General features: G+C 32.2%; 10 protein-coding genes across 12 annotated transcripts in view; 2 read left to right on the plus strand and 8 right to left on the minus strand.

Moving 5' to 3' along the window:
• The window catches only part of LOC108324232 (leucine-rich repeat receptor-like tyrosine-protein kinase PXC3), a 3,616-nt gene extending 3,056 nt beyond the window's left edge, over window positions 1-560 (plus strand). Inside the window, exon 2 of the mRNA XM_017557108.2 lies at window positions 1-560. This exon is cut by the window's left edge and continues 89 nt beyond it. Within this exon, the coding sequence (XP_017412597.1) occupies window positions 1-255 (255 nt within the window). The 3' untranslated portion in view covers window positions 256-560.
• A 2,678-nt stretch (window positions 561-3,238) lies between these two features.
• LOC108324272 (zinc finger AN1 and C2H2 domain-containing stress-associated protein 16) lies at window positions 3,239-7,704 on the minus strand. Its single transcript, XM_017557178.2, has 3 exons — window positions 7,457-7,704; window positions 4,563-5,322; window positions 3,239-3,433 (listed from the first exon to the last, which is right to left on the minus strand). Exons 1-2 carry the CDS (start codon window positions 7,553-7,555, stop codon window positions 4,564-4,566), a joined length of 858 nt encoding a protein of 285 aa, XP_017412667.1. The 5' UTR covers window positions 7,556-7,704; the 3' UTR covers window positions 3,239-3,433; window position 4,563.
• Window positions 7,705-9,541: 1,837 nt separating this feature from the next.
• Window positions 9,542-13,508, minus strand: LOC108325597 (polygalacturonase). The gene is made up of 9 exons (XM_017558691.2): window positions 13,165-13,508; window positions 12,202-12,327; window positions 11,890-12,057; window positions 11,782-11,802; window positions 10,887-11,094; window positions 10,712-10,793; window positions 10,404-10,512; window positions 10,195-10,311; window positions 9,542-9,992 (listed from the first exon to the last, which is right to left on the minus strand). The coding sequence occupies exons 1-9, from the start codon at window positions 13,495-13,497 to the stop codon at window positions 9,774-9,776; spliced, it is 1,383 nt and encodes a 460-aa protein (XP_017414180.1). The 5' UTR covers window positions 13,498-13,508; the 3' UTR covers window positions 9,542-9,773.
• A 7,590-nt stretch (window positions 13,509-21,098) lies between these two features.
• On the minus strand, window positions 21,099-21,922 carry LOC128195878 (uncharacterized). The gene is made up of 3 exons (XM_052874581.1): window positions 21,813-21,922; window positions 21,460-21,717; window positions 21,099-21,369 (listed from the first exon to the last, which is right to left on the minus strand). Exons 1-3 carry the CDS (start codon window positions 21,920-21,922, stop codon window positions 21,099-21,101), a joined length of 639 nt encoding a protein of 212 aa, XP_052730541.1.
• A 281-nt stretch (window positions 21,923-22,203) lies between these two features.
• LOC108324433 (uncharacterized) lies at window positions 22,204-23,483 on the minus strand. Its single transcript, XM_017557380.1, has 2 exons — window positions 23,231-23,483; window positions 22,204-23,129 (listed from the first exon to the last, which is right to left on the minus strand). The coding sequence occupies exons 1-2, from the start codon at window positions 23,481-23,483 to the stop codon at window positions 22,204-22,206; spliced, it is 1,179 nt and encodes a 392-aa protein (XP_017412869.1).
• An 8,014-nt stretch (window positions 23,484-31,497) lies between these two features.
• LOC108325403 (probable galactinol--sucrose galactosyltransferase 2) lies at window positions 31,498-37,307 on the minus strand. Of its 2 annotated transcripts, none has more exons than XM_017558471.2 (14): window positions 37,148-37,307; window positions 35,409-35,614; window positions 34,792-35,033; window positions 34,423-34,513; window positions 34,191-34,239; window positions 34,031-34,122; window positions 33,798-33,908; window positions 33,581-33,703; window positions 32,919-33,471; window positions 32,762-32,829; window positions 32,547-32,681; window positions 32,243-32,460; window positions 32,056-32,144; window positions 31,498-31,963 (listed from the first exon to the last, which is right to left on the minus strand). In XM_017558471.2, exons 2-14 carry the CDS (start codon window positions 35,597-35,599, stop codon window positions 31,649-31,651), a joined length of 2,277 nt encoding a protein of 758 aa, XP_017413960.1. In that variant the 5' UTR covers window positions 35,600-35,614; window positions 37,148-37,307; the 3' UTR covers window positions 31,498-31,648. The 2 variants fall into 2 exon arrangements, with proteins under 2 accessions (XP_017413960.1, XP_052731411.1); XM_052875451.1 differs by having other exon boundaries at window positions 35,409-35,592; window positions 37,148-37,303.
• A 6,319-nt stretch (window positions 37,308-43,626) lies between these two features.
• On the minus strand, window positions 43,627-49,110 carry LOC108324872 (calcium-dependent protein kinase 32). The gene is made up of 8 exons (XM_017557808.2): window positions 48,434-49,110; window positions 46,682-46,805; window positions 46,431-46,574; window positions 45,894-46,046; window positions 45,627-45,742; window positions 45,345-45,512; window positions 44,730-44,960; window positions 43,627-44,010 (listed from the first exon to the last, which is right to left on the minus strand). The coding sequence occupies exons 1-8, from the start codon at window positions 48,899-48,901 to the stop codon at window positions 43,849-43,851; spliced, it is 1,566 nt and encodes a 521-aa protein (XP_017413297.1). The 5' UTR covers window positions 48,902-49,110; the 3' UTR covers window positions 43,627-43,848.
• An 8,143-nt stretch (window positions 49,111-57,253) lies between these two features.
• LOC108326466 (putative elongation factor TypA-like SVR3, chloroplastic) lies at window positions 57,254-63,672 on the minus strand. The gene is made up of 14 exons (XM_017559989.2): window positions 63,257-63,672; window positions 62,841-62,947; window positions 62,141-62,344; window positions 61,822-61,998; window positions 61,400-61,552; window positions 61,055-61,144; window positions 60,300-60,434; window positions 60,104-60,220; window positions 59,783-59,934; window positions 59,628-59,712; window positions 59,088-59,182; window positions 58,614-58,779; window positions 58,328-58,523; window positions 57,254-57,890 (listed from the first exon to the last, which is right to left on the minus strand). The coding sequence occupies exons 1-14, from the start codon at window positions 63,468-63,470 to the stop codon at window positions 57,757-57,759; spliced, it is 2,025 nt and encodes a 674-aa protein (XP_017415478.1). The 5' UTR covers window positions 63,471-63,672; the 3' UTR covers window positions 57,254-57,756.
• Window positions 63,673-64,383: 711 nt separating this feature from the next.
• On the plus strand, window positions 64,384-66,672 carry LOC108324435 (pentatricopeptide repeat-containing protein At5g27110-like). Its single transcript, XM_017557383.2, has one exon. The coding sequence runs from the start codon at window positions 64,384-64,386 to the stop codon at window positions 66,670-66,672; it is 2,289 nt and encodes a 762-aa protein (XP_017412872.2).
• A 1,931-nt stretch (window positions 66,673-68,603) lies between these two features.
• The window catches only part of LOC108324945 (remorin 4.1), a 2,438-nt gene continuing 160 nt past the window's right edge, over window positions 68,604-70,881 (minus strand). Inside the window, exons 1-2 of one of the 2 annotated variants that reach the window (XM_017557901.2) lie at window positions 70,219-70,881; window positions 68,604-69,025 (exon numbers count right to left, since the gene is read on the minus strand). The exon at window positions 70,219-70,881 is cut by the window's right edge and continues 150 nt beyond it. In XM_017557901.2, coding sequence (XP_017413390.1) covers window positions 68,834-69,025; window positions 70,219-70,881 — 855 coding nt within the window. In that variant the 3' untranslated portion in view covers window positions 68,604-68,833. Of the gene's footprint in view, window positions 69,142-70,218 lie in introns of both variants that reach the window. The other variant, XM_052875197.1, reaches the window with a different exon arrangement.

Consider the following 70,881-nt stretch of genomic DNA (forward strand, 5'->3'; position numbering starts at 1 on the left):
TTTGATGAGGGTAATGGAGAAGGTGTAGACTTGGTGAAGTGGGTTCGTGAAGCTGGAGCAAGAGGTGAAAGTCCAGAGCAGATAATGGATGCAACGCTTAGCTCAGTGTGCGATGAATGGAGGAAAGAAATGCTTGATACTCTGAAAGTGGCCTTCTTCTGCACTCACATCAGGCCAAAAAACCGACCAAATATCAACAACGTTGTGGGAATGCTTCGAGCAATAAGGAACCAAATTGATTTCTGTGTCGATTGATCTACCATGCAGTGAAGAGTAAGAATAAACCTTAATAAAGTGGTGTGCTTTTTTTTCAGTTGTTTCGAATAAAAATTAGAAAAATAGAGAACTTTGTTTTGCTTATTTTGAGTTTGAACTTGAAGGGAGAAAGTGGAAAATCCTATTCTGTGTAATCAGTTTCATATCTGAGATGACAGAATGGATTGTGTTTAGCTTTCTAGAATAAGAGGTTTGAGTCATTCAAGCACTGTTTTGGGTTCTGTATGAGATGCATTGCATCCATTTGACTTTATATTTACTTGAATGTCATGTTATTGCCTTTACGATGTTTTTTCTTCTTTATCCCATTAGTTTTAAAATGTCCATTTTGTTTTTAATTAATCTGATTTTTGAATTATCTGTTCTAGGAATCTTCTTCAACAATGTTTCTTGAAATTTTTAAAATATGCCTTTTGAAATAGAAATTTTAGAATAAAATTTTTGAAACATGTTTTTCTAAAACACATGAAGTGCATTTTGAAACGTGCATTTCAGAATAGTATGATTAGAATAACATTTTTTGGAATATATATGTATGATACCTTCTAGAATGAGATTTTTGAAACAAACTTCCTACAATAAACTTTTCGCAAAACATGAAATGCACAAGTTTTTCATAACAAAATTTTTTAAACGAGCTTTTCAGAACATATCTAATATTTTTAGGAACGATTTTTCCAAAACGAACTTATTTTGACAGAGGTAAAATGATGCAGCGAGGAGGATACTTTAGCCTTTTGGTCTTAATATAGGAGTCCAATTAGTAATCATTCGGTGCAATACAAAACTGGGAAATAACCATTCGACTTTTACTTCCTACACCCGTACAATTTCTTTACACAGTCTTCACTATGGAAATTATGATTCTGCCCTTCCGAATTACATATTTTGAAAACTTTCCAGAACGAACTTTTCTGGATTTTTTGAACGAAATTCCTGTTTTTGAAAACATAATTTTTAGAATACAATTTCGAGAACATATTTCATATGTTCTTGAATAAATTTTCGAAATGGAATTTTTGAAGAAAACTTTCCGAAACTCTTAAAATACTTTTCGGAATCGGAATACACACGCATACATGTGTTCTTATAAAGATCAATTTGAAGTAGGGAGTGGATGGATGAATAAAATTGATCTAACAGTAAAATTTATGATTTTTTTTTTAAAAGATTGGAGGTGAAAATGAGTGAATTTTAAAATAAAATTTGGGAGTGATTTTACATATGTGATAGATTAAAAAAGAGTTTAACATATAAAAATATAAGATTATCAAATTATTTTTAATATTAAAAGTAATATAGAATGCTTTTTATATTAGTCAGAGTTATTATTTTTTAAATATGTTAATAAATAATATTGGACAAAAAATTATTTATTATAATAAGTAAATAATTCAATTTATTTGGTATAAAAATAAAAAATAAATTTTTATATATTCAATATTATTATGGTAAATAATGTATTAACATGGTGTATTAATTTTTATTTTACTAATAAATTTAAAAGATATGCTATTTTTATTAAACAAATTTTGGATGATAGAATCGTGTGTCATCCTTGTCTTAGAGAACTATAAACGATAAACATTTTCTCTATTCACTAATCAATTGGAGATCGATGCATTCAAATCTAAATGCTTGCTGAAAATTCTATTGCTTCGTTCTTGACTACAAACTAAGTTCCTTCTCTATTCAACTTCGAATAGACCCAAAACAGTGGAATTGGTTCGACGAACAACATAATTGATTTCAATGCATGTTGAAATCGATTCCATTCACATTTGATAGTCACGTTCTTTTGAATAGAGTTTTCTATAATACTTTAAATACATTTCGGAAATAAACTTTCTCAAATGAATTTTATTTTATTTTTATACATTTCCTCTCTTCTTTTTCCTTTTCTCACCTTTTTTCTGCTTTTGCAGTACGGCAGTGCTGCAAAAATAAAGAATGTTTAAGTCTTTTTCCAATATTGTAGTGGTGCAGGAAGGCATTAACATAATTCTTTTATCCCAGCCCACCGTAAGCCTTTTCAGGCTTATCCACCAATACCATACATATTCTAGTATGCTTGCCAAAAAAAATTATTTATTTTATAAAATTAATTTAAATAGGCAAATTTAGTTGAATGGTAAAAGATAATAATAATCTATTCTAAATTTAGTTTAAATATTAATTTTTTATTAACATTAGAGAAATTAAATTTATAAAATAAACTAACCATAAGAACTACAAATATTTTATTTTTTTAATATTTAAAAGAATATACAGTGATAATTTTAAATAAAAGTTAAATATATATATATATATATTTTTTTTTTCTTAAATGGAAAGCATCTAAGATAGTTCATCTGGCTATATCATCTTTATGAGAGTTATTTTTCTATATATTTATTTCTTTTTGTACCAAAATGTGATAGTATAGTTCTTGATCTCTTTGAAAAAATTAAAAAGGAAATTGAGGAATTATTTGCATATTTAATGTAACTCAAAGTGATTTATGTACTAAATTATAAATTATTTATTTGTGGAAACCTTAAAAAAACCCTCTTTCACTTAAATCATATTTTATTTATTTAATATTATTTTGGTCAAACTTAGGATTTTAACTGGTCTTCTTCTAGGAAAAAAATATATCTTAACAAATAAATAACCCTTAGGAATAAGTGAAAGACAACTTTTAAAAACTACTACAATTATTTCTTTGATGAAAAAAACTACAGTTGTATTTCAAAAAGTTTTTTTTCCCCCTACTTGCCTTCTAAACCAAATATTATACTAATAAAAGTTTAACATATGGAGCTCTATAAAAATGTCAGTCCAAAAAGTGACATAAATTAAAGAATCTTTACATCGTAGCCAGAAAATAAGTTTGTTAATTTGAGTTAGTGAGTTGGCCCAAGGTGTACCTTGTATTTCTTATCTGTGTTGTTTGTCGTATAATGCATAGTTTGTGTTGCCCTTTTCAGAGTTAATCTCATTTGGTTGCGAGTGCCACTGGGTTAATCTTTGAATTTTCAGTCCAAGTTCCTTTGACAAAAATAAAACAAAGGTTCATGTAAATCGATATTTCAGGGGAAAGAAACTCTAAAATCTTTTGTGTGATCTCTCTTCTATATTTCATTCCTTCTTCTTTGAGCTCCATCAACAATACAACCTGACATAACAAAACCAGCAGAATCAATGAGAATCAGCTTATACAACTCTCCTAGTATCTTTGTTAAGTTACTCTAATAACTTGTATTATATTATTTGACTAACTTCTTTGAAACTGTTTTGGTACACGAATTTGTTTTAGTAAGTTCCAGATTTTTTCATGAATTACTTAATAGTTTATAATGAATTACCTTATAAAACACTAACTTTTTTTTTCCCATTTTTATCCTAATTAATTTATTTGAAATATCATTTTAACTCAGAACTATAAAATTAATATCTCAAAAAACTAAACATCTCATATTATATCTATCAGCTATTTCATTAATTACTGATAATATTTCAATTCATTTACATGTAAATATTTAACTATTTAGTTTCCAAGTTCTTGCTTGTAAGCTTCAACTAGCTTAACAATTAGCTTTTACCAAACACACACCCTAGATTATGGACACAGAAAATTTTGTTAATGGGAATTACTCTCTTCACATGATAAAAGGAAGTTAAAAAAAAGGGGGTATGTAGGTACAGAGTGAGGTCCGCCACTGCTTCCACAAAATGAGTTTGAACAGAAATTCGAGAATATGCTTTTTCATTCTAATTTCTAAACGAGAAATTCGATATTTCGAAAATTCTGGCCAGTCCCAAGAAAGGTTAGTCTGAAAAAAATGTACATCACTATCGATTGAATTAATCTTGCAAATTCCTGCCAAATTACTGGCCTTTCCCGAAGCTAACAGTATCCATTGAAGAGGTCAGTGTCAAAACATTAAAAATAATTGAGTAAGCAAATGAATCTGTCAGCCAATCCTGTGGCATAGATACAAATAAGTAAAGAAACATCTTCAAATTCATATTCACACTTTGATTATGAGGTTTAATTTTGATATATATGCTACGAGTGTAAGGATTTGTATCCTATCAGTCAAGACTTTTAAAGTAACTATGACAGGAGTCAACAATTTTCAATTATATGTGATCCATGATTGTATGACAATGTTTACACTCTAAAATGTATTCAAATTCAATTCATGTTTACAAAACTATTCATCCATTCTATTTATTGCATAAAAAAAGTGCATTTTCTTCTCGGTGTAATTCATTCAATAAAAAATATCAACTCTCCATACCTTATGATCTAGAATTGCCACCATGATCCCTCTCAACATGTTCCACAAGGGCAACAGGATCCTGAAATCCTCTGCTACACTTAGGGCAAGCATCAATTGCAACCTTTGGTCCAGATCGGTTGCCACTCCTTTCATGAACTTTTTGCACATGGTCCACCAAAGCAGTAACAGAGGAAAACTTGGCACCACACTGAGGGCATTGCTCCACTTGACCACTACTCTGGCTAGCTCCCACCCCACCTGATGCTTTCCACCAGCCTTGGTTAGCTTCACTCAACTTCGACACACCAGCCTCTGCTGATGATCGAATGTTAGAAACTGCATTAAGAAAGCCCGTAGACCATCTAGATGATGCAGATGAACTTGGCTGTGGTTTGGACTCCTGTTTTTTACTCACATTCAAAAGATTCCTGAATGAAAAACTTGTTTCCATTTTTCTGGGACCAGGACATTTATGATCAGGTCCAAACCGATGCTTTAAACAATGGTCTACCATGCAGTCCCTGCACTTAATTGTGTTTGAGAATCCTAATATCTCTCTGCATCCTGGGACAGGGCATTTTTTCTTCTTCGTGACTTTCTCATAGTTCGATGGGTCACAGTCAGTGTTGACATGATTCTCCCAAGTTATATTTGCATCTTGATCAGGAACTAAACGAACTCCTTTAGCGCAAAGTGGACATACAACTACAGTTACATCTTGCTTGTCTGCTTTTGGACACTGATGTTTAATATAACCTCTGTGCTCCAAACAATACACCTGCAAAGATTTTGCTGATAAGTTTGATCAAACAATAAGCTCTTAAAACTAGCACAGGTGGAATAATAATCAATAATTCCACACTCAGATAAATTCCCAGAACGTCACCAGACAAAATCAATAATCAGAACAGTGTTTTATGCATGAACCCCAAAGTTTATGTGCTACTCAGAACCAAAGAAAAATTAATACTTAACCAAACAAAACAGAAAATTGCAGTAGCAGAATTTACTCAAAACTGACTTTTGAGGTGCGCAAATGTTTTAAGCTTAGTTCAAATTTAGAAGTTTAAAATATGATTGTGAAATTCAAGAGTAGCCTAAACTCATGGAACTACTTCAGAATTGACTTTTGAGTCTACATAATGCAAGAAATAATATTCATACACAACCTATTGATAACATAAATGCATAACATAATACTTTCAACCAAACCAAGGTAATCTTATCAAATCATGAATCATGAAGCTAATTTTTGAACTGAGAATCATAACAGATCGTACCGATGATGTGCAGTGTCCATTAATTTAAAACAGACATAAATAAAACAGCTTGAGCAACCGTCTTATAGAGCAAAATTATTAGTTCTTAGTTATATCTGAGTTTATAAATCCTTTATTTTAGAAAAATAGAACAAATTAAATGACTAAATAACTTACATTGAATGAGTGGGAGAGAAACATAAGTAGTCGAACAATAAAATTAGATAAGTTTAGAAGTGTTCCATCAATTCATTTTCATTTAACAATTTAAGTTTATAGGACTTTCAATTTTTTTTCATGAGAATTGGTGGAAAAAGAACAAATCGAATGATTTATATCAATGATATGAGTTTGAACAGATTCATTCATGAATAGCAAGATTTTTTATAACTATGCTTTTAACACAACAATAATTCAGCATTTCAGCTCCACAATAAAACAAAGTATCCCACTACAATAATAAAGTTTAGTAGTACTATAGTATTAAACTAAACTATCTAAATGATTGAATCATACATACATTCATAAAAACACAAATTTCTATGGGGAAAACATTTTAAAAAAAGAGTTAATTTCTTAAAATAACTTGATCCCAATAAAATGTCAACATTAGCTTCAAAAACAATGTATGGTTCATATAAAGCATTGTCACAATGTGGTCAATAAGAGCTGATTGCTTTGATTTTAAACTTATTGACTCAGTTCTTGACTCAAGTGTTTATACAACCTTAACGAGTATTATACCTAAGTTTACCAAATAAAAAACTTTAATAGTGAGTTGAGTTAGCTCATTTTCTCTAGCTAATTGTAATCTTACAAGGATCTACGAGTTAACTCAAGAGTTCAATAAAAATTGTTAAAAAGTTTATAATACCCATTTTCACACAAACATATACATGATGGTATTTTTTTTAGTGGAATTTGAGGGTCACGGAAATAAAAATAAGAACAATACTAAGAAGCAATTCCTTATAGTGCTATTAGTGCTATTCTCCAGTTATAATTGAAGTTGACCCCACAATAACGGTTGGCATTGGTTAAAACTTCTATTTAAAACCCAAAAATCCCCCTGAAACTAAGTCTTATCCTACAACTAACCATAAGCTGCAATAATAAGGAGCCAACCATTCCCACCTCTTTGGTCTCCCGCTCTATAACATCTTTACCACTTTTCCCGTAGTTTATAACTACTTTTACTGCAACTCCTAATTCTGGAAGCAACTTCCTCTGCACATTTCTTGAATTGTTTCAAGTCTGCACACTTGTACAACTAGCCAACTTCCCATCCCTACTTCAACATAAAATTAAAAACAAGTCCATCCTTTCATAGCTTTTCATCACAAAAGCAACTCATCATCTCATCACCATAATTCTTTAAAAATTAAATTGGTCAATATAAGAAAATAGAGTTTCGCTCAATTAGGTACAGATTATGCCAGCAAAGAAAAATGGCATTATGGATCAGATCAAAAGTTAGTTTAGAGAATAACAGTATTAAAATAAATTGGAAGAAAGACATACCCAGATGAATAGTCCAAGTTTGTTCTCATAGTTCATGTAATACAAGTACTAAATAAAATTACAGCATTAGGAGTAAATCATTTGAAAAAAATCACTTTTTTGGGGAAAACAGAGATAGAGAAAGGGAAGAACCTGGTGGCAGCGATCACAGGTAAAGGGCAAAAAATCGATCTGCTTGCAATCAGAGACCGAACAGTGCTTTCCCAGATCTGGGAATTCGGGAGTTCCCATCCAACACACTTGCAAACACAACTCAAATGAAGATGAAAATGAAATTGTTGAAATTGAAATTGAAATTGAGCAGAGAATGAAGGTAGGTGGGAAGAGAAAGGGAAAAGAAAGAGTCTTCCTAGGCTGACCTTGACCCTTCCCAAAACCCATCTAATTCCATTCTGAACTATTTATATATTTATCTATTTTTTCTTTTATTATAATAAATTATATATATATATATATATATATATATATATATATTCTTCTTTTATTATTTACAAATTGGCTTAAATATTCACTTATAGTTTTTATAATTTCATTAAATTATAATCTTCCTCCTTTTAAAAATTCAATTTTGTATTCATCTTTTGAAATTAAATGGTTTTATTCAGTTATAAACATATTATTCGATCATAAATAATATCAATGTATCAACATAATAACATATAACTATTATTAAATGACAATCTAATGAAATGATTAATTTAAAAGTATTAGACTATGGAATGTGTAATTAAACTTTTATAAAAATCCAAATTATATATTAATGAAAGTACTGGAGCTTTCAAATTTATCTTATTTTATTATTAGATTTTAAATTTATTTTACTTTATAATTTGTTAACTGTATAAAAGTGTGCTCATGCATAGAAAGAATTAAAATAGTTCCAGGAAGTTAAAGAAACGTTTCTCTGAAAAATTTTAAACATAAAATTGTTATTTTTTTTAAGTGTTTAATGACGTGTTGATTAAATTATGAAATGATGGTGATGAATTTTTATATATTCCAAACACGTTAGCCTATTCATCGAGTGTATTTTCAACACGTTAACGTTTTATTATGTGTTTAATTTCTCACCATATGAGGAACTTTTACATTATTATCAAAAAATATATTAGGCAAAGTGGAACAACTGAAAATTAATTTTAAATAAGAATTTTCTGACCTTTTTCAATCAATAAAATCAAAATTGAATCATAGTTAATACCATGATTTTATGATTATAATTGTAAAATTGATCAAAAAATAATTATGCATAATAATTTATAATTAATTAATAAAACTTGAGGTGGATAATATGGGAGACATTCTAACTCTTATTGTTAACAAATATAAATTAGATAAAAAAAATTATCCAAAATAAGTTATAGGATTTGATATTGTACTATAAATTAATAGTATTAATTGACATTAGGTGACTTAATAATAAGAAGTTTTTAAAATTGTTCTTTAATATCAAATTAATGAAAGGTAGAAAGTGTTAGTTATCATCAATCATATTTTATTAGACAAGAAAATAAAATAAAAAAACATGAAACAAAAAATAACCAAAAACAAATTAGAACAAATGACTAAAATCAAATCAAAACAACATGTGGAGCACACAAAATGTTCTATATTAACTCTTTACCATTAATTATAGCTAGTTCATTGTTGTAAATAAAAGTAGTAAGTAAGATGGTAATGGATACCATTTTAGTTAATGTAATTCAATTATTTTATGTATTGATTGAATTAACTAATCTATTTATTATTTTAAATAACTAAGATAATTACGTACATTTACTTTTGTATCTTTTTAAATTTTAATTAGCGTGAGCAATAATTTTATATATATTAGCACTAAAAAAATTATTAAATAAAAACTAATTTAAAGATAAAAAATAATTAATCATTGATTAAATTATACATTATTTTATAAATTAAAAATTTTGATACTCAAAATAATCTCGATTATTAATAAAAAAATTATAATTGATATAAGAATAAAATTAATCTTTAACATTAACCATCAACTTACTTACATATTACTAAATTTTAAATTAGTCTCTAATTAATAATAAAGATAAATTATTATTAACTTATTTTCTTTGAATCATGATTGAATGTTGAATCAAATTTTGGCGCGAAAGGTTGCATATATCTCCCCGTACATAATACATAGAAACAGAGTGATAAACAAAATATTGATAACACTAAATCTTATTAATAAATAGCTAAAATTAAAACACATGTGTAGTTTGAAATATTTAAATCCTAACTTTGTGTGTGTGTATAATTTTGAAAGCTATAAAGTAAAATATGATATCATAAATTTTATTTATGGAACATAGAAGAAATGATGAGAATGAATAGTGGCTATGATAGAAATATGATTGTTGGCTGCTATACAAATGAATTAGCCTTATTATTGTGTGCAACAATGTTGCATTATTTGGAAGTGTGTTTGGTGTATCTATGGGCATTGAGGGTTAACATCTCCTCTGTAGGACAATTGAACACTGTTGCATGAAGCTTTGGCCCCTTCTCCATCTTCACGTTCAAGCTCTACGTTCTGCAACACTATCCCTTTGCATGGAAACTTCTCGCTGCACTCAAATTGCACACCCACATCAGAAGCACTTGTGCCTTTTATGTTTTCGTATAACACATTCCTAATCTGAACTGCAGATTTCTGCAACAACATAACCTAAGAATTAGGTCAAAGTTGTAGGTTTTTTTTCTCTTTAAATTAAAGACTGAAATCACAGAAAACAAAATTCAAAACTAAGACATAAAATGCTTGCTTAAGGTACAATGTCATTTAAAATAATGATTCAAATTCACTCATGATTACACGAATGGGTGAAAAATTTTAGAGAATCTGAATTATTTACTTGTTTTTTGCATGGTGTGGCTTGATCACAGTAATTTTGATCTATTATTATGGGATTCGTTACTTTGTCCATTTCAATGTTCTGAAACTTGATGTTGCTTGCACTTCCTGAACCTCCCTGCATGCATGCACGTACATAATAAATTAACCAAAATATATATACATATATATACTCACTACAGTAAAATGGTTCTTCAAATATCAAATTACCTGCCATGTTTTAATTCTTACTCCATTTGTAGTTCCATAAAATTTAGCTCCGTTTACCATTACTCCTGAAACAAAATCCTTGGATTTCGCAGACCCTAAGCTTCCGATGCTGATATCATTATTGCAAAAGAAGTCACATTTTAATTAATCATTTCAATAAAGAGTTCTAGAAAAAAAAATTACCCCATTCAAACTTTTTATACATTAATTTGCTTGATAAGTTTTATAAAAAAGGTTATCAAAACTTCTTTTTTAATTCGTCTCAGTTATGGAATACAGAAGATCGATGATTATGTTGTTGAACGTACCTGATACCATGGCCTGGTCCGCAGGTTATTTTTGTGGCTAGCACATTCATGGTTCCACTTTCTATTGATATACAATCATCACCTGCAAGAGTTGAAACCGAAAGAGATTTAGAAACTTAAAGAAATTCAATGCTTTATCAGTTTTATTATTTTGAAACATGTAGATTAAGAATACCAGTTCCTATAACTGTGTTCGAGATTTGTATGTTTTGAGTGTTTGTGATGTGAATTCCATCAGTGTTTGGGCTGTCCTCAGGTGCTGTCACAGTGAGACCAGAAGCAATAACATTCTTAGATTCTTCGAAGGACACATGCATCTGTTGGCCATTCTTTATTGTCAAATCCTCAACTGTTAAGTAGTTGCACTGGTAGAAAGTCAACGCCTGCAAAGATACAAAACAATTGTTATATTTGAAGGTTGCACCAGGGAATTAATGGATCTTCTTCTGTCACATTCCACCTTTGATATATTATTTTTTTTTCCTTCTAAACAATTCTGCAATTTTATATAATATTAAATTTTCTTTAATCATACAAATAATTTATTATTGGAAATAATAACTAATACTTTCCACAAAAATGTATATATAATACTAATAACAATAATGAGCTAGATATATATGGTACTAACTCTGATTTTATATATAAAATTCCTTTAATTGGCTACATTAAATTTATTATCTCCTAGTGAGTTTTTCCTATCCTCATGAAAGAGAGAGGGTTGTCAAAGAAATTAAATTATCATAATATTGTTTATTGACTAGAAAATGCAGAGTGTTTTTTTTTGTGTAAAAATATTGGTGATAAATAATTGTTTTAAAAAGGATTAATCAAATAATCTTTACGTAGACACCATTAATATTTCAATCAAAGAAGTTGTTGTATATATTTTAAAAAAGAAATTATATACACTTTCTTTATTTAAACTTCTTGAACCCTTTAAAATATGTTTAAAAATAAAATCATAACATAACTCTAAATAATATCTAAAATATTTTAACACTTAAAATTTTGAACATGGAAGATCCATTCTCATAAATTTCAATCCAAATTGAGAGAGCAATACATACCGTAGGGGCCTTCTTGCAAGGCTGCAAATGGAAAAACACAGAAGAATAGTTAGCTTTTGAATATGATATATGAATCAAAGATAACAATATTGTAATATAATATCTTACAAGCTTAGGGTTCTTTTTGCATGAGTTTTGCCACCATATGTTTCCATTTCCATCGATGGTTCCACCACCATTAACTGATAGTTTCTGAACACTGTCGAACATAAGCCAGTGTGTGCGGTCTTCACTGTAATCTGATGGATTATCTGATGCTACAAGGGTTCCAGAGATCTGATTAAAAAAAGAAAAGAAAAAGAGATCATCGTACCTTATAATTAATCTATGTTACTCTGTTGCAGATATTTTTTACATATAATAATTGTAATGCTTTTAAGAATGTTTGGAACTGCAAAGTTGAATCTGTGGCTTTCTAACCTGTACTGCGATGTTGGATTTGCAAGGGCCAGAAAATGTGATTGGCTTGAGTAGATAATTTTTCTGCGGCACCACAAAAACTGCTCCCGCATATGAACATGCTACTTCCCAAGCTTTCTTGAATGCCTGAAGCAACCAACCCATATAATCCAAAATTAATACTTCAAATATTCACTTAGATAACACGTCACTAAATTTACGACATTATGTCTATCGTATAGAAAACAAACATAAGAAAATGTACGATAACATCTTTTAAATAAATGATAATCTATAAGAGATAAACATAAAAGAGAATTTTACGTCCGAGTCTCACCAGTTTGAGATAAATTTACTTATATTGAAAAAACTTAATTTGTACTATCTAATTGTCCTAATTTCATTTCAAAAAATACATCTTTTCCTTAAACTTTATGTATAAAATTAAAAGAAAGTCGTTGAAAATAAAACTCCAATTAAATTATTTTGAAAGTAAGATATACTTAATTGATATTACTAAATATTTGACTCAGACACAGTAAATTAATATCGTTTACCATCAGAAGATATTAATTAAATCACTAAGCACGAATTTGTTAGATGATAATTAAACTACTATATGCTACAATATTGTAATTTATCTTCACCGTTATCATTAATAATAGAATATATATATATATATATATATATATATCTATATATATTATCCTGACTTGGTCTCCACAGTTTTACCTTTTTTTTTCAATCTTTTGAGTTGTTATGACATACTATATCACTATTTTATTTCTAACCTTCCATATTAGTTACATTGATTGAAAAAACTCATCAACATATACATGTGCAAAACATGCAAAAAGACATAGAATATGTTGTCATACTTACGAAGTTCGACAATAAATATATATTTTTTGGTGAAACTATATATTACGAAGTGTGAGTTTAGAACATGAATGTGACAAGAATTTGTGAGGTGAGAATATTTACCAGAGTGTCATCACTTTTACCATCTCCTCGAGCTCCATAATCATTGACGTTAACCATTTTAAGGGAAGAAGAAATGTGACCCAATTTGCCAAAACTCTTAAAGTTGAAAACATTTGTACTCTGCATGATGAAGTTCTTGTCTTTAGGAGAACCCTCATGAAATAACCTAAGTGGGTCCTCTGGCACTGTGCTATGAGCAAAAGAAACCAACATGGCAACAAGAAACAAAAGGAGGTGGTGTTGTCTTGGGAGGGCCATTGTTTCTTCAATTTCCCTTTGTGTGAAAGTGAGAATAGATGGTATCTTGAATAATGGTGTTGAAAGAAGTTTCATGAAAATGGCTATGGCTGATATCCAAGTTGGTGAGGAATTGATTAGAAGTTTGTGTATTTATAGAGAAATAAATGGAGATGATTAGGTTTTTTTTCTTACATATAAGGATATGTTACGGTATGGGAAGCTAGGGTATGAGTGATTGAGACGAAAGAATCACTAGGGTTCGATGACTTTAATTTGCTCCATACATGCTTGTTTCCACAAAGTTTACCAATGTGTCAGTTCATTTATGTGATATGTATGTCTAATATGACCTAAATATTAATGATAAGTAAATATCATTACTACGTAACTACGTATATGTATCAATTAGCTCTAGACACAATTTTAAGTTGGTTTAATTAACTTGAAATTAAGGATTGAAATACTTGACCTAGTTTTCGATAGGCTTCTCATTCATATATAGGCTTTCTATGAATTTCATCAAGTACATGTTTAGAAATCTTCTTTATCTAGTAAAAAAAATAGAAGAAATGATTTTTTTTTATAAATTAAAATTAATTTATGTGTACGATAATTGGAATAACAAGTCATAATTGTTTTAAGTTATTTTTTTTAGTTTACTTATGAATTAATATTGGAAAAAAGAAATATTGAGAGACTTCTTAAAGATACGTTTACCACTTATGTTAGGATTGAGCTTTAAGTTTTTCCTCACGTACAAATTGAACTATATTATTTGAACTAAGTTACCTTCCATTTATATATGTGTTTTAGGTGCAATCAATGGAAATAGGTTATAATGGGTGTGTTTGCATAGAAGTTGGGAGGGGGAAAGGTTTATAAGAGGTGTGTTTAATTTTAATACTCATTCTCATTTATGTGAAAGTTTTTATAAACTTATATTGCTAACTCCTTATCTTATTTTAATGTTTACAATTGCAATTTATACATATATTTTAGACAATTAATTTATATATTAAGTTATTAGTTATATTTTAATTCTCGATAAACATAATTTACACAAAGTGTGACATTCCAATTATATAGAAAAACATATATAATAAAGACGTTATCATGCATAATATAGAAAAGCAGTGAAGAGTAATTAGGATTACAGTCATTCTCAAAATAGCTATAGAATTTAAACTTTAACAAAAGAGGTCTAAACTGTAAACTTAAAGAGGAAAAATATTTCAGAATATCATCAAATCAAATGACTAAGAAACCCCTAGGAAGCCTAAACTGCAGCATTGTCGTCTTCCAAAGTTGTCTCCAAAGAAACTTCCTCGCCATCTGCTCTCATCCAAGTGGATGATCATCGCAAAAGGAATAATACACAAACAACACAAACAAGCAAGGGTGAGTTAGGTATAAGAAGCATGTTATACAGTCACACACAGTATGCATAGTTCACTCTAAACATGGTAAATGACATTACAAGACTTGTTGCATTATAAACCGACTCGTCCGGACTAAAATGATTGTCGAGCTATGGCGAGTTATGCACTCGTGTTGGCCTCTACTGCTTTGCAAAGTCATTGCAAATGGGTTCCACCCTACCATACTCACGAGGTTAGTCCGTTCCGCGCCCTGGAGCATACTAGAAGCCTCCAAGACTAGAACCTCCTGCTACTACTCACCACATGATTCAATCCTCTCTACTTGAGAATGATTGATCATTGTAGTTTCAGGAAAACCCACAAGACTGAGCTGTCATGCAATCATTCTACACACTACTAGGACACCACCATGTATCCTCTCCTTGAGAATCATGGAATTACGTCCATGAACCATACTTGTTACACTTACGCCAATCACAACTTTGTTTCATACATACTTTTAAACTATAATTCACACACAATACAACATACCCTCAATCATGTTGCAAAATCAAGCCACCCAAATCAGTTATATAGACATACATACATCCTGGTAGTCAAACAACATCAAACAGCTCAAACAGATGAGGAAAAATGCGAAACTCACTGAACCAGGTCGCACAGCGCACTAGGGTGCAAGGCAAGATAGCAAAAATTCGCACAGCGCACCACCCTTGGTGCGTTGAGCGAATTTTCCTGAAGAGGGAGCCTTTCAGCTAAAATTCGCATAGCGCACAGGGTGCGCTATACGACTATGCATAATCTGCAAAACGAAATTCTGCAAATTTCAAGCACTTAACACCCCAGAACTCGTTCTATACCTCTTCCTTAACTTCTAATGATCCTATGTCGTAGTATAAGCCTAATTAAACTTGTCTATTTGATTATAAACATTATTAACATGATTCTAAAGTGATCAATACCCAACTTTTAACTTAAAACTCCGATTTCATTAACCCAAGAACCCAATTTCAATTCTACCATTTTGAATATGACTTTACTCAGTCTTATGACCCTAACCAGTTCTAATTGACTCACCCAAGCTAGCCAAACTGCCCAATTGCACTCAAGACCACCTATGCTCAAATTTACTACCTCACTTCCCTCACAGTAACCTAAAACAGTACTTGTGCACCTACTTACTATCCATATAAACGATATTACAGAATTCTTACTCCAAACCTCTCCAATAAAATTAAGTATAGCCAACAAACTCATCAAAGTCAAATAATAATCTGCACACCATGGTTACACAAATTTCACATTTTCAACAAATACAACTCAACATGCTCACCACCAAAAATATAGTATAACAGTAAGACAATTCACAATTTATCAAACATGCACATCATACAGCTCCTAAAAAAAATATAACTAGCTCCCCTTACCTGGGTTTCTCCAAGCACAACTAATTGAAACTGTCCTAACAGTACCATTTACAGCACGAGAACTCAACCTGACCCTACAAACCACCAAAGTGGTGACAGCAACAGCTCTTAGAGCTTGATTTGACAGAAAATATGAAGACGAAACCCCACTAGCAACATGCAACCAGTAACGTTGCATGCCCTAGGCTCCAGAAACAGCGAAGGAAAGGGGAAAATCACTTACCGGTCCAAACGAAAATATGATCGGGTCAAAAGGAAACCTTCGGTGTGGTGAACGCCTGAGCACTTTCAAATCTAAGATTGAATGATTCAGTGAATGGAAATTTTTAGAGAGAAGACAGAGAGAATTTAGGGCAAAAGAGTTTTAGAGAGAGAGCTCTCAAGCAACTGAATCAGACTTCTGAGAAGTCTTTCCTAAGACTAAGTTGTTCTTGGTTTGATGGGTCTGGCTGCCTCACATAAGGCCCAATGACTCCTTTATTTTCTTAGAAGCCCTCACACAAAGTACTTTTGAATAATTGATCTGATTAATTACAAAATCAATATAAAATAACAATGAGTTAATGTTAAAATTATGATACAAACTATTATGAAATTAAGGTTTAATTGAAATAAATATTATAAAAAATAAGAATAAAAATGCTTAGTTGATATTAGTCTTATTTATTTTTTCGCATTTATATTTATTTAAATTAATATTGGTTAAGTTGACACTAATTTTATTTATTTTATTATTTATTTAATAAGCTAGTATTGACTAAAATAATTTTTTAATATTTATTTATGTTAGTGTTGATTAAATTGACGCTAATTAATCTATATGTTATCATTTGTATGTATTGATGTCAATAAAAATGAACAATATAAATTATTTTTAAATTAAAGGTTTTTATGACAAATTTTTTCATTCACACATTTTTTTTTCTTTTATTCTCTATAATTTTCTCTCTCACTTTCTATATAAAATCTTTTATACTCATTTTTTTATTCAGACACATCTCTTTTGTTTATATTTATCTTCTTCATTCAACTCATTTTCTTTATTCATACTCATTCCTTCGTTCATTATAATTTATTTTTCATTTTTATTTTATTTAGTTAAAGATAGAGACTTTGTACGACAAACTTTTTTTCTTAAATTATTGTCATTAATAAGCGTAAACTAAATTAATACTAAAAATAAATTTCACTTAGAAATGATTTGGAAGACAACAAATTAAATAATTTTTAAAATAAACAATAATTAATATTAGCTATGCTAATGTATTTTAATAAAAAAATAATTATTGAGGAATTAATGTTGACTTATTAGAGGCACTTTTAAAAAATCTATACTAATAAATTAACATATTGATAGAAGAAACCTTTTGTGTTGTACAAGCCTCATAAAATAAAATTAAGTTTCTCCCTTAACAATGTAATATAAAGGCTAGTCTAATATAGTATAAGGAACATTATCTTGCAAGTTCAGAAAGTAAACAGAAAAAACAAAATATAATAAACAACTAGTTAAATGTAATATGTTAAACTTAAACTAAAAGACATAAAATCACCCATTCTAACCATTCTAACCTCACCCAAATCAATGCAACTCTCAAGACCTTCTTCAACAGCTTCAGGTCTACCAAAAAGACCGTCAACAACATAAAATCACGATAGTTCAATAGGTCGACAGAGTATCCAATCTTGACATCTAACAACCTGGTAATAACTTAGTTGTAAATCCTAAAACTTCCAAAGAGTCACAAATCTAAACTAAAACTAAAAAATAAAGAAAACAAAAATGTTAAAAAGATTGTAATAAGCTTCAATATGAGAATATAAAAATTAAGTTATCACATATATGATTTTAGAGTTCTTTGTGAATGAAATGCAAATCCAACACTATTAGATAATTAGCATAAACTTGAGGTCAATGTTAAATATCTATTTTTTTAATATTAATTTATTTAAAAAATTTGGACCAAAACTTAAATTAAATTTATGATAATTAAAATTTAAAAGTTTTAAAATAAAAATTGTGTATGTTTTATAGGAAAAGGTTAAAAAAAATTACAAATAAAATAAAAAGGAAAATAAGTGTATAGAAAATATGAATATCATTTTATCATTAAAATATAAAAGAGATAAATTTCTACTTTAAAGGTACATATATCTTTTAAGAGGAGGTAAGCAGAAATTTTCTCTTTTAGTTGTCCTTTTCTTATCTTTTTTTTTTCTTAAAGTAATATGTTAGAAAAACGACAAGGAGAGGAATACGACATACAAAAGACATAGTTTATTAGGTTTCACTCATTAATAATGTTGGATTTGTTAATCTATATTACATGAATGGGCTATTACAATCTCAGTTACTTTTGAGTTAGATTTTGTCTTGCTTTGATTGTTGGAAACAATTTTTTGATTGAAAAGGTTCCGTAACACTCAAAAGTTATTTAAAAAATGTCTTACTTATTTCTCTAACCAACTCAACCTTAAAAGAATTATTTTATTTATTAAAATAATAACTATTATTATATAGATAATTTATATATTTAAAACATGTGATGGGGAATTTATATATTTAAAAGTTATTTGTTTTTTAATTTTGACAACTTTTTTTTATTTTCACATTTTATTGTCGATAGAATATTTATTTTCATTGGATAAAATATTTTAGTACCATTTTTTTTAATATTTGTTTTGCTTTGCCATTGTCATTTTAAAAGCTACATATAGTTAAATTTACCATCAAATGAATTTATTAACTTTTTTCATTACATTGACGTAACAATTAAATGTTATTTAATCTTTGTTAACAGGATAAAACTTACACGAGTCACAAGTTGAACATTGTGATACATCAACCAATATTTTTTTATATTTTTGTTGGAAAGATTATTCAAAATATATCATTGTTTAACTTTTTTTATAGAAAGGTCCTCTAAATAATTGTTGATTATTATTTACTAAAACCCATAGTATTAAGTGGTATAATTTATTTGATTGGGTAGAGTTTTATGACCCAAATAATATAATTTTTCAAAAAAATAAAATTAAATAGATATTATTTTCATTATAAATTTATGAAATTTTTTATTAACTTGTAAAATTGATAATTCATATATGTAAATTTTAGTTTTAAGAAAGATACTTATTTTTTCTATTTAATTATTATTTTCTATTATATATTCTGTTATTGTTTTAAAAAATACATATTTATATTATAAATAAAAGTTAATATTATATATCTTTTAAATAAACCCCAATTTTATATTTTTTCTTTGGTTTAAACCCTCCCTTGGTCCTCAAGTTTGTATAGAAATCTTAGTTCGGTCCTCGTTTTTTCATCTGTCTCAATTGGATCATATTTTTTGTAAAAATGAACACATTGTACCATAACCGTTAAGTGGTGTGAGACGGTGTTAAATTGATATGAGCTGGATTTTTTCATTTAGCAACGTGGCATTGTGCACTAAAATTGAATGTGTCTTGTGTTTTATCCAGGTAGCCTACGAAGCCCTAACATTTAAGGGCATCCCCTCTCATCCAAAGTATATTTTCGTGTTGGGGAAGGAGAGGAGGAACGTCTTTCGTGTTTTGTCTTGGCGAAGCACACCTGCTGTCTTACGTCTTGGGCAAGCATTGTGGTGTTGAGGTGGTGGTAAGGATGTCTCGTTCATCTTCCTCTTGCAAATGTTTGGGTTCGGCCATGCAACACAGTAGTGGCAGTGTTAGGAGATTGGATGCAAAACCAACATGCCTCTGTGGTCAGAATGTAGTGTTTCGTATTGCGAGAACCCCTAAAAAAGAGGGGAAAAAATTCTAGGGTTGCCCTAACTTCAAGGTGAGTTTGATATAACCATAAATCTATGTCTATTTATTTGGGTTTTGACGAAGGAGTGTGTGTTGTTGTTGAACAGGGTGGGAGTGGAGAATTGGTTGGTCGCAACCTCTTCAAGTGGTGCATTGACGAAGGAAATGGGTTGAATGTAGAAGAAAGGACTGGTAGTGTAAGAAATGAAGAAGTGGGTGTGTGGAGCATGGAAGACAGTGTGTTGCAAATGGAAGAAACATATGGTGAAAAGATCAGACTGAGTTTTATAGAGAAAAGTTTAGTTAAGTTGGATAAGTGGTTGAAATTGTTAATGGGCATGATCTTTGTCATATTTGTTTTGAATGTAATTGTATTAGCAATGTTGGTGAAAGTTGGTTGATGCTGTGTCATCTGTGATCAGACTTCAAACTTGGCTTATATGTAATGTGTGTTTTATTAATGAAGGTGAGTTATTACAGTGATAATGTGTCATTTAATTTCATTTAATTATATTGTTACTTTAAGTGGAATAATCATAAAGCAAAATCATGACTAAGTGGAATAATGAGAAACATCATAAAGCAATGACCAATAAAGTTGATGAGTGATAAGGAAATTAGGCAATAATCACTTTCTCATAACCACAAACATTGTCTTACATCATAACAGAAGCTGTTCAAAATGATAAAAACATTGTCTTACATATCCAAAATACATCATAACAATACATCATAACAGACTCTGTTCAAAATGATAGAGCAAACATTTGCTACAAAATATAAATAAGTTCAGTACATTAGATCATTGATCACATCATTCATCAGATAAAGGCATAGTTGTTTGGTGAGTAATAGGAAAATCTGTTGCTGGAGGTTGGGTCACTTGGACAGATTGGGCAGTAGGAACCTTTACTGTTGGAGGTCTTTGTGGACAACCTTTTCTGTTGTGTCCAAGTTCTTTGCAGATGGCACATCTTTTCCTCTGCCCACCCTTTCTTAATTCATTGTTATTCTTCTTCAACTCCCAATCCTCTAGTCTTCATTTCTTCTTGGGCCTTCCTGGCATTGTCCTCTTCTTTGGTGGTAATATATCTTAATAGGGTGTAACATCCCAGACATGTTGTCCATTGATAGGGTTAATTATTGTGTTGTAAGTCTCTTCATAAGTAGACTTCCTAAACCAGTTCCCAATGTATTCTTTTGCATTTATATTCAAAAATTTCATTGCAGTGATGGCATGAGTACACGGAATGTCAGTAATTGCCCATTTTCTACATGTGCAGTCCATGTTGTCAACATTCACAACAAATTGCTCACCAAATTGTGAAAGATGTTTCACTTCAAATAATTTTTCTCTTGACCACCTGGATGTAATACACAGTTCAAAACACAATTAGATGGATCACTATAAATGGAAACAAAGTTAACATGAATGGAAACATCATAAAAGTTACCTTGGTAACCAATATCTAGTTAACCAGGACTCCTTCTGAAATCTGTTAAAAACCTTGGGGCAGATTGAACCTTGATATGATGTGATCTTTGTCCTGTTGGCAGCCCATCTCTTCATTATGTAAACCCTTATGTCTTCTAACATGCTAATAATAGGCTTAGACCTACTATCAACTAGCACACTATTAAAGCCCTCACACATGTTGTTCACAAGAGTGTCACATTGTGATCTAGAGGTAAATCTAGATCTTGACCAAAACCTGGGATAAGTGAATATAACTAGTCAAGTATCCATCATGGCAAGCCAATATGTAAATAATTATAAGACTTAATAATTATAAGACATAATACATACCTAGGTGGGATGGCAAGCAAATATTTAAATACGTCTAAATTGATGTCTTTAATATTCCTCATTTCAGCCTTCCATTGTTGTGGGTGTGTGGCTGTTGCTGCCCGCCACATGAGACGTTTAAGGTTTTTTCCGGGAAATTTTTTTTTGAAGTTTGAATATAAATGCCTAACACAAAATCTTTGTTCTACACCAGGTAGAAGATCTTGGATAGCTGGCAAAAGACCCTAACATATTCAAAATATTTTAATTAACATTTGTTTAATGAAGATATTCAGTTATATGTACAACATATTGAACATTGACTGACCTTTTGTTGGTCTGAAATAAATGTGCATCCTGCACATACAGTTGCCCCACCAAGATCCTCAATAAGGTGCTCCAAGAACCAAGTCTAGGAGTCTTTGTTTTCTACCTCAACAATAGCATATGCTATGGGCAACATTTGGTCGTTTCCATCTCTTCCCACTGCTGTTAGTAACTCCCCTCCATACTTGCTTTTCAGAAAGCATCCATCCAAGCCAATAATAGGTCTACAACAAATGAAGTTATCCTTGCATGCCTTCAAGCATGCATAAAATCTTTGGAATATGACCTCATCATTACTGTTATCAACTTTAATTTGGACTGTTGTACCTGGATTTGTTTTCAGCAGCTCATGACCATAATCGTGAAGTCTTCTGTATTGATCTTTGAATGATCCTTCAACCTTATCTTTTGCCATTGCTCTTGCCCTAAAAGCCATATTTCTTGAAATTCCTACATTCCATTTCCTAGTAACTTTGTCCCTAATGTCCATGACCTTCATTGTAGGATTTTCTCTCACAGTTTTCTCCATCCTTTCACTCAACCACTTTGAAGTCATCAACTTTACATTGAAATCTCTACTACAGTTGTGAACATCAAACACTTTTCTCAGTTGCCATGCACTGAAATCAGTCTTAAAGGAACAATACGCATACCATTTACAATATCCTCTTCCACTCAAGCACTTCACAGAAATCCTTTTCTTGTCATTCTTAATAAATTTTAAACTTCTCCCATTACTTAGTGCATAAGTCCTTATGGCATCTGTGAATTCATTTTTCTCAACAAAATAGGTTCCTACTTCCCATTTATAACCCACCAAAGTTTTAGGCATACTAAAAGTGGGAAACCTTATCTTAGTCGACCCATCATTGTCCTCACTATCTGATCCACTAATCAACTCCTCTGATAGCCACTCATTGTCAGACAACCCACAAACATCATGAATAAATTCATTATCTGTTGACCGTTCAGACTCAAGTAATGCATTGGAAGCTTGTTCTCCCACATTTCCTTTAGAAGTCCCAATGTCACAATGCACGTTGACATCAATTAGACTTCCTTCACTCAATCTACATCTTCGTCCTCAGTCTCTGCCTCATGTACATCATTACCCTCACTGTCCTCTACATCATCATCCTCTCCTAAATCCTCTAGCTCAAAATCATCTACATCATGTACCTCAGCTTCCTCTACATGATGGACCTCACCATCCTTAACCTCATGGACGTCAACATCCTGACCATCACTCTTTTGGGCATCACCCTCACCCTCAACCATTTTTGTACCAACATCACTATGATCCTCACCATCACCCTCATACCCATCACCTTTACCCTCATGGGCATCACCCTGACCGTCAACCATTTTTGTTCCTACTGCAGTATGATCCTGACCATCACCATCATGGGCATCCCCCTCACCCTCCTCCATTTCTGTTCCAACTTCAGTATGGACCTCACCATCACCCTCATGGGCATCCCCTCACCCTCCACCATTTCTGTTCCAAGTTGACCATCACCAACAACCTCAACCTCCTCCACTTGTGTTGCAACATCACCTTCATCATCAACTTGACCACCAACCCAATCAATCATTTCTATTATTTCTGGTTCCATCATATTATGAACCACATACAGATGAACTTCATCATTTAACCTAGCAATGTTCAACATGTGCATGGCACCCCTATCATCAGTTAATAATTCTAACCTATCTGGGTCCACAGACTGACCTCCTAAACCGTACCATAATTCTTTGATGTCCATATGACCTAATTCTTTGACTGAGGCTACTATGCCAAAATAGCTCCCCAAGTCTGGATCACAAGACCATTATGCTCTCTCTCCTTCAAATTTTAACTTCCCATTATTATCACTGACAAAATTTCCACAATGGTGGACCACCACCTTAATACGTTTCTCATCCATATGAACAAGTTGCTTTTATAACCTGTACATTATGGGGGTTAACAAATGTTTCGAATATTACAGTGCTACCACTACGGAAACACTCACTCACTAACTAAACACTCACACCGACACAGACAGGGGGACATGGAACAAAGTAACATCCCCACTAACGAAACACTCACAGACAGGGGACCACTACAGTTGATAAACAATTCAACAAACAAAATTCGGGACCACAATGTCTAAACTACAATGTAACAATTCAACATGTAAAATGGGGACCACAAATCATTATAAAAATTGTTACAGACGAAGACGAAAACCCAATTGTCGAAGACGCACATGTTCGTAAAACCAAAATCACAGTTATGTGTTCAAAAAGAAAACCAAAGACGAAACGAAATATCTTACCTTAGTCGCGTCAACTATCGGTTGGATTCTCTTCGTCTTCTTCAAGATTGGAGTTGTTGTTCGTCCTCCGCTTCGTCTCGCAACAACGAAATTAAATCCCCAATTCCCATTTCAAATCCCTAATTCTGATATAACTAAACTGAATAAATGGTACTTATGCCACATCAGTACTATTTATTTAATCAAAACAGTCCACGTAAGTCATCAACACACATCACCACATTCTCTATGCTCCAGCTCATATCAATTTAACGCCGTCTCACACCACTTAACGGTTATGGTACAATGTGTTCATTTTTACAAAAAATATGATCCAATTGAGACAGATGAAAAAACGAGGACCGGACTGAGATTTCTATACAAACTTGAGAACCAAGAAAGGGTTTAAACCTTTTTCTTTCTAAACTTCTATTATGGTTCCAACAATATGAGAATTTGATAATACCAAATAAGAGAACTTGATAAATATTAACATATTAATTTATATTGTACTTAATTATTGCGGTAAAAGCCCGATTGTAATATAAGTCTCATTTTTATGGTATTTAGTTTTTATTTTCTTATAGACTAAATACTAAGGAGATTATTACAAGGTGACAAGCTTATTTTAAAATGTAATAATGGATTGATATCACTTAAAAGTTAAGATTAAAAATAATTTAAATAATTTTTTTTAATTATTTGAGATACGTTTTAAAAGACAAAATAGAGTGAAATCAGTATCTAAATGCGGTAATTGATCCTAATGTTATCTTATTGAACTGAGGAGAACAAAACAAAAAATATGTAAAGAAAAGACAAAGATAAAACACTTTTAAACCAATGTTTTTAAAACTTAATTAGTTATTAAACCAATCAACGTAAGGTTTAATGGTTTTCGAACTGAACATAATTTTTAAAAACTAAAAATACATAAAATTATATTAAAGATGTACAATATTGCATTTTTACGATGTTAAAAACTAAAACTAAATATAAATTGGATGGTATTAATTTTTTATTGGTGTATATCATATTCTAACAAAATAAAATAGTTAAATAAAAAAAATTAACTATTAAACGTAACTAAACGTATTTAGGACACGAACTTAAAATTTTTTTATTAAATTAAAATATAATTTAATGTGTCAATTAATTTATACTTTCGGAAAGGTGAGTGCAAAATCATTACCAAAACTTGCTGCATCCCCAGACCTTGAAGTTAATAGGAGAACTTTTAAAACTTTCATTGAAAGGGCAAAAAACAAAAATCACTTTGCGTAGAAGAAATCATGAACTTTCTGTAGACATAATTCTAAATAGATATCCTTCACATTTTATTTTAGAGAACATATGTACAAGTCATTAATTCCCATGATATTCATTATTTTTATGATATTTTAATCATAATTAGTGGGTTGATTAACCGTATACTCCATATAGCTAGCTAATGATGCTGTCTTATGGATAATTTAAGCCGTTAATTAAAAATATCATATAATTTTTACTTTAAAAAATATATGGGAGTTATATATTCCTAGTTATAAAAGAACAAATCTTTTACTTTATCATGTTGATGAACAGTAAAATATTGCAGTTGTTTTTTTCGATGAATTACTAGAGAAATACAAGTTCACGTTGTATATTAATTTTACATTATCATCTAAAAATTAACCAACATGAAAGGTAAATTATAATTTATAATTTTATGATAATTATCTAAAAGATTATACTAATTATATTTAAGTAATAGGGTTTCGTGAGATTAGTTCTTTCATGCATTGTTTATACTTAGAAGGAGGGTATATAGACATTCCCATACCTTTGCATGCAATAATCACTGATGACATCAGACTGAAAGTTTGGTTCATCTTATGCGTGTCGAATATTATAATTAGGATGGTTAGGAACAACATTATTATTAACAAAACCTTTTTCTTTTGTTGTAAACTATGATTGTATATTAATCAAACCTTTTTCCTTTTCATCTTCATTTGAAAAATCATCTACATCATGATTTTAAAGAATAGGTATTGTTTCCAAATTTTCTAATTAACATTAACTTTGAAGTTTCATTCTATAACACTTATTTTGTACACAGGTATTTCTATTCTTTTGTTTTTATTTATGCGTATATGTTCATGATAAACTATCAAAAATTTAGTTGAATTAATTTTCTGTGTTTTGACATATCTAATGCTTCATCACATGCTATAGTAAATGTCATCGTACACATGCCATGCCAGGCAAATTTAGGATAACTAATAAAATGTTTTGGCAGAAAGTTTTATAATTTTAAAGAAACGAAAATATAATAAATTTACATTAATTTATTTTGTTTTTTAATGTAAATTAAATTTATTAAATTTAAATTTTAGTTATATAGATAGAATATTTCAATTACCAATTAAGTAATATTTGTTTCAAAAATATTAGTGGGTAATGTTTTCCTTCATCGTTGATCAATAAAATATTAAATAATTGCTAATTGAAAAATAACACTGATTTGCAAGAACAAAGAGATAACTATGAAGAAGCCTTGTTAATCTCAAACTAATTAGGTTACACTTTAATGACAAACCAAGGAGTATGAAGAAAATAAACAAATATAAGAGAAGAGAAATATAATAAAAAAGTTAAATTCTTACTTTTTACGAATTTTTTTAATTTAAAAATCAAATTATTTCTTAGATTTTTTAATTTTCAAATTCTTTCTTTAAAAAAATTATAAACAAACTATTTTTTCCGTAGAAAATTTCAAATTCTCTATAAAAATGAAGTATTCTCTAAAAAAATTTCCTCCACAAACATATTTTGGTGATGCTACCGAATTATAATAGAGGATGATAAAGGAAAAAAAAGGCAAGTTTTGGTGAGAGATATGCAATGAAAAGATATACTCCAAATTTGACTTGTAAGATGATGAAGGTATGGAGGAGAAGGTGAATCTTAGAAAACATAAAAGGTTATATAGTTTATGTCGAATTCTAACGTTTGACTAAGTTATTGTGAACTTGTGCTCTTCATCTTATACTATCGTAACGTATTCTTTTTGTATTTTACTTTGAATATTTTATGGACACAACATAATCATAATTATATGCTCCATTATTGTACAATAAATCATATAAATCATATACATTGTTCAAAATCAGGTAAACATGTTTGAAAATGAGATTTGGTGACGTACATATATATAGTTAGGGCAAGTCCAAAAATAGATGATAAATTTTTTATTCTTTCATGTTGATAAAAAGTCATGGGAAACGATAATAATACTAAAATAGAAAATGGTAGAAATAATCATAAAAGGAGGATAATATTTTTAACTGAATTTTTTTTTCAATGTGAAAATTAAAATTTGACTAAACATAAATTAGTCAATTAAATTTCATTAAGATCAAATATAATTACAAGAGAGTCAAATAAAAAGTACAAACAAGTATCATCAATATGTCAAAGCAATAATGTTTCCAAATTTGAAGAACAAAGAAAAATAAAATAAAATTGAGTAACGGTGTGAGATGGATTTCTCTAACCACATCTCTCCAACTAACAACCCCAATGATCAAAATGAAGAAGTATATGTCACTAACCTTTTGTCAAAATTTTAGCTCAATTTAACAGAAAAAGAAGGAAAAATTACTGAGACGACTTAATAAATATGTCAATAATTTTTCTCTTTTTCAAAGGCTGCAAAACACTCTCTCTTTACTTAAGGCTCGTCTCCACTTAGGTTAAGTGACATAAAATAGACTTAACTAGGTTGGACTTTTTAGACACAGTTGAATGTCAACCCAATATATTTTTCCCCTCACAATTATGTTGAGTGACTACCAATCCGATAATCTCATAATAAACTTTAAACTTCTGCCTTAGTTATCATTTCAACACCATTGTCGTTAGTTTTGACTTTATCCAACCTCAACAACTTAGCATCCAAAACAACATGTATCTAATGAGACTTCACATCAATATGTTTGAACCTAAAATAAAATGTTTGATTCTTACTAAGATGGATAACACTTTGACTTTCCACAACTAATGGATAGTTGTTTTGCACAAAACTAAGACCCTGCAATAATTTCTTCAACCCTATGTAGCAACTCCTTGCATGCTTTTGTGATGACAATGGACTTTATCTCTATAGTAGACAATGTTATGCACCCATGTAGTCTTGATTGTCAAGTGTGAATGTATATTTATGTCTTCATTTAGTTTTTAATCTTGGATTCCTGTTTGATTTTGTGTTTTAAAATATTGTTTTAATTAGGATTTGTATTAATTGGATTTATTGAGCATGATATATAAAAATATGTTAAAATAACTTTTTGGATTGCGTGAATGTTCTTTGTATATATTTTGAGATTTATTAATGTAACTACAGTTAGTTTGAGTTCATGGAACTATGAAAATAAATTGATTAAGTTTCATGACACCTTAAAGATAAAACAAAGAATCACAAATAATCAAAACCACAAAAATCTAAGTTAAGCATGTCATGAAAAAGGCAAGACAAGACATAAAAAAGTGAAGATATTTATCTAAGGCAAGAGGAGGGAACGAGTAACAAAAATTAAACCTTGCGATTTTCTTTATTTTTTCTGTAAAAAAGAACTTTATGCTTTGATAATTGATAAATCTTTATGATAAAATATTATTTAGAAAAATATATTTTTATATATTTTATTTGATATTTTTAAATAATTATCTTATTTAATTATGTCAGTAAATATCAAAAGATAATATTTATCAAATATTTTTTAATATGACAAGATCTTTCTAAATATATTTATATATCTATCAAATACATCTTAAAAATATTAAATTATATAGTTACAAAATAATTAAAGAATATTACATTATAAAAAATAAGGTTACAACAACATAAAAAAAGCTCAAAACAAAACCTAGTTCAAGAGACTTAGAAAACACATTAGAAAAGTATAAAAACCCTTCAAGAGACCTAATCATGTCTTCTCCACCGTTCTTTAATATTTTTATGTTATTTTTATATTTTATGGACAGTTAAACGAAGATTAATTTTGTTATAATTTCAATATAAATTCTGACATTAGAATGAAATGTGAGTATAAGAGAATCAAATTAAAAAACAAATAAGTATATATTATAAGTGAACATCAAAATAATAATGCTTCAATTTAAAAAAAAATCTAAAATAAAGCATCAATATGTGAGACTAATTTCTCTAACCCTAAATCTCTAATTGAAAATTCTAACTGTAAAAATAAAAACGAATATACCATGTAGTCAAAATTTAATTATGATTCAACTCTATAAAAAAGTGAGAATCACCATTTTACTGGTATGACTTAATGACTTTATAACTTAATGAATAACCAATAAATTCTCTCTTTCTTTTTTATTTTATTTTAAGTTACGAATAAAACACTTTCTTTTAAAAGACACTCTCTATTTAGATTAAATAAAATGAAACAAAATAAAATTAACTAGGTTAGGTTTTTTTAAACATATAGTTTAGAGTTCAAACTAAAAAACAATGTAAAAGTGATGGCAAAACTTATTAAGGGCATTTGGATGTACATGTATTCACTATTTTAAGACACAAGAAGACAAAATGCGATGAGTAGAAATTTCTGAATAGAATTCATTTACACCAATTAAGAAAAATAGTTAATACTATTTAATTTTACCAATCGCAATTTTAAAATATTCTTTTTCTAAATACTTCTTGTTAGAATTTGATACAATTAAATGATACCATTAAAGAAATAAAACTTATATTTCTGTTTTTGTTTAAGTTCACCGCACATAGTAATTTGATTGTTTATATATTTGAGTTTGGAGGTAATAAATAATGAAAAGGATGTAAATTTGTTTGGCATCTAAAATTAGTTAGGGTATATTATTAGTATGAATAGATAGATTTCTCAGCTAGTAGTTCTACAAAAAAAAAAGAGAGTTTATTTATGAATTATTATTAACTTATTTATAAGTTATTAAATATTTTAAAGAGGGAATACTATAAAAGGACTTTATAAAATTAAGTGCAGACTTATTTAATTTTACATAAATTTCTTTTTTTTTCTAAAATTTATTATAAAAAGATACTCAAGACTTAAACTCACTCACCTATTTCAATAGTGCTATTAGAAACACATAGATGACTTGTTTGCATATTATACAGTTGGTTATGTCTATTAGTTTAATTAACGTTTCAAGTACATTATAAGCTTAATGATTTGTTGTGGTTTATTTTGATTATATTTTAATATACAGTTTGATTATGGATGAACTTCTATAACATATTAAGAATTTGCTTAAAATTCTTGAAAAAGAAACATTAATGTAAACAAGAAAAAATGTATCATTGGAATGAATTGTGCTAATTTCTATAATACTTAACATAAGTTTATTTAAAATTTCTATAACCGTTTGTGAAAGGTGTTAACACAATTGTCGTCTTTAACTAAAATAGTTAAAAAATATTATTGTAGTTTTTAATTGGGACAAGGTTTAAGAAAAATCATTTCAAGAATTAATCAACACTTAATGCACAAATCCTACAACTTCTCAATTTCACCAAATGATGTGAAATTAAGTATAATACTTCCAATATAGATATTGAAGTTGTACTTCTTCAAGAAGGACCTCCTATGATTTATTTAGGTAAAAATTAAATAGGAATTGCATCAATTATTCTACCAATGATAAAGAATTTTGTGATAAATAGGAATTAGTTCTAATTACTGGAATGGGATTTATGGTTCAGTTGAAAACTGTTGCTTCTTTTGATTGAAAAAATGAAACTTAGTATTTGAACCTTAAAAATCTGGTCAGAATGGGTGAAGTTGTTTGAAAACTTCTTCCATAATTTGACAATCCCGTGTTATACATTTGTAAATGACACCATTGTCGAGATGTGTTCTTGTCAAACCAATAAAATCGATAACTTCTTAAAATTCAGCTTCAATGAAACCAATCAAATATTTGTTATTTATAAAACCGCCAAAATCATACCGACAATGTATTTTCTTATTACTTATATTATACATACATTTTATGATATAATTATAGATTTTATAATTCTGGTTAACTTTTAGCTGATAATATTATTATTTTATTCATTTGTCAAAATCAGTTACAATATAAAAAGTTATTTTCTTTAAAGATAAACTTTTCTGCTACCATTGCATGTGAAGCTATTAAAGCAAAATGTGTGTCCTACAAAAGGATAAGAATTAAGACTCAAAACTGGATCTCTATCTGGCATAGCTGCATGTCCCTTTCAGGCACAGGGATGTAAAAAGTTGTCAATCCATTCTCTGAGTCATAGTTGAAATCTGTTTGATTGCCAGCTACCACACACTTCACAGGACACTCAGAAGAATAAACTCCAAATCTGCCATTTCCCCTCACTTTCACAATAAAAGTTGCTTTTCCTGATTTATCTTCATTAGGGACTTCAGATTCTTTATGGACATCAAAATGTTCCACAGCACCTCCAACGTTTAACATATCCAATAACCCTATAGGTGCAAATGAAATACTTGCCTCAATTTCCTGTTCAACAACACCACTTCACTTAGTATAAATCATGCTGCAATTTCAGTAATAGCCCAATCGTACAAAACCAAAAACTAATAAAGCCTCACCTTGATTGGACAAAAATGGAAAAGTTCATACTCCAGAACTTTCAATGTCACAGGAACCGAAGCACCTTTTGGCAGCCGAATCACCTCACCTAAAACATGGAAACATATTGATAGTTTCAATGAAGTTGAATTGGAGCCTTTTTTACTTACAATACAACTTTTTAATTCATATGTGAAACTAAGTTACCTGATCTGTAGGTATAAACAACAGTGTCACCATGCCAATCAGCACCGGCTACTTGAGCAATGAGGTCAACATCAGAGGCACAAACTGAGCCAGTGAGAGTCCCAGGTGATGGACAATGAATTCGGGTTTTCTTTTGTACCTTGCACCACCCAGCACCTTGGCAATTAAACACACCAACCACGCCAGAGCATTTGTTCAAGTTCCATATCTTGAGCAAGCTGGACATGACAACTTAGGCATATGAACCATCAGAATGTCCCAAAAACATTGCATGAGAAGTGCATTGGTAGAAAATTAAACGAACCTTGTTCCATCTCTTGCTGGATCAAGAAAGAGTGTGTCAACGGTAGGCCTGCCTGGTAACTGAGCACGGAGAACTGAACCATCATACAGAACCAGTCTCTTGAGAAGATTAAAATTGTGCCTTCCTGGCTTATCACTATAAAAGCAACAAATCTACACGTCACAAATGTGCTAATTTCATGTATGGCCTAAAGCAGGACAATATCTGTGACGTACCTAACATAAATTGGACCTCCACTAACTGCACGGGCTGCAGCATGGTACTCTGCTGCTGGATGTAAACTCTAACATAAAAATTCTTTTGTCAAGATCCAGGAAATGTAAAATATAAAAATGCATATTCATTAACTAAATTACTATAACTTCAACTTACATGAAACATGTCCCAGTCAGCTTGCATAAACTCTCCCAGAAAAAGTGTGTTATATGCAACAGATGAAATGTGAACTGTGTGGGAAGCAGGATCACCGGGATAAAAGTCATCAGATGCTCTCACAACAGCAGTCTGCTTTGAACTATAAAGGCCATCAGTGTTATGGCACATACAGGCAATGCATCCATTGTCACGAAAATTCTGAGCAACAGAGGCCTCAAGTGCCTGAATATAGCTGCGCGTGAGTGTGACCCTACCACCGTGTCCACTCCCTAGGGTCTCAATAATGTTTTGCACATCAACCTTCACTCCATCTACTCCACATGATGCTAAGTAAGCATGAAGCTCGTTGTAGAAATTAAAAACCTTCTTCGGGTGCACCAGTCCCAAGCCATGTACAGACAAGCTGTCCATGACAATGTCTGGTTGGTTTCCTAGCACACCAGGAGACTGTACTGGATATGCCAAGGAAGTGTCGTAATGTTCCATGCCACTTGCTGCAGGCTTCACTCCTCCCCAATAACCAGCCAGAGCATGCCAAACATAAACATATCTGTCCATAATTCACAAACTTAAATTTGGTAAGCGACATCTCATAACTCTCCTCTTACATAAAATTTAAATATCCAAAAGCACTCCAGTTTCAAGGTCTAAGATCATACTTCACGTTGTGACATCGCTTTGCTTCGTCTACAACATGCTTCAAACCAGAAATTGTGTCATTGCTCTGTCCATTCTTTTGAAATTTAGTATTTTCTTTAATACCAGTTAACCTAGTAGCAAACCTGCCACCATCAAAATTCTCCAAAATATAAATTCAAGTGCTTTAAAACGATAATGGAAAACTGTTATTAGCTATCAAAACTTAGTAAATCGTACTGAGCTCCTTCTTGTACAAGACAATCATCATCACTTTTTGGTTTACTTTCAATCTGTTGCCAACCATCATCAATGATGAGGAACCTTGGACTTGTACCTCCCTCTGATAGGCTGAAGTAATATTAAACAAAGTTCAGTGTTTCAGAATCCGGTAACTTGACTGTTCTTCATGGAAACTTGACTCTTCTTCACGACATAAACAAACTAGCACACTACTATTTCCCTTAAATTACCTTTTGAGGCCTTCCTCAACACCTTCAGCTGTGACATCAGTATAGAAAGCATCCCATGTGCACCAGCCAAACCAGTCAAGAAAAGATGGCAACTGCAAAAGACCAACTAAAAGTAAGAAACAATTGAATCTTTTGTATACAGCTAAGAGGAGATTCTTACTTTTTTCTTCTCACGGTGACGGAAAGTTTGCATATGTTTTTCTACAGTCCTTCAGTTACATTAGAAAAGGAATCAGTAACATTTCAGTAGACAACAAACCAATTCCATTGTTCACCAAAAAGAATGACAAATTCAAGTCAATGCAATTTATGTGACTTGAGCTTCATTGATTGTGTAAGGTACTCAGAGACAGACAACATATTACAGAGACAAGACGGGAAAGTTGCCTTACTTGACAGCTTGGTTGATGACTTCAAAGGGGTTGGTGCCAGCATGCATGTAGACCAAGTGAAGGCCGTGATTGGTCTGAACAGCAGGATCTCCTGCAAAACCAAACCATACACCAAAAGGAAACATATCGTTTCGGTTCTTTGGGACTCCTCCTTACATATACATTTTGTCCAAAGCTATAAACTCCATTTGATTGATTTAATTGATTGGTAGGAAGCCATTGAGAGGTTTCTTCATCCCATTAGTATATTCACATATGGTAGCTCCACCTCAGCTTCTCTACAAACTTGGGGGAGCTTAATTTCAACCCAGTAGCAGAGTTTGTCATAGCTAACACCAAATCAATTTTCATGGCCAAGAAGCAACTCACCACTCTCAAGGCAAATCTCTATCTCGTTTTTATCATTGCCTTGTAGAACAGCACGGAACTGGCCTTCCAGGAGAGGAAGCAGAACAGTGTAAACTGTTGGAGAATTCTCTTGATAATCTTTACTGTCTTTGCTCTCTATAAGCATGAATTGAGTCTCCAATGGGACATCCCTCCCGCAGGTTCCCACTCTGTGAGTCATCCACCATAACTTAAACCGGAAACAACTCAAGAACCGAAGATCCCTATTCACAAGTCAGCTAAACTTTAGTAAAGAAGATAGATAGCAAGCTAATTCGTCAAGGGTCAAGCAAGTTTAGATTGTATAAAGCACCTAAAGATTTGGAAACTAGATACCATGCTATTTCATCAAGCAAGTTTAAATTGTATAAACCAACTAAAGTTTAGGAATGTAGATAGCATACTGATTCATCAAGCAGGTCTATATTGTATAAAGCAATTTATTAAACTAGGTAGAATGCTAATTCATCAAGAATAGAACTAAATTTTACAGAGCAAGTTTATTTATCTCACCCATGTCCATGATCACAACTACAAATCACTACAACATATCGTATATAAGAATAAGTGATAAAGTGGTAAATGGTAAAGGGACTTACTCTAAGACACCCATGGGAAAGACATGCAGACTTTTGCTGTTGGAAGCAGTGGCACCAATAAATGCGCCTGTCACAAGGCCCTTCCCAGTTCCTGGAGTTAGGACAATGTTGTCTGGCACTCCACTCAGTATAATCTTGCCATGAACCACCAGGTTCCCATCATTGATAGAGATCATAGGAGTGACTGTCATGTTTGGAACACTTAACTATTGAAACAACACCACCATATCAAACATTTAGAAGCAGTAAATTAGTATTATTAACTTAAGAAAGTAGGGTAACAACAATTGATACTTGAATGCTCTAGATGTTTCAAAGTAAATATAGGGGTAAATTTGAGAGAGGAAGAACTACCCCATATATATTATATTGATGTGATATGAATATTAATTATAATTGAAATAGGGTGATGCATGAGTAATATAAAACAAATAGTTATTAGATGGTCCGGATTACTATTTTTATTTATTTTATGCCATGTAATTAAGTGTTTAATTTTATTTATTTTAATATAAGCCCTACGTTGATTTATTTAAAATTAAAAAAATATATTTATAAACAAAAATTACTTTAATTTAAATCTAATATTAATTTGTTTAAATTAAAATATTTATTTATGAAGTGTAAAGAGTTTTTATATTAATATTTTCATTTAACTTATAAAATAATTAATTTGTAGAAATCACATTAAAATATACATTTTTATTTATAAATAACTAATATAAACCATTCTAATCGAAAATGAGATTTTCATTGAAGGTACTCTTAATAAATAACTTTGACCGCTACATGTAGTTTCAAGTGACGGTATCTAAATATGATTTTGTCGGTAAAATATTACATTTTACACTATTTTTTTTGTTTTTTTTTTTTTCAAAAATTTCAAACACCGTTATGTTTTATTTTTTAAGAACTAATAATAAAAAGTTTAAAATGATCAGAAAACCCAACAAGGTTAAATTGAAAACCATGCCGATGAGTGAAACACTTTTTATATTTTTTTAATGAATTAATATATTTGTTTAGTCACTTGGTTTTCACTGCATAAAGATTAATATATTAATTTAATTTTAAAAAATTACCTGATAAATTTATTTAATTTTCTAAAAATTACATTAAAATATGTTAATAATAATTTCTAATTTATTAACAACATAAAAGGTTTTATACTGATCATGTATAAAAATAAACTATAATATTATTAGCACTCTCAACTCAATCAATATTACATAGAGATATAAACACGTATGAAAGTTTAATAATAATAAAAAAAATGTTATATACAAAGGCATCACAGTAATTATACTGATTTATCTTTCTTCAGTAAGATATGTTTTAACACAGAGATAATTAGGAGAATAATACTTTCTATGAGTTAATACTAACTTCCATATGTTAAAAAATTGTTTATATAACTTCTTTTAAATTATTATTTTTTATTTTGTACTTAAGTTAATTTTAACGAGAATTTAAAAAAATATAAAAAATTATGTAAATAAAATCCACTCCATAATTTTTTTCTTTGAATCATACTTTTTTTATAATTATATCTTACCTTAAGGCTAGTTTTATACGTAAGTTATCTGAAGATAATTTTAGACAAACATTTATAATTATAGATAAACTCAAATTACTAATTACAAATATAAATTAATCATCACAAGTTAACTCATAAAAACAGGAATTAGGGAAACAGAGTACTGATTATGGGTCAGAGTTAATGAAACTGAAGAACTCACCTGAAGAAGAAGATTCAAATATAAGAAACCTTGAGGCAGAAGAAGAACATGAAACGCAGAATATCAGAATGAGTGTGTAATAACGAAGAAGAGAAGAAACAGTGTTGGTATCAGAAACTCAAAGTTTGTTGCAACTGTTAGCTGAATTTGAATTGGAATATGAAACGAATGAGACTGCAGAGAGCAATTTATAGTGAGTGAGCGGGTAAAGGTCGAGCAACTTCTAGGCCTCCATTGATCGAGATTGTGACACGTGGATGTGACACTCAGGGTAGATGGATCTTGGAGAATGGTGAATTTATATAAGGAGAATTTTTGTTTTGTAATGTAGGAAAAATGAATACTACGTGTCTAGAGTTATCACACTATTTTTCGTAAATTTAGGGTTTTCAAAAGTAAAATAAATTATTATTTTTAATATTAATAAAATATTAATTATTACTTTTTAGTGGTATGAATAGAGGAACATGATGTTCATTGGAACATATGTTATCATGAATATTTCTATATTATATTAAAATTTATATAATTCAAAGGTCATGATACCCTAAAAGCCTAATTCTATATAATCTATTTTCACAATATTGAATTTTACAAAAATTCTGTTAAGTCAATACAAACATTAAGTTACAATAAAAAATTCTTAAATTCAATCAGTATTATGTTTCTATTAATACTTGTCATAAATTTAATCACATTAAAAGTAACTTATAGTGAAATAAAATAATTTGGACATAAATGTTCTTAGCTTACTCACTAAATATGGTGCTCATCCTAATATCGATGCATGTTGATTCCAACATTTAGAAATTCTTCATTGTCATTCTTAATAAGTATAATAATATACTTATTTTATCTTAAAATGTTGAGAACATCAAAATATATTATTTTATCAAATTATAAAAATAAATTAAAAACTAAAAAAACATGATAATGACTGCATTAAAGAAAATGGTTTCTACCTTTCGGGAAGAATCCAGTGTGGGCATTCTTATATTGTAGATGACATCATTCATTACACATGATAGATATTTTGAAACTCAAAGAATTTGTGATTGGAAACTTTGTTCCATTTGAGATTCACTAAAACCAATATTAGTTCAAGGCATACAAAATAATAAAATAACGAAAGGAAATAAAAGATATTGAAAGTTTTGGATAAAATAGAAAGACTGAAAGATGACTATCCTTTACGTAATTTAATCTTTTAATTGTTTTAGAAAATTTCCAAGTTTAACCTGTTCTTATTCAGCTTTGTAGTAGCAATTATTCTTTACTATGTCACAATATACAATCATAACTAACTTTAACAGTGAATGGTTCTTCTAATATTTCTATAGATTTGTAGTCTCTTTTAATGCAAATTTTAATGTTGCCCTAGCAAATTTATTAAGTTAAAACTCAGCCATAATAATAATAATAATAATAATAATAATAATAATAATAATATTAATAATAATGAAAAACAAACTTGTTTGCTTCAAATCTACGTGTCCATGCTAAGAGTTGATAAAATAAAGTTAATGCATTTTTAATTTGTAAATGATAACTACAAAATATTTTGCAAACATTAACTATGACTTTTGTTGTTGTCAATGTTACTCGAAGAAAATTTTCAACCAACATCGTTCAAGAAGTCGGTAGAAAAATCTCAACTAACAATATCATAGAAATATTTTTAATTGATGTGAACATAACTAATTAAAAAACAACTTAAATAAAAGTTAATCTAGAATAAAACAATATCATCTATTAATATTTTTAATGATTAGTTAATGTATAAATAACTTTTATATAATAATTCAATCGTTATATCAGAAATATTTTGGACAAAGAGTTAAAATTATTTTTCTTCAATATTTTTTTGAAATAAGATTACTAACTTCGAAACACAATTAAATCCTTTCCTTATTGTATTTTTCTTGTTTTTCACACAAAGACTTTTATTGAGACACGTGATAATGGATTAAAAAATGACTTACTTATTTTTTTTTTCAATATTTTTTTGTACAATATGATTTCTTAAATAATGAACATCAATGAATGAGAGGTGTTACCAATAATGATTGTATTGCTTGTCCATTTGTTCTATATTTTATGTTTAAGAATGTTAAGTAAATAGTAACATTTAATTTGTTTGTAATCCTTGAGTTCGTTCATTTAAGTTACATTTGTATCTATAAGTAAAAACTCTGATTTGCTGGAAAGATATAATAAATCATTTGAATACATTTTCTCTTATTCTCGTTATCTGTTTTCTATTATGTTGGTTTAAAATTCCACATAATTATAATATAATCACAACTATTTGAAAAATTTTACTCACATTTTGAAACCAACATGTTTCACCAATTCCTATCTCAAATGACGCCTTCAACCAACAAAAACAACTTACAAATAAAATTAAGCAAATCATAGACATTATATATATATATATATATATATATATATATATATATATATATATATATATATATTCCAATTTTTATAAATGAATCCTAAATTCTTATAAGTGTTTTCTTTTAGAATACACACATTAATTATAAATGTTTTAGATTTTTTTTTTCACAATTTTTTTCAGAAGTAAATCCTAAATTTTAGAAGTTTTTATTTTCTTAGAATCACTATTTTCCTTTTTAATTCAAAATAGCTAGGATATTTAATAATCTAATTTATTTTATCAACACAAGTAAAGACGTGTTATGTATTTTATTGTTATTTTGTTTATAATAACAAAAAATAATAAAATTATAATTATAAAAGTAAATATATATAATTTTTACAATAAAAGATAATTTTTATTTATTCTGTATATATTTTTTCTTGTAGATAATTATTTTAATTTAAAAAAAATAGTTAAATTTAAAGAAAAATAGTTAAATAGAAAAAATTTATTAAATTTTAAAGCACAATTACTTAAAAGGTAAAATTGATAAGTAATTAATTTAGTTTAAAAGTATTGTTTACTAAAAATAAAATTAGGAAACAAAATATATATACTAAAAAGGTGATTTTTTTTTATATATAAGAGTATAGATATTGAATTCATTGTCATATAACATGAGATTGTATAGACTAAATATATCATCTAATATTTGAATAATGAATGAAAAACTATATAAATCCCACATGAAATTTAGGTCACTAAACATACTCTTATCTTCATAGCATAAGAACATTTTAGCGAAAATTTAAAAACCAGAAAGGAAAAAGCAACAAACAAAAACAATGACAAGAAATTAGTTCTTTTGTTTTTATACTTTAGATTGTTAGTGTATAAGCCAAAACAACTGTTGTTTAGTCGTTTTTGGCCAGTTGTACTTTGCTATTATAAAAACCCAACACTTGTATTTATTTCATAGTTAATGGAGTGAATAATACACACAAATTATTCAGCGTATATTGAGTTTTGTCTTCTTTCTATGGTCACTTCATTTGGTCGTTTGGTACTTTAGTGCTTTTCCATTTGGTGCAATAGTATTCTGCTGGTTTGTTCGTTCTCAAGCGTTCGGTGCAGGCATTCTCAAACCGTTCATTTGGTGCAATAGTACTCTGTTGGTTCGTTCGTTCTCAAGCGTTCGATGCAGGCATTCTCAGACCATTCGGTTTGGTGCTATAGGTTCAAACCCTCGTTCTCTACCTTTCTAACAATGGTATCCAGAGCTCAGGTTCGAGACTTGGGAGCTTCATAAATCATCAAGGCTTGGCGGAAGGGTGGTTGAAGCGTGAAGAAGATCAAGACTGTGATTCTTGGTAAAAGATTGAGGGTGTAAAGGATGACCAACAGTGATATCTCATCCGCTAATCTACCAATTCTCACAGAGAAAAATTGGAGCAGATGGAGTACACAGATGCAAATCCTATTCAAATACCAAGATGTGCATGAGGTGGTTGAAGGTGATCATCAAGAATTTCCTGCGGGTGCAGCTGATGATCAGAAGGCCGAGGAGAGAAAGAAAGACAATAAAGCGTTGTTCATTATTCACCAATGTGTAGATGATGCTCACTTTGAAAAATCCAGCATGCAAAAACTACGAGGCAAGCTTGGAGTATCTGATACTAGAGGAGAAAAGATCAAGAAGGTCAAGTTGCAGACGTTAAGGAGGCAGTATGAGTTGATGCAGATGATGGAGGGTGATAGAGTTAAAGAGTACTTTGATAAAGTGATTGCCATCACCAATCAAATGAAGGGATGTGGATAAGTCATCACAGACTTAATGGTCATTGAAAACATCATTAGGTCTTTGCCTCAGAAATTCGATTACATAGTTGTGGCTATAGAAGAATCAAGAGAGTTGGATAAGATGAAGATAGAAGAATTGCAAAGCTTCCTGGAAGCACACGAGATGAGGATGTTTGATAGAAATCTAATCAGGAGTGATGAGCAGGCATTGAAGGTGCATCATTCTGAGAATGAAGAGAAGAAAACATTCAAGAAATGGAAAGGGAAACGTGGAAAAGGGAAGTGGAGAAATGATAAGAGCAAAGATGATCAAGATGAAACTTCAACAGAGGAGGAGAATGGCAAATCAGATAAGAACTTCCGCAAGAAAGACAAGAGGAATGTTGAATGTTTCAATTGTCATAAGTACGGGCACTACTCTTATGAGTGTTATGCTGAAAAGGAAGAGCAGAAGAAGGTTCAAGGAAAGGAGACTTATATGGCTCAAGAAGAATCTGATTCAGAACCCCTCACATTGATGGTAACTACATGTGCAGAAAACTCACACTCTCAAGATCAAATATGGTATTTGGATTCGGGATATTCGAATCATATGACTTTCCACAGAAAATTGTTGATGAATTTTGATGAAACCAAGAAGAGCAGGGTGAAATGTGTTGATGATAGTACTTTGAAGGTAGAGGGAATTGGTGATGTTGTTATCAGAATGAAGAATGGCTCGCGTGCCATTATCACTAATGTGTTATTTGTGCCTACAATGAGATGTAATCTTCTAAGTATTGGCCAGTTGATTCAAAAGGGTTTTACAATAGTAATGAGAGGCTTCAATAAGATTGAGTTGTTTGATAAAAACAAAAACCTGATCTTGAGAAGCAAGATCTCAAAGAATAAAACATTTCAGATCAGCATGGAGGCAGTGGAGAATGTTCAGTGTATGTCTGATGTGAATTGGAGGAGCCTGCAGCAACTAGAAATGAAGCAGAAACAAATCAGCTTAGTGAAGTCTACAATGTGTGGAGAATCTGGCAACACAGTAAAGCAGAAGCAAACTTTGGAAGCAATGGAGGTGTGAAAAATAGTAAGCATCACTCTAAAGCTGCTAGACCACAAAGGAGACACGTGCTGCCACAGAGATTCAGTGAATGCGAGGTGTATACTGATACACAAATTGGTGATGAAGGAGATCTGGTGCACATAGCTATGTTTGCAGGTGCAGAACCGATCGATGAAGTAGAAGCTTTGAAGAAATCTGTGTGGAGGGATGCAATGAAAGAAGAAATTAAGTCCATTGAGAAGAATGGAACCTGGAAGTTAGTTGATCTTCCAACTGGGAAGAAAAGCATTGGAGTGAAGTGGGTGTTCAAGCAGAAGCTTAAGCTAGAGGGATCTATATCCAAGCACAAAGCAAGGCTGGTTGCAAAGGGTGTTCATGGACCCTTGGAGGAAGAGGTCTATGTCCAGCAGCCTCATGGTTTTGTTGAAAGAAGGAGAAAAGGAAGATATAAAGGAAGTGCTGCCAAAGAGAATAATTCTAATGAGGCATGGGGAGTTGCAGGGGAACCGAGACATGGCAACGTACACCACAACTCCCGACCACAACATTCATTTAACCGCGCAGGGCATCGCACAGGAGCGTCAAACTGGCGTCCGCCTCTGCCGCGTGATTGGCGAGGACGACTACTCTACGGACTGGCGAGTGCAGTTCAACGTGTCGCTGTACGCACGCACACAATCAACGCTACACGAGGTAGGTCAGTGTTTCTCGAAGAAGAGGATGGGTGTTATCTCCCTAGGTGCTTGTCATAGAGGGGAGTGTTAGTGTGTAAGCCAAGACAATTGTTGTTTAACCGTATTTGGCCAGTTGTACTTTGCTATTATAAAAACCCAACACCTATACCTATTTCATAATTAGTGGAGTGAATAATATACACAGATTATTCAACGCATATTGAGTTTTGTCTTCTTTCTCTAGTCACTTCATCTAGTCGTTCGATACTTTAGTGCTTTGTCGTTCGGTGCAATAGTACTCTGCTGGTTTGTTTGTTCTCAAGCGTCCGGTGCAGGCATTCTCAAACCGTTTGTTTGGTGCAATAGTACTCTGCTGGTTCGTTCGTCAGGCGTCTGGTGCAGGCATTCTCAGACCGTTCGGTTCGATGCAATAGATTCAAACCCTATTTCTCTATCTTTCTAACATATATAATTTAAATATATATATTCATAATTATTTGTATATTTTGATCATTGAAATTGAATAATGTATAATATACATACATGACATAGAGAGTGGAAAGGTTAATGAATCTGTAAATAGAAAATCTGTAATATTAGAAAGACATTGAAATTACAAAAGAGTATAGTGTTACACTTTTCAATAAAAGTTTTGACCTTTGATTGCTTAAGCAGTAAGCTAAGGGCAATGGTTATAAGAAAAAAATTGAGAAAATAATAAGGATGAAGGGAAAACAGTAAAAGGATGGGTTTTCCTTTGGCTTTGTTCGAGTAAAACAAGTTGTGATTTCTAAAGTCCGCTACCGCCATTGTTTAACTGCAAAGATCCGTCCTTGATCAACTTCTGACTTAGGCTAGAAAACCTCTCTCTTGAATACTGCCTTGATGCTTTTCTCCAATCTGTGCCAGCCTTCATCATTGTAGCAAATTCCTCATAGCTTATTTTTCCATCCTGCAATCACATGAACACAAAGCTCAAAGGCTGGTTCCAGACAAGACATGATCTTTAAATCAAGATCTAGATCGACAACATTATAGACATTAGTAAAGATTCATCTTCCAGGTTCACAACTCCTGAGAGGACCCACAAGAGTTCCAGAACGACTGATAGCTCTGGTTTTGTCTTCCAGACGGTTAAAAGAACAGAAAATGAGGTTGTCTGTTCTCTTTGTACACCCCACCCACATGACATTTGAAACTCCCTTGCAAGGCAAAGTTTACAAAAGGACAATATCACTCATGCTATGTTTGGAAGTCTTTGGGCTGTGGAGAATTGCGTGGGAGATGCTTTTGTCTGGTTGATTAAGGAAAGGGACGGGTTTTCATTTTCCCTAGTTTGAGAGTTCAAAATAAACGTTTTAAAACCCACTAGGATCAGCCTAACAGTAGAGGATTTGGGTAGTTTACACAAGGTTTTAAATTCAAACTTTGTTGTTGTCTATACACCAAAAATTAACGTTTTTAAACTAGAGGGAAAGAGATAAGTTATAAAAATTTTAAAAAGTAATCTTCATGTTTTTTTTGTTAAAAACATGTAATTAGTAAGAATGCATAATTTACTTTTCTGCTGAGTTCATTATCACAATAAAATTGAATTTGATACAGTCAAGATGTAGAAACTTTAAACTCATATAAAATGAATTGAATAAATAAAAATTGAAATATACTGACCTTATCTGTGTCAACATCATGCATAATTGCATTGATGACTTCGTCGATGTTTGTTTCAACCTCATCAGCTAAGGCATTATGTAACTCTTCAATTTCAATATATCCACTTTCATTATTGTCAAAAAATTGGAAGGCTTTGTGAATGTGCTCATCATGGTCTATCTTTCTCAGATGAATAGATATGGCAACAAACTCTCCATAATCTAGATACCCATCTTTGTCTGAATCACCCTGTATTAAGCAGCATCCACCCAAAGATTAAAAGCTGAAGAAAGCTTTCTAAGGGTATGATTGTAAAACAATAATTTAAAACAGTCAACTCAGATAATCTTTTCCATTAAGGTAAAGCAGGATAAAACAGGAAATAGCATCGAAAGGATAGAGAATGTCTGATTGTAACAGTATATTACTTAAAAATATACCTACTTAAAAAAAAACAGTGTGTTAGAATGAACGAACTAATTACCATACGCAGTATAATATCCAAAGTTTACACTTAGTTTGATATATTACAACGAAAATAATTTTGAAAAACATGAGAAGAAACCACTTTTTTCTTCACCCATAAATTGTGGAACAAATAGAAGATTCCAGAGTAAGCGAAAAAATACTCACAACTTCCATGAGTATATGTACATCTCCGTCAGGAATTTGGTGACCTAGTTTCTGCAACCCTTCTCGCAGCTCATCAATGTTAATTTTTCCATTATTACCTGTATCCATCAGGTCGAATCCCTCTTTTATTCCAGCAGCTTCTTCTGAAGACAAATGTTCTGCAATCACCTGTTCATATGAAAGTCAACAGAACATAGTAGATAAATTATAAATCGATATATTAATAAACAATTTTGGAGAGTATTTCCCATAAGATTATTCAAATACGGTTTAGAACATTACCCTCAAAGCTCTTTTCTTAAGCTTGTTCATTACAGAAAATTGCATGAGCTTTGATCTGACAGTTTCTCCCAATGAAACATTAGGAGCTTTCTTTGCATTCTGTAACCATGGATGATCTGCATTTAGTGAAGAAGCAACATTACCATCCTCACATTTTTGTCACGAAACATTTTATCATAGTAGTCCATCTTATAAGGAAAAAAACCAAATAATTCTACACTTAATCTCCCTCCGCAGTAATACGAAATGCATAATATATATATATACCTAACACTTCTTGTGCAGTAAGCCGGCGCTTTGGGTCAGGATCAAGCATCTTCTTCACAAGGTCTTTTGCATTATCAGAAACCTTGGGCCATGGTTCCCTTCTAAAATCAACAACAGACCGAATAATTGCTTGAGCAACGCCCTGTTCAGTTTCTGCAAGAAATAATTGTATGACACAAATTTTGCTTAACGATGGAAGATAAGTGAAACACTATTGATAATTCCATCCTTTATCTGATATTAAACCTACAATACATAAAAAATATCATACGAGCACCAAATAATTTTTTTCTATGTTAAAAGATCACTACAAGTAAATAATTCTTTTTCTATCTTGTAACCAATGACATAATATTTTTCTTCCAACGCAAAGAACTATATTTCTAACATTACTATAGTAAATATTTATTGTTAGTACAAAAGGGCGAACCACCACACACACTGACCTAAATAAGTGATCCAAAAGTGGATTCTGAGCTACTTAAGATCTAAGACTCTCGGAAAAGCCACAAACATCATTCAGAATACTAAACTAACCTGCCCAAAAAGGTGGGACACCACAGAGTAAGATGTAAAGAATTACTCCAGCACTCCAAATATCTACTTCAGGGCCATAATTACGCTTTAATACTTCAGGAGCCATGTAATATGGACTTCCAACTATCTCATTAAACTTTTCACCTGCAGAAAAAGGCAAACTTCAACTTATTGTAAAGGCATAGCAGCATCAAAATGTTGAGGATCAAACAACAACAGCATCGAGATTTAATAACTAGCCAAAGCATTGCCTGGTTTGAAGATAACCGACAATCCAAAGTCAATTGCTTTCAGAGGTGCTGACTCCTTCTTGTTTCCAAACAAAAAGTTCTCAGGTTTGAGATCTCTATGCATCACACCATGTTTGTGGCACATCTAAACCACAAAAAATACAAAAGAGTAATGATTTAATATCAAATTTAGAATAACCAATAATATATATATATATATATATATATATATATATAGAGAGAGAGAGAGAGAGAGAGAGAGACTCTAGGCACATAGGTGCAGTGAAGAGCAAATAATTTTCATAGAAACCAAGAAACAAACTGTAACCAGTCCCAATATTTCAACTCCAAAGGTTTAAAGGCCATTCATGCATAGTATATCATTTATTTGCAGGTATACAAAAGAGCTCTTTCATCAACAGAGATAAAAGGAAATTCCCTTTTAAATATTCATCTGATAAATGTGGAAACTTCCATAAAAAGTAAACAAAACACAGCACTATAAAATACAGTAATACTGAGTCTTCTGCACCGATTTAAACATTGAATTGCACACACCAATTAGTTTCGTAATTATTATGCTATTTTCTTTAATTTCAAACTAATATCACAATTAAAATTTCAATTTACTTCAAATTATTCATCATTTAAAAATTAACAAAAGAGATGATTTTTTTTCCTGATCCCACAATGAATAAAAAAAGAGAAATAACATAAAACTACAACCATCAGCTAATTTAATACCTAAAATCTCAACATTATTTTAGTATCCAAAATTATCAGTCAATATTTATCACTAATAACATCAACATCAAGTAATACTCATTTTAGCCATTTTAAAATTCCATGACAAGCACTAAACCAGCCAATATTTCAAAACTTCAGAGGTTAAAACATCCTAAATCATTACTTTTTCTGGAGAATCTAAACCATTACTTTAAATTAATTAATTAATGAATTAAATTCATAATCTAATGTTTGACTATAATTATAAAAAAAATCAATGCAACTGCGTCACTGCTTCTATTATTCTTCTCTAATTAGTTAAAATTTATGCTTGATATCTGTATCAACAGTTAAGGCAAACCTCCATCATGCAAATTACTGAAGAATTCTTTTTTTTTTTTCATTTCATAAGTCATATATCATTCTAAGAATTCTTTCTTCTGCAAGTTGGAAACCGAGACTTTGAACCGAATACAGTAACATGGCATAGGAGCTAGAAAGTGAGCCCACCGGGCTCACCGTATGTTGAGATGAAAATGGGTTAATCTGGCTCAGAGTTAAAAATGGGTCAAATTAACCCAACTTACTTTATAACAAATAAGAGAATTTCCTACCCAACTACTCGAATTATGATATATTTGGAGTTGTGGCAGATAGACTCCTAATTTATTTTATATATTTATTCCAAAAGGAACAGTGTGTGTTGGTTGGTTCTACCCAGCTATTTATGCACTAAAACCAATCGTCATTTCTCCTGGGATTAAAAATTCATATATATAAATGAGTAGGAGTTAATCCACCACGGACCTACCTCGAACCCAGATTAGTGAATTGTGTTCATATTGTTCAAAATTCAAAAGAAAGTTTTTTTTTTTTCCATTGCGCGCTGAGCGGATTTGCTCATAGGTTTGGACAAATTTGACACCCCTACCGCGGCAACCACCATCCAACGACGCGTATTGGAACTAAATTTAACTTATACACGAAAAAGAAAGACGAGTTAACGACCATGCAAAAACGGTGAAGAGAAAGGATTTGGCAGCGGACCTGGACGACTTCCACGATGGTTTTGACGACGGTTGCGGCGGCGCGCTCGGTGTAGTGGCCGCGTGCGACAATGCGGTCGAAGAGCTCGCCGCCCTCGCAGAGCTCCATGACGAGGTGAACAGCACTGTCGTCTTCGAATGTGTCCTTGAGCGAGACGATGTTGGGGTGTTTGGGCAAGTGTCGCATGATCTCCACCTCCCTCCGCACATCCTCGATATCAATGGCGGTTCGCAGTTTCTTCTTGGATATCGATTTGCACGCCCACTCCTCCTTCGTCTCCTTGTCACGGCACAGGTACGTCACGCCGAACTCCCCTCGGCCCAGCTCTCGGCCCAATTCATAGCGCAGCCCAATGTCCCGGCCCGTGGGGTCCTTGAGCACGACGAGCTTCTTGGCCGCCGCTTCCTCCCGCTTCCTCTGCCTCCTCTCCCGTCTGATCCTCACCGGAGTCACGCAACTGTTCCCCATATCTCCAATGCGTTACACCTTTTGAAAAAGGGAGAATGAATTGGAACGAAAGGAGTGAATGAATATGAAAAGGAGAAAGAGGGTTTTGGAGAGAGTGAAGGATGAAACGCGGGACGCAGGGTCCAGCGTCTCCGTCTTCTTCTTCTTCTGCCTTAACCCTCTCTTTTTCGCTTGTTCTTCTTGTTCATTTTTTTTCTCTCTAACTTTAATGGCGTGGAAAATGTGACTATTTCCATTTTTGTCCTCTGCGGTACTTGCCTTTTGTTTCCTGTGGGTTTTATTTTTGGCAATGATGACGTGTCACATTACCTGTCTCTGTTACAAAAAGAAGCTTCATTAACTAATTAATTCATTAATAATTGTTGGGATTGTTGAAAAGTGTTGGTGGTGGAAGAATTTGTGTTAATTGCCTTCCCAAACAAAACTCTCCTCTGTTTGTCTGTTTCTGTTGTGTGGATGGAAATAAATTTATAAACTAACTTTTATATATAAAGAAAATCATATTGAACAAAATTTTAACTTATAAGAAAATTGTAATAAATTAACTTATATATGTGCTAAAAGAAATATCAAAGTACTATTATAAGGAAAATATACCCTCGCAAAACTCTTCTCAATTTAGAAAGTGGCACCACAAAATGAGAAATATGATTAATATTATATTTATTATTTATGTAATCATTCAAAAAAAACGAAAAACTTGTAGTAACTTTTTTTTTTGGTCTTATCATAAGTTTTATAAAATCACTGGGATAAACTAATATTCTTATAATATTATGATTATAGTTGACTCGTTGGATTTTCACGTACCATGAACATAACAAATTGTAAATATATAAATTGATGTCTAATGATATAGTAACTTTCAATAGATTTGTATTTGGTTGACTTTAATTACTAACATTAGTTTTCTTTATGGCACAATCAAACATTAAAAAAAAATTCAATCTCACACATTGCAGTTAATTTGGGACTTTGCCATTGTAGTAATCTAGATGAAAGTTTCCCTTTTTTCTTGGTAGCCATGGTTTGGCTTGGATGAAAACAATTGACCACTTGTTTACTTCCAAAAGATGTAAAGACACATTTACTGGTAAGAAAAAAAAATGCAGAAAACTAAAAGAAAAAAAATACACTAGGTGAAAATAAAAAATTGATATTATTTTCGGTTCCAGTAATGATGTCTCTTGTATTTTATATTTCAAACAGATTCCAAATTGCTTCGTAATATAAGTCTTTACTTATTTTCTCTTTTAGATCATGGGTAGATTATATGTTAAAAATATTATGATATTTAAGTTAGTAGATGATTATTCGGTAAACAAAGTTAATTTTTGACTAATATAATAAATGTAATCACCTAAATCTTAAACTTGTATTTATAGATTTTGGAATGAGCTTTCAATTAACATTTACCTAATTACGATCTCATAGTTGATAAACATACTTTACTTATAAATATTTTTAATTTGTAGGTTTGACCATTATTAGAGTAATTATCATTCGGTCATTGACTTTATTAGGGTTCATCCAGTTTTCGAGAGCTACCTCCAGATGTGTCGAGATTTTGGCCTCGCGGTCAGGTATTGACCAGACAATCATACAATGTACACATGCTTCTAGACAAATTTCACTCACAAAACACTTTTAACAAGTCTCAAATTATCTCATGACAACTCCTAGAGAGTTGCTTTCTCACCTCAACCACTTTTTCTCAAACTCACCCATCAAAACCTCACTTTTTAGCCTTAAAATTACCTATTTATTTAAAATAAAGATTTATGACAATTTGACAACTCATATTTCATTCAATTTAGTATCTCAAATTCATCACACACAATATTTACATTACAAATCCCATTTCACCTCATCATTCATGAGTTTTCACATTAATACACAACATATACCAACAACTCAACATATATATTACATTTCTCAATTCAATACAATTTCACAATTCAATCAATATTTCACCATACCAACATTGATTATAACTTTTCTAACAAACAAAATCAAATAAAACTAGCTTCCCTTACCTTACACCGACGATACAAAACTCTAAAAATATCCCGATTACTTCTTGCACACGAAATTTCTAGAAACACCTACGAATCACCAAATTGAAAAAGGAAAGAATCCTTAAGACCTCAGATTGACAAGGAAACTCAGAGAAAATGCCAAAGTACACATGCAAATGGAAATTTTCATGCATGGACTCAATTAAAGAGAAAAGAGTAAAAAAGAGCTGAAACTTACTTACTCTATTGCATAAACTAATCGAATAAATGTAGACCTTGTCGTCGTGGTCGATTAGACACCTCTTAATCGTCAAAGAGATGACTCAAGAGTTAGAACTCTTAGAGAGAAGGTAGAAAACTCTAGAAAAGTGTTTTTGTAAGAGATACCTTTTTTACCAGTAGGGACCGGACAGCGTACAGACCGGACGTCCGCATAACCATGATTATCCAATCACGCGGCCTTGCCGCTCGTCATCAGGAGGGGCCGGGCAGCGATAGACCGGACGTCCGTAGGACCATGATTATCCAATCACGCGACCTTGCCGCTCGTTGTCCGGACGAACAACAACTCATATGAGCCGGCCGGCTGTAAGACCAAATATCAGGAGGTCGGCCGGCCCTACTGCCCGTTGACCAGATTAGGATTAAGATTAAGGTAAGTAGTTGTTAAAAGCTATTGGGCCAAAGTTGGGCCGTGATTAACTTTTCACTAATTCCAAGCCCATAACAAAAACTATAAATACAGGTCAAAGGTGAGTGGTAGAGGGGAGCATTTATTGAGCATTTATTACTGTTCTATTGAAAAATGCCATTGTTCTCAAACTGACTTTGGCATCGGAGAATCTTTCGCAGGTCTTCCACCCGCACGCAGAGGAGTGAGACAAGGAGTAAGGAGCAAGACCGGACGACCGAGAAACAGGAGGAGGAGGACGTGAAGGTATTAGACGACTCAGCCCCTACAACCGAAACATTTGGCGCCCACCGTGGGGCCGAGTTACTTTTTAAACCCAATGGTGACCACGAGAAACATGAGCATGGACAATCCAATGGAGATGATTAGAATGTTACAGTAGAGGATGGACGAGATGCAGCAGCGCCATGAGGACGAGCTCGCGGCCGTTAAGGCCGAGTGTGAGGCACGGATAGCCCGAGAGGTCGCTGGAAAGGAAGGCGAGGAGGAACGGGCGCAGGAAAAGGGAAAAGCCGCCGCGGAGGATCAGACCGAGCACAACAGCGGACGCGATAAAACCTGGAGGCCGACGGAGTCCGAGGCCAAAGGGAGTAAAGCCAGATCGATACACGCGGAGAGCGCCGCGGAGGATAGACGGATGATGGTGAAGCCTGAGCCTTCATCCACACTATTACTCCCCTTTGTCCAAGCAATCATGGATGTTCAGATATCCGAACAGTTCGTTCCGCCGCAATTCAAGACGTATGACGGGACCACAGATCCCGAGGCCCACATCAAAACTTTCTCGAACGCGATGGCATTCAGGACAGGCAATGACGATATCTGGTGTCGGGCATTTTCATTGTCATTAGATGGAGAAGCGCTCGAATGGTTCAACTCTCTTCCCCCCAATTCCATAGAGAACTTCACCGGCTTGTAGCGCCTATTCAACCGGCAGTTTGCCGCCAACAGTACTCAGGACTTGACCGTTTTCGAGCTGGTCACCTTGAAGCAGGGCAAGGAAGAAACGCTGAGAGCGTTTATGGATCGCTATCAGAAGACCGTGCGGCGAGTGAAAGGATTGAGCCTAGAGCTTGCCCTACATTACATCCTCCTCGCCCTCAAGCCAAGACCGTTTAAGGACAGTGTCTGTCGACGGGCCCCCAAAACTATGGAAGAGTTGAGGGAGAGGACGGCGGACGAAATCAGGGTGGAAGAAATGAAGTTGTCGAACAAGAAGGAAAGTTAGGAGCACATGGGGGAAAGGGCGGACGGGGGAAAATCGGGAGCTTCGGTAGGAAAACCGGGCGGCCTCAAACATAAGGAACCACGTCGAGGACCCCGCTTCCAGCAATACACCCCCTTGAACGCACCTAGGGAGAAGATCCTCCGAGAAGCGCTAAGCGCGGATTTGCTCCCAGAACCCATGAAGCGGCCTACTCCGTCAGGCGCGAACGGAAGCAAACACTGTGCATACCACAAGAACATGGGTCATACTACCGAAGAGTGTGTGACTCTAAAGGACAAAATTGAAGAGTTAATCCGGGCGGGACAACTCAAAAAATACGTTCGAGTTGACCGTCCTCAGACACCCGCGGAGCGACCCAGCCCGCGGCAAGCATATAGACACGAAAGGTCTAGAAACGATCGGACCGATCGCCCGCGCTCGGACAACGTACAGACCGGACGTCCGCATAACCATGATTATCCAATCACGCGGCCTTGCCGCTCGTCATCAGGAGGGGCCAGGCAACGATAGACCGGACGTCCGTAGGACCATGATTATCCAATCACGCGGCCTTGCCGCTTGTTGTCCGGACGAACAACAACTCATATGAGCCGGCCGGCTGTAAGACCAAATATCAGGAGGCCGACCGACCCTACTGCCCGTTGACCAGATTAGGATTAAGATTAAGGTAAGTAGCTGTTAAAAGCTATTGGGCCAAAGTTGGACCGTGATTAACTTTTCACTAATCCCAAGCCCATAACAAAAACTATAAATACAGGTCAAAGGTGAGTGGTAGAGGAGAGCATTTACTGAGCATTTTTACTGTTCTATTGAAAAACGTCATTGTTCTCAAACTGACTTTGGCATCGGAGAATCTTTCGCAGGTCTCCCACCCGCACGCAGAGGAGTGAGATGAGGAGTAAGGAGCAAGACCGGACGGCCGAGAAACAGGAGGAGGAGGACGTAAAGGTATTAGACGACTCAGGCCCTACAACCGAAACACTTTTGAAATAAAAGTAGTTTATACCAAAATTATTTATAAATAAACTATTTAATATTAAAATAACTAAGTTTCTCTAATTAACTATCACTACTTCTAAAATACCATTTTCTTATGTTTTACGAATGATATATATATCTTATATTATCTTAATATTTGAAAATATAAATATAATGATTATGTTAGAAGATGTTTCTATTTATCATATGTATATAAATCACTTTGAGATATTTGTGATGATTTTTGTAAGAACAAATTACATTTATTAATTTTGTTTGTTTGTTTAGGGGAATTTTACATCTATATTGCATCATAAACACGAATTTATAGACAGGATGGACTTCTACAATAGAAAAAGATAATGGATGTGACAAAGTTTAAAGCCTTGCGTAAGTTTGAGTGCGTATTTTCTTTCTATTAAAACATTTAAAATAGAAGTTCAATAAAAGAAAATCTCATGAATAAATGTACTTTAAAATTAAAATATTAAACAGTAATCGTGTATCTTTTCTGTTTGAATTTAACTTTTGAAAAGTTTCCCTGAGGAAATTTATTTTCTTTTGATTCTAGAACACGTGAGCTCGAATTTATGGAAATAAAATAGCAAAATATTTTTCTATCTTTTATTCTTCGATAAAACGATGTTCATGTCAAAAATATGACAAGCTTAATTTCTCCAAAACTTGGTATTCAGTGTAAGAATCTTTATATATAATTTTAAGATGTGAATATTAAACATTTCTAGAAAGTTTACTCTTTTTTACTTCTCAAAAAGTCAAAATACTTGTCTTTGATTTTTATTGAATAATAAAAAAATTAATTAATAGTATGATTAGATTTTACAAAAGTTAACAGTGAGCTATCTTGGAAATCCAAGTGTGAGACTAAGTCTCATATTAAATAGAAATGAGAAAGTAGAATACTATATAAAGTTAAAAGACCTATTAACTCATTGATTTAAGGTTTTGGGTAGAGAGTAATATCAATATCTTGAGGGTTACTTCCTACACCACCACACATTGCTCCCTGCACCACCACATTTTTTTTAAATTCCAAAACTATACTTTCTTCAACGGATGTGCCACATCCGTTTAGTTTTTTTTTTTTTTTTAAGTTTTTAGTTTTCTTAAGTTTTTAAATTAATATATAAATATTATTTAATTTTTTTTAAGATTATTACTTAATTATGTATAAATTAATTTTATTTTATTTAATAAAATAATTATAATTAATTTAATTTATGTATTATTATTTTAAATAATAATTAAAAAATTTTTAAAAAATTTATTAAAACGGATACGGACATGGTAACATCCGTGAAGTTTTTTTCTTTTTAAAGTTTTTAGTTTTTTATTTTATTATATTTTAAATTAATATGTAAATATTATTTAATTTTTTTAAAATTATTATTTAATTAATTATAAATTAATTTTATTTTATTTAATAAAATAATTATTATTAATTTAATTTATGTATTATTATTTAAATAATAAAATAGCTTTTAAAAATTTATTAAAACGGATGTGGTAACATCCATGAAGTTTTTTCTTTTTAAATTTTTAGTTTTTAATTTATTATATTTTAAATTAATATATAAATATTATTTAATTAATTTAAAATTATTACTTAATTATTTATGAATTAATTTTATTTTATTTAATAAAATAATTATTATTAATTTAATTTATATATTATTATTATTTAAATAATAATCAAAATAGTTTTAAAAGTTTTATTAAAACGGATGTGGCAATCCGTTAACGGATGTCGCCACATCCGTTGAAGATATTTTTTTTTAAATAAAAATAATAAATTAAAATATAAAATATGTGAACGGACGGATGTCAACATCCGTTGAAGGTGAAACGGATGTTGACATCCGTTTTAGAGAAGGGCAAAATTGGTATGGGGTGGTGCATGGAGCATTCGGTGGTGGTGGAGGGAGCAACTGCCCAATATCTTATGTAGTTGGACTTAAATCTCAGTGGTTGGGCTTAAGGTCTTAGTGACCGGCTCAGACGAGTATAATGATCCTTATACTGAAAAATCTTTCTGACAAAAGATATTTAGGTAAGGAAGTCCCGTTAAGATGAATAACCCTTAGAAATGACTACTCGTGGTTGTGATTGGTTGGTAATGCTTCCGGTGGGGGAGGAGTGTACCTATGTGGAAGAGACTCACCCTAGAAGGAGAGTCCAAGAGCTAAAATTGAAAGATTCATTAACTCATTGTCGCCTTAAGGTTTTGGATAGAGGGTAACGTTTGTGTCTTTTCGGTGAATTTCTTCCTTGTTAGACTCAACAACTAAACATACTATACTCCATTTTTTTTCATTAAAATAATGTAATTTCTGTGCAAAATTATAAAGTTGTGTATTAAAAATTTACTTATATGGGTAAGGCTTCACTAAAATAATTGATATATTTAATTTAAATTATATTAGTGAAAATGTATGTCTTAGGTGTGTATATATATATATATATATATATATATATATATATATATATATATATATATATATATATATATATATATATATATATATATTATAATAAAAATAATAATAAAATTATAATTATAAAAGTAAATATGAATAATTTTTACCATAAAAGATAGATTTTGTATTTTTATAAGTAATTCTTTTATTATAAATAGTTATTTTAGTTTAAAAAAATAATTCAATTTGAAAGAGAGACAAATCGAAAAAAAAGTGGTCAGTAAAATTGATAAATTAATTATTTTAATTTTGAAAAATAATTACTTATTAAAAAGTAAAACTGGAAAACAAAAACGTAGACACTAAAAATGATTAATCATCTTTATATAAAGACATAAATATCATATAATGTGTTAAATGTATCACTACGATTTTGTATTTTCGTACAAATGATATTTTTCCTGAATTTATTGATTATTATGATCACGTTTTGATTCATTTTTTATGGTATGGAACAATACTTACATCACGTGTATTTTGTATTTTCATACAAATTATCATTTTTCTTGATCTAAATTTAAAGGGTATTGAACCATATTTTGTCAAAAGTTAAAATAACTCAACGATCAATTTGACCAAACTTGATAATTGTGAAACGAATGTGAAGTATAATTTTCTTAACTGTCATAATTTATTTATTTAAATTCAATCGTAGTTATTCAAACTCAAATATAAACTGCACTTACATAATTTCATAAATAAATCCCTAAATAACTGAGAATATAACTATAGTCATTTAAACCATATTTAGAACTTAGTTTTACAAAATTTATACCTTAACATGCATAATCCATTCACCGTATCAATGTGTCAACAATGATATTGAATTTAAAGTAATCCAAAACAATCTTCTATTAACCAAAAAACTCAAATAATCTTTTATTTATACTTCATCTCATTTAAACCAATTTTAATCTTAAACAATTAATTAGGTCAATATATTAATAAAATTATAATTATATTATAGTTAGCAAATAACCTCATTTGGCTGTAGCTATCAAACGCCTAAAGTAAAAGGCGTATACATACATCCGTGTGCATGAAATGCTTTTCTAGCTTGTCACTTATTCAGAATTGCTTTTAAACCAAGGTGTTGTGTTGTGTTGTGTTGCTATTTGCCAACCAATATGAAGAATTGATATCTTCAAGTTCCTTACTGCTAAAATATAGACTTTACAAAGCAAGTAAACAAAACTCTGTAATGTTACTTTATCCCCTTAAATCAACTGTGACCAATACCTATAATCAATATTGAATACGGCTTCCAGAAGCTCCTATATTATTCTGCATGCAGCTTTCGAAGAATATGTGACACTACATCAATGGTAGTGATTTACTTCTTCATCAATTCAGCAGCAACAGCATTAATGAGTCATGCAGCTTCGGCTGTAGTAGCTGCTAACTCAAAAAGCATTTTCAAGTTACTGCTTCACAGTGAAAGTCTACCTTTGTTTCTTTGCTAATTTTGGATTCTTGCACATTCGGATACTTGTTGGGGTGACCTCTACAAGTTCATCTTCTTGGATGTATTCAATGCAGTCATCCAGACTATAGTCTAATGGTGTATCAAGAATCACTGCATAAGGGAATAAAGTGAGTTAAAACTTTCTGGCCTATTAGCATACCACCACCATACATTTCTTCAAGATTATTGAATCAGCATTATTTCTTCAATAGTACAAGACAACGTTGAAGTTAAAACTAATCAAAAGAGTATATCATTTGAGGTCTGTTTAGTACTACAGGTTTAACTCAACAACTAATAAAAGATCATCAAACCATGTTATTTGAATGTGTATTTCATATAAGATAATGTATTGATATTTCAATTTGTGTCACGTATCCGTGTCCGCATGTATTCATATCCGATACCTATCAATGATTTAAGAATTTTTATACATTTTTCGATATGCATATATCTTGTATCGTGTCCTACTATTTTCAAAATAAGCATATGGATTATATCAGATACGTGTCGTTTCAGATATCAGTGCATCATAAGTTGAGTGTTACCTGTTTGTTCCTTATTGGAACGAATGTTGGTAGCAGCTTTCTTCTTACAGACATTCAAGGACAAGTCCCCAGGTCGCTGATGGATGCCAACAATTTGACCTCTATAAACTTCCACACCAGGTCCAATAAACATCTGTCCCCTCTCCTGTGAACTAGAGATTGCATAAGAAGTACTTGCTCCATCCTCAAAAGCAACCTGAAATTCCATAACTTCATCAATGATTGAGGGAAACAATGGAATTATGGAGTACCATGCTCTACAGATTTCTTTCACTACAGACATTACCAATGAGCCTTGATCGCGGGTACTGATTTCACCGGCCCAAGGTCCATAGCTATCGAAGACGGTGTTGAGAATAGCCGTTCCTCGTGATGCGGTTAAAATTGAATTCCGCAATCCAAGAAGACCACGTGTTGGGATCTTATATTTGAGTAGTGTAGTTCCTTCCGATCTAACAGAAAAATAATATTGTCAGTATCATATCAGATGTTATGCAAGTCTAGTTGATAAACGTGAACTTTGATTTTCATCAATTATTATAGCCAACAAAGATATTATCAATGTCTTTTACGTGAATTTAATCTATTAATCCAAAACAATACAAGATAGAACTCTCAATATACTATCAACAAAGAAACTCCTTTCCATGGTGATGATTCTCTTGGAAATTTTGCTTAACTTCAATGGCTTGTTCCTATAAGAACTCTGGTGCTAAATTATATCAGGTTCAAAATAGAAGCAAAGAAAGAATTTACACACCCGACTCCTTGCATGTCAAACATCTGTCCTCGTCTCTTGCCAAGAAGTTCAACAACAGCTCCCATGTGCTCTTCTGGTACCTCCACAGTTGCAATCTGCAACAGATCCTCTTGTTAAAAATATGTAACGAATGAGAAGAGAAATTCATTCTTTGTTTGGATGATGAAAAGCAGAGGAAGAAAAGAAAGAAAAAAAGAGTGGAAAAGATGCATTATTCATATGAATAAAATTGAAAAAGAAAAACGACCAAAATTTCTCTTCACTGTGTACAAAAGAGTGAGAGGAAAAAAACAATGTGGAAGAATTTTTTTTTCTAATGTAGGGAAGAAGAGTAGAAGAAATAGAGGATAAAAAGAAGAGAATTAAATTTGTAAGTCCCACACCAAAAAGGATAGATATTTGGCTGGGAGTTTCAAAACAAAAATTCTCCCTGTCAAAATGGCAAAAGTCCTAGACCTTAAGCATGTGTTATCATATGAAATCTTTATCTTCTTTTTTTTTTCCTTTTGAAAAGCAATAAAAAATTGACTGAAAAATTACCTCATACGGTTCCAACAATTTTTCATTCAGCTTCTTGTTGATAACTTTGGGAGGTCCAACCATGAATTCATAGCCTTCTCTTCGCCTGCAAATGCAATATTATTTAAAGAGCTTGAAGAATAATCAATGGGAAGTGGAATATTCATAACACTTACATATTTTCTATGAGTATAGTGATATGTAAAGTTCCACGCCCACTGACAACAAATGTATCAGCTGTTTCACCATCTTCAACTTTCATAGCCAGATTCCGCTCAAGTTCACGATAAAGCCTATCCCTTAAGTTCCTACTAGTAACATACTTTCCCTGAAAAATTACAAATACATTTTAGCTGATCTCTGACATAGCTGTGAAAAGCACAAACTACACTGTTATCAAGAAAGAAGCTAATGGTTGTGCCTAACTAACAGCATCAGGATATCCACACAGAGAAAGAGATAATACAGAAAAATTTTATGGTAAAGCATTAATATACCTCACGGCCAACAAAAGGTGAAGTGTTTATGGAGAAAGACATTTTCACTGTTGGTTCTTCCACCTTGATGGAAGGTAGTGGCTTCCCATATACTTTATCAGCAATTGTCTCCCCAATCTGAGTATAGCATTGTAAAGGTTAAAAAGGTTACTGTAATACAAGATTTTGCATTTTATCCAAAACCCGCAATCTTTACCTGAATGTCAGTAATTCCACACACTGCACATATATCACCTGCCTCCACATTATCTGCAGGAACCCTACTGAATTTGTCATATACGTAGAGCTCACTAATTCTTCCAAATCTACACGAATCTTCTGAAGTACATACCTGGACAAAATCAATGAATAAGTGGTATGCTGATAGAAACAGGATCAGAATATAGAATCCCTAATTCACAATCACTGCTCCAATGAACAGTATTAAAGAATAGAGTATTGTGCAGAAATAGTGTAATTTCCCTGAATGCTTGTGAGATCTAGGTCTCTCCCACGTTTACCCCCTCAATATCACTTGAATACCACTAATCCTCTTTTTATGTATCCACTTTTATTCTCTAGTGCTGTCATAAACTAATTATTACAGTTAGTATTGTGTTTCTCAGAAGTTATGATCCCCTCTTACTCTCCTACTTCTCCTGACATAGACTTATTTAATTGGAGGTCTCTTACTATCATTAACAAATTAAAACAATCTATATCCTACATCAGACGTTGGACTGAATGGATTCATTCACTTGTGTTCCTCAATAATATCTGCTTCAATTTGCCCAAAAATTAAAAACAAAAAAAATTGTGTTAGAGAAGTGAATGTGAGACTTAAAATGTAGTTTTTTAAAAACTTCATTGGTATATGCAAGTACAGATATTTACCCTGGTAAGATAACCTCAATGAAGTAAAGGGTAACATGTGAGTATGAATGAATTCACAATGAAGAACAAAATACTCACTCGAACATCCATTCCTTTTTGCAAAACGCCAGCTTGCACACGCCCAATTGCTATACGCCCTTTATGTTCATCATACTCAATATTTGTCACCTAGTTGACAAATATGCATATGTAAAACAATTACATCTTGTATACGGAAATAGCATTATCAGAGTCAAGCATAAATTAAACAGGATTATCAGTGTATTTTCTCATAAATAAACTTGTCAAGATCTTCATTTGCTTCTTTATTTTCTATTTCCCTTTTATATTATTGGGGGGAAAAAAGGCTAACCATTATGAAAACATAAATCAATAGCAAAATAGAATAAAAAAGAGTAAGTGATATAATTAGCAACTACTAACCAGCATTTGAAGAGCACCATCTTTGTCAATGCGCGGTCCAGGGATGCATCTAATTATGGATTCAAACAATGGACCAAGGTCTTCTGCCAGATTTTCAGGAGACAAACCTGCTTGCCCTTTTATACCACTTGCATAGATTACTTGAAAGTCACACTGCAAGCAGAAAAAAAAAATAAAAAAGCTATGATGTTTACCAATATTATCTTTCATAATACTGAAACCATTCTAATCCTTCAAACACCAATGACATGTTTAAATTTACCAGCAGACACCATTCAGAATCTAAAACATTTTTTATAATATTCCCACTGATCATTGATAATAAAGAAATCACCGTACAGTTTTGACTACATACAAACTTCCAAGAATTTGTAAACAACACATAAAACTACAACTATTTAAGTTATAGATAACCAACATACCTGTTCGTCTGTGGCATTCAGTTCAATGAAGAGTTCAAAAGTAGAATTGACAACAAAATCTGGGCGAGCAGAAGGTCTATCTATTTTATTCACAACCACAACAACTGAATGACCAAACTCCAAAGCCTTCTTCAAGACAAATCTTGTCTGTGGCATTGGTCCTTCAACAGAATCTACCTACAAATACAAAGGGCAGCTTGATAAACCCTATATATTACAAGAAGCCACACTCCAGAAAAGATAATGAAACATTTTTATATAAGGGAATATGTAACAAAATTCCTAATGGAGGAAAACAAACTACAATTAGAGGGAGTACCACTAGAAGGATCCCTTCCACCATATTTAAGATACGCTCCACTTCACCCCCAAAATCAGAGTGACCTGGAGTATCTATTATATTGATCTTTGAGTCTTTATAAGTGACAGATGTATTTTTACTCAGTATTGTGATCCCTCTTTCGCGCTCCAAATCATTCGAGTCCATTATCCTTTCCTGCACAAATTGATTATCACGAAATACCTGCAAAAAATTCAACAGATGAATATCATATCAATATTACCCTTCATTCTTTTTTATAAGAACAAACCAATCGACTTTATGGCCAAAACAATGGCTAAACCAGTTAACAGATGTTAAATGTCTCTAAACTACCACTTTTCAGCAGTTGTATAAAAATATCCGTTAGTTTAGTTTGCTTGCAAAATCAACTCCACACACTGTGCGCACGTTCCAATCACGTTAATAGTAAAACATCAATTCTACCAAACACACAAATTTGCACTAAATCACTTTCTACTACAGGATCACTACCCCACAACACTTCCATTAAATTATGGATGTCAATTGGCTCAAGTTAACAAATGCACTAAAATTACACAAATAAAAAAATCAAATTCTCCAAAAGAAAACCGTTGAAACTAAATCCACAAAATGAAGATAGCAAGCACTAAAGGTACAGCCAAGCATAAACTCTATTTACTTCAATTGAAGCCATGTTCCATGTAATGAACAATACCTTAGTTTGTTTGAGCATGGCATCAACGAGTGTTGTCTTTCCATGATCAACATGAGCAACAATCGCTATGTTTCTCACGTCCCCTCTTCTCAACAATTGCTTCTTCTCTAAGAGACAAATAAAAAAAACCAGATAATCAAATTAAATGCACAAAAAAAAAAAAACTAAAAAAGCCAAACCTTATAACAAAGGGTCTTGCTAAAACCACTGTACTAATTAAGAAACTAAAAGGAGCAAAATTTAATTTGAAATCATACAAAAGCTGGAAAAAAAATCTACAAAAGAACACATTTTTAGGTAGCCCAATAAAAAAAATGCTTCTAATTCCTAAACCAATGAACTTGAATCACTGGTTAACAACACTGTCAATAATAATATTGAAATACAGAGAAAGGGAGAGAGTGTTAATTGATTACCACCAGCTTTGGGCTCTGTGGCTTCGGAAACAGAACATTTGATGGGCCTGGAAGTGAAGGAAGATAATCTTTTGGAGACGGAAAAAGAAGAAGATAAGGGTAGGCCAAGAAGTCGGGTAGAGAAGAAGGGTTGAAAAGACGATGGCTTTGGAAGAATGGTGTTGGTGGGGAAGAAGGAGGTGTGGATATTAGTAAGTGCAGCCATCTTCTCCATTCTCACTCTCACACAGAAGAGAAGAGAAGAGAAGAGAAGAGGAGAAGAAAGAGATGACGAAGACAACGAGTAGGAGTATGAGGCTGTTAATGAATTGGTTTTGTTATTGGAAGTTCCGCAATTGAGTGGCAAAGGAATGGATACTGAAGACTGTGTGGGAAATGGCGTATAAGGCTTCACTCTCACTGCCTCTACGGACCACTTTTTTCCACATCATCCAACCAATCTTCCCACCTTAACCTAGTTCATTCACCTTAACAATTGTTCTATTATCTATATTTTTTACGTAATCCTAGGATATACAAAACAACCTATTTCATTGTGTTGTATGAATAATGCAATGAGCTTTTATCTATGTCAAAGAATAGATGAATCATCAGGACATTGTTAGATTTTATTAAACTAACTATTTACATAAATAATTCGAAAGGTTTCTTTGGAAATTCAATTATTTTTATGTATAAATTTTATAAAGAATGACTCAGGTTAACATTTAGTCTTTTAAATATCCACTATGCGTGGTAAGTGTAAATTATCTAACATGTGCCATATGTATAAAATGTTGCTAGGCTTATTCCATTGAAATTTTGATTAATAATTTTAAATGAAGTTTATTTTTCAATTACATTTTTTTCCTTTTACAAACTCAATTTAACATCTCACATAAAGTATTCAAATCTAGTTCTTCTCATTTTAATCAAATATCAATTTCCTAAACGATAAATAGTGTGGTAAATATTTTGAACTAATGAGTATTTTGGCATATAATATGATTATTAAAAAAAGGGCAATTATATACTAGCGGATTATTATTTGAATTTCACCTTGTGGTAATGATTAGAGAAATTTAAAGTGCTATGGAAGCAATCACACTTTTCAGTTGATTCTGTTAAGTTTGCAACTACTTGTTCCAATGGTTCACCCAATTTTCCAACCACTTGTTCCACTCTCCATTCTTCCTTCTTATGCATGCCCTTTGTACATCCTTCCACCAAATAATGGCTTCCACCCCATTTTCCCAAACCCCTCACAAAGCCTGAAACTTGTGAAACCACAGTGTTGTGCTGTTTTACCCTCTAATCAGAACAATAATTTTCTTCTCAATGACTGGTCTCAGCTTCTTCAATTCTCAATTGGGTCACAGGATTATATGTTGGCAAAGACAATTCATGGGTATCTCATCAAATCTGGTTGTGAAGGTGACCTATTTGTGGACAACAATCTCGTGAATCTGTACTCAAAATTCAGCAACATGAATGATGCACAGAGTATATTTGATGAAATGCCTGTGAAGAGCACAGTCACATGGACTACCCTCATGAAGGGGTATTTGAAGAATGGGGATGTTGAGTATGTTTTGTGTATTGCACGTGATATGTGCATGGTTGATGAGAAGTTCAACGAGCATACTTGTTCGGTGGTCCTGCAAGCATGTAGGTCCCCGGAAGATCGTTTTTTTGGCGAGCAGGTTCATGCTTTTGTCGTAAAAAGTGGGCTTCAGGAGAATGTTGTTGTGGCTACTTCATTGGTTTCTATGTACTGTAGAAGTGGCCACTTCTGTTGTGCAGAAAGAGTGTTTGGTGGCATAACTGTTAAAGATGCTCAGTGCATAAATTATATGATTTTGGAATATGGAAAGGCAGGTTTGGGAGATAAGGCATTTCAAATTTTTGTGGATATGCTACAGTCTGGACTGAAACCAAGTAATTATACGTTTACGAATTTGATCAGTTCTTGTGATTTCAGTGGAGGATTATATGTAGGGAAACAACTACATGGGCTTGCGGTGAATTATGGTTTTATGTGTGAAACATCTGTTAGAAATGCAATGATTACAATGTATGGGCAACATGGAATGGTCGAAGAAGCTGAGAGAGTGTTTGCTGAACTGGAGGACAGATCTTTGATTTCGTGGTCTGCGCTTCTGTCAGTATTTGTTAAGAACGGCCATGCTAATAAGGCCTTTGAATTTTTCTTAAACATGATTCAGATTGGTGTGTCTCTTGATTCTGGTTGCTTCAGCACTGTTCTTGATGGGTGTTCAGAGTGGAATAATTTGAAATTTGGGGCTCAGATTCATGGACTTACAGTAAAGCTTGGTCACGTCTCTGATGTAAATAGTGGTACTGCTTTAGTAGATTTGTATGCTAAATGTGGAAGTTTGAAGTCAGCAAGAGCCATTTTTGACAGGCTCCGAAATAAAACTATTGCTTCATTTAATGCCATTCTAGTTGGATATTTGAATTCAAAGGTAAGAGATGATGAAGAGGACCCTATGGTTTTTTTCAGTAAACTAAGATTCAGTGGTGTAAAACCTGATGGTGTAACATTTTCACGGCTCTTTTGTTTATCTGCTAACCAAGCATGCTTCGTAACTGGGAAGAGTCTTCATGCTTACGCAATAAAGGCGGGACTTGAAGATGATAATGCCGTAGGAAATGCTGTAATTACTATGTATGCTAAATGTGGCACTGTTCAGGATGCTTATCAAATATTTAGTGGCATGAATCGTGATTGTGTTACCTGGAATGCCATAATTTCTGCGTATGCCCTTCATGGTGAAGGAAACAATGTTCTTTTGCTCTTTGAGGAGATGAAGGAACAGGGTTTTGCTCCTGATGGGATTACGATATTGGCTGTTCTCCAAGCATGTAGTTACTCAGGTTTGTGGGAAACTGGGTTATACTTATTCAATGAAATCCAATCAAAGTATGGGATCACGCCTGTGATTGAGCACTACTCTTGCGTGATTGATCTTTTAGGTCGAGCCAGAAATCTGCCCAAAGCCATTGATATCATCAACAAAAGCCCATTTCCAGATTCAGTTTTGCTTTGGAGGACTTTTGTCAATGCCTGTAAGCTGTGTGGTGATTTACAACTTGGAATGTGGGCATCAAGAAAATTGCTTGATTTAGCCCCGCATGATGCCTCCTCTTTCATACTTATATCAAACATGTACGCCGAAGGAGGCATGTTTGAAGAGGCTGCGAAGGTGAGAACGGCTATGAATGACTTGAAATTAACTAAAGAAACAGGCTCCAGCTGGATTGAGATAGATAATGAGGTTCACTATTTTATAGCAAGTGACAAAGAACACCCTCAAAGTAGGGAAATTTATGCAAATTTGGATCTGCTAAAAGATGAACTTTGTTGGACCTGCGGGAACAGAAATAATCTGGAACTGATATCAAATTCCCTGTGATACTACTTTAGATTTGCTATAGTTCATTAGTAAGATTTCAGCAATAGTCTAAGGATTGAGGGAGGATTTGCAAGTAGATCACTCTTCCATAACAATTTTGTAACGGTTCCCCCAGATTGATATTCTATATACCCCTTCTAACCAAGAAAAGGTTGGAAAAACCTGAACATCTTTTGTAATGTTCATTGCACAGTGAGTGCCAGATGTTTTTAAGTTAAAAACTGGTGGACAGCAACTCCTTTTGTTCTTAAATGAACCAAAATCATTTACACTTGTAATTTTCATAGAAAATCCAGTACTTCTGAAGCTCATGCATTATACTTGAGGAAAATTAAATCAGGGTTCTAGATGCTATGGAGTTGGTAGACTTGACTATTACTATTTATTTTGGAATGCAGTGTATCATGGATCTAGTTGCTTTTTCAAATAATAAACCATTTTCTGCATCAAAACAGAAATATATCCTTTGAAGCCTTGCCTAGGGTCCAAGATCCAAAGACCCAAACAAGCATGAATGTATTGTTTCAAGAAATCTGAGAATCCCAAAGAAGCATATTTGATTATTTTATTGGCAACCCACAGATTTGACAACAAAAATAAGTTGTGTCACATAAAGATTGACTGAGACTATGAACAAGTGATAGTATCAGACTATATAATAATTTATCTTGAGTGACACTACAGGTACAACATTAGCAAAAGGTGGGACCAAGGACTTGAAAATCTCATTGGACAAACACAGTAATAGGAGAAATCGAAACATTATGAATGATGCCTTGATTATATTTGATTGCCAAGAATCTTCTCCTTTTGGCTTGTGATGAATTTATCAAACTGGACACTGTATCTAGCTTTATTGACAATGCATTCCATGCAGACACTCAATCCTTTTCTAGACCAGTATTGGTGAGAATTGCCTTCCACTGGAGATTCACGCTCCAAATACAAAAACACTAAAAGACGAAAACTGTTTCCACTGTTCTTAACTTTAGCTCTTGCTTTTAGATTGAAAGCGTGAAACTTTAGTTACTTACGGTGAACAAATACTAGCCACATCACTGCGCAATTTCCGTGCAAAGGTTGAGCATCAACTATTCTGTTACTTTTTTTTCTCTGGTCTACAAAGTAGTCACATGTCTAATCTTTTCCCTTTTTAAATAACTTATTCTTAATTTACTAATCAATAAGATTTAGATTCAGAACTTTTTTTAGAGTTATTCTCCAACTAAAATTTAGATTTTTACTTTTTATCCATCATTAAAAGCTGGGTGAGTCAACTATATTTTACCATTTGTTTAGAAAAGCATGACATACCAACATAAGTGTGTTTTATTGAACTTATTAAGAGTAGCTTTTGCTTGTTTAGATAAGTGACAGGTGAAATTAAATTTAAATCTTCTGAAGAAAATTTGCAAGTTCAAGTTTTAGTAATGAGAAAATCAACATTAGAACATTGAAAACAATCAATCAAGTTTTTCTCAAAGATTAATCTCTAGTAAAGTTAATGGATATTTCACATCAATAATACCAGTAAAAGATAAGTATGTACTGGTCTATTGGATTGAAATAACTTAATGTTGTTTTTCAATCTTTCACGTGAATTTGTGATGATGCAACGCGAGTGCTTAAGCTTCCTTGCATGTGTTAGCATGATCTGCAAGATATTTTGTCATAAACTAAACAATTATTTCTTTTTTTCTGTGATGGGATATGAAAATTAACAACTGATTAGAAAGATTAGTGAGGGCCACAAGATTGTGGAGAAAATTGCAAAAATGTTGGACAAAGTTACGTGTCGGCAATGCATTTGCAAGTAGTGGAGGCCAACTAATGACAATAAACCAAATTTATTAATGTACAAAACGTTTAATCAGCAGCACAACCAACCCAAATGATCATCATGTCTATAAATTCTAATGCACTAATCAATCACTCAGAAACACTCCAATTGGTTTGTATATAATATAAGATGATAATGTACACCCCCATATCTTCTTTTTTCTTTATACTGCATCTCTTTAACCCTTTAAGTTAAATTCAAAAGGAAAAGGGACTCTCACCACCACACTATGTCATCTATTATGCCATGATATTTTCCCTCTCTATGTTTCTCTTTTTGGTCATATTTGTCTACAAATGTGGTTTCAAAGTATAACATTTATTAAAAGAAAGATCTTTTGGTAGGTGCTCTTCCAACTGCTCTCATGAGGTTGGCAATCTCCAGAACCCTGGCTACTTTTGTGCCCCTTTTAGCCTCTGCTGATGCCTTCCTCTCCTCAGCTTTTCTGTGAGCTTTTGCTATCTCATTTTGCATTTTCTCCAGTGCTCTTGCTCTTTTCTCCTCCAGCTTCCTCTGCACAATGAGTGCAAACTTTTGCTTATTGATGAACAAAATTGTAATTACAAACAAAGTGCACTTTATTAGTCAAACTTCTGTTTTACTGTCCAATAGAGTTGGTGTAATGTAGACTGAAAAATGAAAAGCAAGCATCAAAATCAAATCATTAGTCCACTTGTTTTTTTCTGGCGGCTACCATATCTCCAGCTCTTTTCTGTTTTCACTGTAAAAGTAGCCTTGGAGATAAGGCAATGGATGCAAGCCAAATGAGTCCTTTCATATATTAACATGTTATTATCTTTTTCAGCAATACAATATACTTTTGATGGTAAAAAATGCAGAAAGAGCTTGTGGCTGAATGATGATATTTTTCTTTCAATTTGGCATGTCAGCCTCCCTGTCCAAAGATAGGAAAAGGAAGAGCTCATGATGGAGAAAAATCCTAATTCAACTTTTCATTTAACATATTTTTCAACCTGAGAAGACTTTGATTTTAAACCCGGGTATGATCAAGATCAATCCCTTGAATTGCATGCTAAAACCATAAACACATCAAAATTCAAAGGATATCTTCTACCACCACTGACACTTTTGCTCAAGGAAAAATAGTAATAAAAAAGAGGGAAAAGAAGAAAGTGAAATTTGACAAGCAATCTAGACCTCCTTCAAGCATTCATACTTTCATATATAGAAGTAAGTATTTTCCCCAACCATTCCCACAAAACATGCTGAATATTGATCCATGATCCAAGAGTCTAAACAACAATAATTAAGCAATCATCAAGGGTATCAACCCTACCCCCTAGCATGTCAACCATATCCAATCTTTAATTTCAGTTAAAATAAAAACCCACTCATATGAAGACCCAGAAGAAATTAAGGTAAGAGTTCCTTCACCGATTGATTGGATCATCCATGGACTAATCTAACGACTCAATTTTAGTCTCAGACAGTAATCATCATAAACAAGCACCACCATCACCCAAAAATCAAAATCAACTCATCATGATCACTAACCAACCCACTTACAGCCACCAAAGAAAAAAGTAGCCAAAATTCAGCTCTAAAGTTACTATATATATATACCCACACTCAGGTACTGAAAAACACCTTGTTAAAAGAAGTTAAACCCTTAATAATTTTTTCGATTTTGAAGAACTATTCTCTGACTCCATCCAAAGTAATTTCATAATTCATACATAGCATACCTCAACTTTCTTCATCCACGAAGTTGCTTTCTGAACCTGCTCATTCTCCCACCCATTTATAACAGCATCTTCCCTCTTGAACCTGTTGTTAATCTTAGCAACCTTAGCGTTTTGCCAAGCTGATATCTTTGCTTCAACCTCCTCCTTTCTCACCCTCTGCACTGTCACCTCACTCAGAGCAGTACCAGAAGCTGAAGAAGAAGAGTTCCCTCCACGCCTCGGAGGTGATGATGAGGAATCAGCTCCCAAAGGGTTGATATCTGCCACAATAGCCAAAGGGTTAGTCTCTTCCATCATCAGCAACTCATCCTCTCCAATCCTCCCCAAGTTGTTGCTATTGTTGTTGTCGTTGCTAATGCTGCTATTACCACCTCCTTCATTGCCATGCATCATATTCACACTCATGGGACTAGGGGTGGTGGGGTTGTGATCAATACTTGAGCCTGCTAGAACCAGGGCACTGAATTCCCTACTCACGCTGAAGTTCTCGCTGGAACCACCTTCTATGGACACAGAAGAAGAGTGGTGGCTGTGTGTGTGTGTTTCCCAGTTAGGCTCTCTTCTGGGGGGTGGAGTCAAGGCATGAATTTCTCTGATTTGTTGTTCATAATCAGTGTAGTCGCTTTGCTCCTCTCTGTCATGGCTTGTGGAAGGTGTTTGATA

The sequence above is a fragment of the Vigna angularis genome, chromosome 3, assembly GCF_016808095.1.
Source record: "Vigna angularis cultivar LongXiaoDou No.4 chromosome 3, ASM1680809v1, whole genome shotgun sequence".
Taxonomy (NCBI): Eukaryota; Viridiplantae; Streptophyta; class Magnoliopsida; order Fabales; family Fabaceae; genus Vigna; species Vigna angularis.

Coding starts and splice junctions, on each gene's coding strand:
- LOC108325403 (XM_017558471.2), bottom strand. CDS start 35,599: ATGACAGTCACTCCTATGATCTCTATCAATGATGGGAACCTGGTGGTT. Junction 34,240..34,422: donor GTCATCAACCAAGCTGTCAA/GTAAGGCAACTT, acceptor ATGTAACTGAAG/GACTGTAGAAAAACATATGC. Junction 32,461..32,546: donor CCAGCAAGAGATGGAACAAG/GTTCGTTTAATT, acceptor TGTCATGTCCAG/CTTGCTCAAGATATGGAACT.
- LOC128195878 (XM_052874581.1), bottom strand. CDS start 21,922: ATGTGGCGGGCAGCAACAGCCACACACCCACAACAATGGAAGGCTGAA. Junction 21,718..21,812: donor TTGCTTGCCATCCCACCTAG/GTATGTATTATG, acceptor CACTTATCCCAG/GTTTTGGTCAAGATCTAGAT. Junction 21,370..21,459: donor ACTAGATATTGGTTACCAAG/GTAACTTTTATG, acceptor TATTACATCCAG/GTGGTCAAGAGAAAAATTAT.
- LOC108326466 (XM_017559989.2), bottom strand. CDS start 63,470: ATGGAGAAGATGGCTGCACTTACTAATATCCACACCTCCTTCTTCCCC. Junction 60,221..60,299: donor GTGGAATTACTGACATTCAG/GTAAAGATTGCG, acceptor TGCTATACTCAG/ATTGGGGAGACAATTGCTGA. Junction 59,183..59,627: donor AATTGTTGGAACCGTATGAG/GTAATTTTTCAG, acceptor GATCTGTTGCAG/ATTGCAACTGTGGAGGTACC.
- LOC108324872 (XM_017557808.2), bottom strand. CDS start 48,901: ATGGGGAACAGTTGCGTGACTCCGGTGAGGATCAGACGGGAGAGGAGG. Junction 46,806..48,433: donor CCATCGTGGAAGTCGTCCAG/GTCCGCTGCCAA, acceptor TTTGTGGTTTAG/ATGTGCCACAAACATGGTGT. Junction 45,743..45,893: donor TACTGCACAAGAAGTGTTAG/GTATATATATAT, acceptor CACTAAATGCAG/ATCATCCATGGTTACAGAAT.
- LOC108324435 (XM_017557383.2), top strand. CDS start 64,384: ATGGTTCACCCAATTTTCCAACCACTTGTTCCACTCTCCATTCTTCCT.
- LOC108324272 (XM_017557178.2), bottom strand. CDS start 7,555: ATGGGAACTCCCGAATTCCCAGATCTGGGAAAGCACTGTTCGGTCTCT. Junction 5,323..7,456: donor CCTGTGATCGCTGCCACCAG/GTTCTTCCCTTT, acceptor AAATCTTTGCAG/GTGTATTGTTTGGAGCACAG.
- LOC108324433 (XM_017557380.1), bottom strand. CDS start 23,483: ATGGTTGACGGTCAGGGTGATGCCCATGAGGGTAAAGGTGATGGGTAT. Junction 23,130..23,230: donor TGATGTAGAGGACAGTGAGG/GTAATGATGTAC, acceptor GGACTTCTAAAG/GAAATGTGGGAGAACAAGCT.
- LOC108325597 (XM_017558691.2), bottom strand. CDS start 13,497: ATGAAACTTCTTTCAACACCATTATTCAAGATACCATCTATTCTCACT. Junction 11,095..11,781: donor CTTGCAAGAAGGCCCCTACG/GTATGTATTGCT, acceptor GTATCTTTGCAG/GCGTTGACTTTCTACCAGTG. Junction 10,794..10,886: donor GAACACAGTTATAGGAACTG/GTATTCTTAATC, acceptor CAACTCTTGCAG/GTGATGATTGTATATCAATA.